Source organism: Coffea arabica, chromosome 11e, assembly GCF_036785885.1.
Source record: "Coffea arabica cultivar ET-39 chromosome 11e, Coffea Arabica ET-39 HiFi, whole genome shotgun sequence".
NCBI classification, from domain to species: domain Eukaryota; kingdom Viridiplantae; phylum Streptophyta; class Magnoliopsida; order Gentianales; family Rubiaceae; genus Coffea; species Coffea arabica.
This window is the reverse complement of record NC_092331.1, coordinates 43,098,126-43,170,214: the sequence shown is the minus strand read 5'-3', so window position 1 is coordinate 43,170,214 and position 72,089 is coordinate 43,098,126. Positions and strand designations below refer to the sequence as shown.

The following is a 72,089-nucleotide window of genomic DNA, read 5'->3' as shown; positions in this document are numbered from 1 at the left end:
ATTTATCCTATGATTTTTATTTTTAAGACATTTTTAGCATTTTATTTGATTATTATTGATCTTGTTCCATTTCCTTTTTTTTTGTTGTTAAGAAAACCATTTTCTTATTTGTTGTTAATTAAGATTTTTTTTTTTTTAAAAAAAAAAGGAGGAGGAAGCAGCTCACACGCGCTTGTGAGCTGCAAACGAAACAAACATTTCATATTAGACGCATGAAATACACCAAGTATAGAAGCAAATGCATCGCAACTCCATCCTTTTTCACCATTTTTTCCCTTGTTTTTGCTTACCATTGGATCATTCTTATACTAACCACTTGGCTTTCATCTAAGAGCTAAGAAGAATCTAGATGGAAAAACTAATCCAAAGGTCCGAGAGGTGAGCAGCAGAAGGGAGTTTCTATCGGAGCCATTGAGCCAAAGGTTTAGAGAGAGCTTAAAAGGAAAAGGCAGTAAAGGAGAATGGGAGACGGCTGAAGGTGAGATAGTGTGGCGGCTGAGAGGAAGATAGAGAGTGAGGGAGAGCCGAGGTAGAGAGAAAAATAGAGAAGGCTAAGAAAGAAACTGGAGTGACGTCTGGATGAGAGACTGAGAAAAGTGAGGAGACCGTGAGAGTGAGCAAGAGAGCAAGGTAGAAGAAGAGAAAATTCTGGTCGAGTGCTATTCTTAAAGAGACGAAGGAGCCATTGGAGCTGCTACCTATTGCGAGAAGTAGAAATCATCTTCATTTCATTCCACTGTTATTGCCTACGGAAAAGTAAAGAAAGCACTATATGTTGTCTTTCCCTTTAAGCCTTGGTTCAAATCTTGAAGCTCTCAAGCATAGGGTCTATGACTTTACTTATAGCCATTTCCCCGTTAGTTATCTTTGATGTTTGAGTATACGTGCTTCATGGGCTGATTGGATTGAAGAGTTGAAGCCATTGTTATTTCTGATTTTGGGTAGGGAATCATCGGATCTTTTCGTGTCAAAACCTAGGATTTGGGGGGGGGGGGCTGATTTCCTTCATTTGTACTATTTTCTATGATGAAGTATAGCTTGGTATGTGTTGGTTGTGAAAGTTCAATGAAATCTCAAAGTTTTCAGAGGCTGCCAAAGTTTTTTAGTTGAGGAAAGAAGAAAGTTCCCAGCTTTATATGTTTTCCTGCGGTTTGACACTTCATGACTTGAGTCCTTGTGTTGTGGTCGAGTAGGACTATCAATAAGTATTTAAAAGCTAGTTGTTGGGTTTGATAAAAAAAATTAAATAATTCACTTTTTTATTTTATTTTATATATACTATTAGTGTATACACTATCACCTTTAGATAAATGACATATGTGCAAATTTTGAATTTTAAACTCAAAATTTGCTAAAGTGTCATCCATCCAACCGTGATAGCGTATACACTAACAGTGTACTTAAAATTTACTCAATGATAAATAGCATATATTGTCATTTGTAAAATGTTTTTGTATATAGGATATTATAAATTTAAATAAATAATTTCACGAACTGATAAACATCAATGCATGACTACCCTAAAAAGGCAAATTTTTTCCTCAATCCTGCTATAGAAATAAAGAGTTTTACTTACTGTCTTATTACAAAGAGTTTAAGCAAGGACATGCTTTAAATTATATATAAAAAAAAATCAGTTTCATTGTTAAGCTTTCTTTAGTAATTTTATAGAGTTTACAATTATTTTTAATTTCTCTTAAAATTTAGTATACACCATATAAGTTATTTTTCCAAATTATAAAGAATTCTACACAAATCTATAATAGTTTTATGACAGTTTCAATTGTCAAAGAGTTCCGCCACATTCATTACCACTTTAAAATTCAAAAAATAAATAAAAGTCTATCAATTTTTTAAATATATTACGCTGACGACACTACAAATCCCTATCTTTACAAATTACAAAGAGTTCTATGAAATAAAATCAAATTTAAATCACTGAAAAATTCAACAAATAAAAAGTAATTACTAAATTGCATGTAATTGCAAAGATTTTAAATAATTTTCTATGATATTGTTAAATACTCTGTGCTAAAATTTAAATCATTTTTAACAATTCGCACTTGCACGGGACATAATGCTAGTTTTGTACTATTCACCAATTGAGATTTTCTAGAGGCTTTTCAATAAACAAACAAAGAAGGGTAATTTTTTAATAGGTTATGCGTTAGTTAGAGTTCTTTCAAGTTCTACCAAATCTTAACTAAATTAAAATTCAAAAATAATAATAATAAATGTTAAACATTTATCTTAAAGTTTAAATTACTTTCAATTATTTTTAGAGAGAGTTGTAGCTTTGGTCCCAAATATTTAGTGCTTAAACATCTCTAATCCCTAAAGTTTGGACGAAAACAAATGTAGTACCAAATGTTTTTAATTTTTAAGCACATTTAGTCCCATCGACTAATTTTTGCCAATTGCTACCAAACTTAGATCACGTACTATCACATGCCAGCAAGTGATTTTTTGAAAAAGATAAAAAAAAATTCACAAAATATTGTAAGCCAGAATTGATAATAAAAAAGGATTAATTACCTAATATGCTAATCACGTGAATAATTAGGTTTTAATCCAGAATTTTTTTATTATCAACTGAATTTTTGTATTCTATGTTAAAGACTAATTACTCAAAATATTAGGATGCGAGTAACTAGTTCTTATTTATTAAAGACTATGATTAACAATATTTTTTCAAAATTTTTAATTTTTTTCAAAAGTTTAGTTGTTGGCACGTGACAACAAGTGACAGGATTTCGATAGCAATTGACAAAAATCAGTAAATCAGACTAAATGTGCTTAAGTATTGAAACATTTACTTTCGTCCAAACTTCAAATACTTGAACCGCTCATACCTTAAAACACTTAAAACCAAAACTATAATTGTCTCTTATTTTTAGCTATTTGTAGTTTTTGTGTATAGCACGGCACATAAAGTTAGTCAGGTACTAAATTGCTAAGTTATGTTAATTAATACAATCTAAAAGACCACTGTAAAGTTATAGTGCTGTTCAACTAGAATGACGAACCTAAGCTACTACAGAATAATATTAGCCTAACATTATATCTCTTCAAAGCTAAGATTAGGTGAACCGGAGGTGAAAAAGCTCAAGGATAATCTTCACCACTAGAAGATCTTCGATTTGATTAAACTAAAAGGGTGGAGATTATCTGAGACAAGGAGATAGAGATTAGCCTTAACTAATCTTATCATTATCATCATCATCATCACTAAACCCCTAGATATAACAGCAGGTGAAGCCACAGGCAAAGAGTGAAGTTCATTATTAAAGAATCCATTCATAAACTCTCCTCTCTGATTGTCGTCTGTGGTTGCTGGTTAGGCATTCTAGACGTTGGGCTGCCTGATAGAGGAATTAACAGTGGGCCCTCTGACTGTGTTGTATGATTCTGGGCCCTCTAATTGGGGAATTCTCTCTGGCCTATCTGATTGTGGTGCTGTAGTGTGTTGTTAGGCATGAGAGGGACTGCGAGGAGTTAACTCTAGGCCCTCTAATTGTCCTGTGTAGTTTCAGGTTTTCCGGTCCAGAATCCTTTCCTTGGGTGGGTTTTACTTGCTCTTTACCATTTGTCATTTTGTTGTGGGAAAAATACTGATCAACTTGCGAAGGCCTAATTCGAACTCCAATCATAGCTTCGAGCAGTTGCAAAGGCAAAATTCGAACCTTGGCAGCTCCTGGCCAACTGGGCAAACCCTGCTTAAATAAAGATTAGTAATGCTAATTATAACCTTTAATGCTTTTGAAGTTTTATAAATCATGCACATTGCAAAATTATCAACTAGCATTAAACACATTATTCTAGATTCTGAATTTTAGTAATTTTACATTACTACTTTTTTAGCAAATCTTGGTGTTCTCTCTTAAAAGGTATTGGTCATGTTAATAATAATGAATAATAATGAGAAAAAAAATTACTATCTTAAGCAAGATGTTGTTTACATACTCATAAAAGGAAGAGGATGGTTTGGGGGTGGGGGGAAGGGTGATTTGAACCCACGTCTAATTCCTAACTTCTCAACACAACCCTAAACCACTAATATGTAATTATTAAAAGCAAAGAGGGATTTCTTAGCAAGTTACCTTAGAACCACAAGAAAAATGGTAGCTTAGTACTTTTCCCTCCAAAATCACTCCACCAACACCTCTAATCCTCCTTAGTAAGCAACTTTTATGGAGTAGTTTGCAAATTGGTTCGTTGAAACTCAAGATTGAAGCTTGAAATTGAAGTGGAAGATGAACTCTCTCTCTTGTTTTTCTCTTCCTTAGGTTCGGCCAAACAAACACAAAATGAAGAAAAATGTTGGTCAAAATTGGTTTTTAGAAAAGGTAAGAAAGGTTGGTTAAGGTCCAACTTTCAATAGTGTCGGGACAAGTGGCGCATTAAGGATTAATCTCATCCTCTTGTCTGCCAATGGTTAATCTATCTAGCTAACCTTTAATTATCTCCTAGCACCTTGTAAAATAATATTTAGGAGTGAGCAATTACGGTAATTACCGATTTACCGACCGAAATCGATTTCAATTTGGTAATTCGAATTCGGTAATTTGGTAATTCGATCGGTAAATCGGGGATATCATATTAGGTAAAATCGAATTAGGGTCGAAAATGGTTTTATAGTTTTTCATTTCAAATTTATCGAATTCGAATTAATTTTAGTAAAACAGTAATAATTTACCGTTTTCAATTTCGAAATTCCCGAATTAAGTTACATAGGAAATGATACATTATGTCCGGATATTGGTCCAATTTCAGATTTCCAGACGCGGTGCCCTAAACTAGCTACTTTTCTCCAGTCCTCTTCGTCCCCTCTTCCTCTCGTTCCTCTGCACTACCACGGCGCCGTCCCCTCTTCCTCTTCCTCTCGTTTCTCCTCTCCTCATTCTCCTCAGTCCTCTCCTCAGTCAGTGTCAGTCCTCTCCTCTCCTCAACTACAGAAAGCTCAAAGCTCACCCTAGACTTTTTCTCCGTTTCCTGTTCTGACCGAGGCTTCACCATTACTGATCGAGTATCCACCATTGCTGACCGAGCATCCACCATCACCAGGACCACGGTTCGCTAGTGCTGATTCTGGTGAAGGTAAGTTAAGTGCTTCACTTTGTAGATTAATAAGTTGCCCTAATTTTGGCTTTTGAGCTGGAAAATTTCGTTAATCATGGTCCTAAAGTATCACGAATGTACTTCACTCTGTTGTTTGGTAATCAGCACGCTTCAGGTTAAAATTGTTTACAATCTTTCACCTGAAGAGTTGCTTAGTATGAGAGGAAACTTATAATCACTATTTCGTGAGAAATGCTACAGGAATCAAACAATGACTAATTGATGACTAAAGCATTCTGATTTACTTTCCATCTTCATTTCAATGACTAATTGATGGAGGTAAGAATCAAACAAAAGGAATAGCAATCAGAATTACTCTTTTGACATTATGAGTCCCGTTTCTTGAGTTCTTGAAGATTTGCAATTAAGTCTCTTAAACTTGTACTTTCGTCTCCAATTTACATAAGCAGGCATGTTGTATTCTTCTCAGGCTGCATGTTAGTCAAGACGTAGAATTCTCCATGGTTTGGTAAGCCAAGCATTTGAATGCGAGGGCTTAAATTTGGGATGATTGTGAACAATGAACCTGTATATATAGTTAGGGAAGTGTATTAATAGGTCCAAATGATGTCTTTCCTTCTAGTTTGAAAGCAGAAAAATGATAATTGTTAATCAGGAACTAATAGGCCTCCTCAACTAAATTGACCAATTATTATTATACTTGTAGCATTTCTCACGAAATAGTGATTATAAGTTTCCTCTCCATTTTCAGTTTTGAGAGGAAATGTTGTCCTGAGTTGGTTCTTCAATTTCATCTAGTATTTTATTTCAATTTTATTGCTAACTAATTGTTGCACTAAATTGTATAATTTATTTGCTCAGATTTTCAAAAAACTTAAGGTATGTCTACTGCTGATGATGGTGAGAGTAATCCAAGTCGCAATGAGCTGGAACAAGAAGGATCATCTGGACCTCTTCTTCCTAGTCCTACAACACAAAGTTGTGAAGAATCTGGTCTTGTCAAGAAAAGAGGAGAGTACAAGAAGAGGTCCAAAACTTGGGATCATTTTCATGTAAAGCATGTGAATGGAGTTCGTCATGCAATTTGCAAATACTGTGAGAAGGACATAGCTGCAGATCCCAAAAGTCATGGTATGACTCCCCTTAATACTCATGTAGCAAAATGTCCTCTAAATCCTAAAAATAAGCACACTGGCCAGGCTACTTTGTGTTTGGGTGAAACTGAAACATTAGAGGGAGAGGTTAAAGGAGCACTCATAAGTTGGAAATTTGATGCGGAAGCCATTAGAAAAGCATAGCTTATATGGTAATTGTTGATGAGTTGCCATTTAAACATGTAGAAGGTAGAGGTTTTCAATACATGATGCGGACTGCTTGTCCATCATTTAGAATTCCTTTGAGGTGGACTATTTCTAGAGATTGCTATCAGCTGTATTTAGATGAAAAAATTAAGTTGAAACATCTCTTGAAGAATAACAATGGCAGAATTTGTCTAACCACAGATTCTTGGACATCTATTCAAAGGATAAACTATATGTGCCTCACTGCCCATTTCATAGATAATGATTGGAAATTGAACAAAAAGATCCTAAATTTTTGTCCTATTGCTAGTCACAAGGGAACTGAAGTTGGTAAGGCCATAGAAAAGTGTCTACTAGAATGGGGAGTTGATGATATCCTAACTGTTACGGTTGACAATACAAGTTCTAATGATGTAGCTGTCAGCTATTTACGAGGAAAACTTCAAAATTGGGGGAAAGCTGTGTTAGGAGGGAAATGGACTCATGTGAGGTGTGTAGCTCACATAGTGAATTTAATTGTTAATGACGGCATCAAAAAACTTGGGGATTCAGTTGATTGTATCAGGGCAGCAGTTAGGTATGTTAGATGGTCACCTTCTAGATTGAAAAAATTCAAGGAGTGTGTTGAAATTGAAAAAATTGAATGCAAAAGATTGCTCTGTTTAGATGTCTCTACTAGGTGGAATTCTACATATCTAATGCTAGACACAGCTCAAAGGATTGAGCGGGCTTTTGAGAGGTTCGAGGAGCAGGATCCTTACATGCTTCAAGAGTTAGAAAATCTGCCAACAAAATCTGATTGGACAAAAGCTAGATTCTTGGTAATTTTTTTGGAAAACTTTTATCAGCTAACTGTGAAGGTTTCCGGTTCCAAATATGTGACTTCAAATAATTTTTTCACTGATATTAGTTACATTCATGGCATTTTAATTGAAATGACAGCAAGTGATAATGAAGAATTGAGTTCAATGGCAAGATCAATGAAGGAGAAATATGATAAGTATTGGGGAAAGACTGAAAAGATGAATATGCTGATTTTTATTTCCTTCATGCTTGATCCTCGAACTAAACTTGAATTCCTTGAATTTGTGGTTTGCCAAATGTATGGTGAGTCCGATGGTACAACAATAGCTGGCCTTGCAAAAGATGCAATGTTTGAGCTGTTTAATGAATACAAGATGCTTAACACACCTGCCTCAAATTCTGTGTCTCATGCTTCTTCACTTTCAAGTGAATCTCAAAGCAGTAAAACTACATTTTATAGACATGGGGATGACTCTAAAACAATCACTGACCGATACAAGTTGGAGTTTAAGAAGAGAAAAATGGAACTTGGGGGCAGGGATGCAAAATCTAAATTAGAGAAATATTTGAATGAGGATTGTGAGGAAGATGATGAGAGATTTGATATCTTGTTATGGTGGAAGGCCAATAGCCTTAGATTCCCAATCCTTTCGAAAGTTGCTCGTGATGTGTTAGCAGTCCCAATTTCTACTGTGGCCTTCGAATCTGCTTTTAGTACCGGAGGTCGTGTTCTTGATACATTTAGGAGTTCTTTGACTCCTAGAATTGTGCAAAGTTTAATATGTGCTCAAGATTGGTTTCGGTCCTCCAAGACAGAATTAAACGTAGAAGAAAATCTGGAAGAACTTGAAGCCTTCGAATCTGGTAAGCTATCAAAATTTTTATTGCATAATTTGAAGTATTTCTTTATTTCTAATAATTGCCTTTATGATACTTCATGAATTTTGTTTGTTATTGCAAAGTTGCTAAAGACCGGAACTGAATCAACTATAATTGACCTTTGAGAGGTCACAAATGCTGAAGTTTGCATTTTTCAGAGTTGAACCACCTATAATTGTTTGTTCTTGTGGATTGTGGATTGTTTCTAGATAATTGACCTTTATGATTTCTGGATTGATTTCTGTAATTTCTGATTGTGGATTTGTGATTTGTGATTTCTGGATTTGTGGATTTGTCATTTCTGGATATGTATGAAGTTTGGGATAGTTAGTAATTCTGAAGTTTGGGATGACCTCTCTTGTCACTTAGCAGATTCTACATCTGTTTTGAACTGGTAGCTACTGGGGAAAGTTTTATATGTTGTGATTTGGTAGTGCAATCATCTGGCTGAGTGGCTGTTGTGCCTATGGACGTGATTACTACTTACTTCTATTTTTTCCATTATTTTGGTGCAGCTTTATGAATGATAATTGTAAACAGCACTTATTTTATTGTTAGAAATGATTTGGCTCGATATCCATTTTTCAAAAAATGAACCTCTGTCCATCGTTATGGTTTGCTTTTCAGGCTACACTTTGCCCGGCTCCTATACTTCAGAAATTGTTAATTTGTGTTTCAGGCCCCTAAGTGAATGTATAGTTATTATACAAAGCAAGACAAAAGGAAAACAGGCTGCTTCAGCTTCACGAATTCGGACAAATTCGGTCAATTTGTGTTTACCGAATTCAATTTGGATTGAATTCGAATTCGATATTTGGTAATTCGAATACGAATTAGGTCGAAATATTCCAGCACCATTTACCGAAAATTACCGATTTCAAGCTACCGAATTACCGAATTCGAATTCGATACTCACCCCTAATAATATCCCTTTATGCAAAACTTCACCTAGTAATCAAAAAGTTATCCACTTACTGCACTAGCGGGTCCCACATCCATAATACACTACGAACGACACATGAACTAACTTATACTAGAAAAATGATTTAAAAACTTGACTCCCTTATAAAAATATCTAAGAAATTAAGGCAATAATTTAAAGTAAAGAAAATGCACTCAAAGAAATGAATAAAATCCAACCTAATTTTCTGGGTCCTCACAAAAGGTAAAGTATAAAAATTGCTGTGAAGAAGCCAATTGATCGACTTAGATCATAAGGTTGATCCTAGAATGTGTAATTGGTGAAGAATTCGACCATAAGATTGGTTCGGAAGAATTGTCAGATTAATTGTGGGTAAAAGAACAAAAATTAGAAAAGAATCCTGTTAGTTGAGTTGTAATTACTAAAATCTCGAGGTGAATTGTCAATGAATTGACATCAAATTGTACAACGAAAATAGTTTATCCAGAAGCAAGGATTATCTTAGTAAGCCAAAAAAAATTGAGTGACAAGATGAGTTTATCCAGGTGCATGAAATATCGCACTTTGCAGCAACAAAAGTTTTTAAAGATGAGAAGTCAAATTGATGTTGGCATAATTTGCAAGGAAAATTATTGTTTGTAATTATATTGAACCTGATTGAAGAGAAACCTTGATTTAAGGAGGCAATGTTGGCATATTAAATCATGCCAATAGAAAATTTCATATAATCATTTACTAGTGTTTTAGTCAAATTAAAGTTTTAGTAATACTATTGGAGTCAAGTTATGGTAGTTTTATTATTTAGAAATTAATATTTTATTAGAAAATTTCTTGTCATGGTAAGATTTGTTTACCAAGTCATCTAATTTATAAATGAGTAAATTTTATATACACTAACAGTGCATACACTATCACCATTAAATCCATAGCACATGTACAAAAATTAAATTCAAATTTTGCATAGCTGTCGTTTATCCAACGCTGATAGCGTATACACTGTCAGTGTAGGAAAGATTAGTCCTTTATAAATAAGAACTCTTATTATTCTCACTAGTTGAAAAGAAAGAAATTTGATAGGGTTGTTCTTATGGTGTGTGATTAATATATTATTATTGATTTTTTCTTTTTTTCCCGTACATACTTGTATGTGTGTAAATTGTCTCCCCATATGCGTTGGTTTTATGAAATTTGAGGAACATTGATATCAGTAGCACTTGAATGGGGAAAAAGACTTCAAGCAGGGTGGTTATGAAGAAAATTAATTTAGCCAAATATATACTTGTATGTGTGTAAATTGTCTCCTCATATGCATTGATTTTATGAAATTTATTTTCTATAAGCTTTTTGGTAGAAATTTTTGAGTTCTACATAATTAGCCTATTCCTTATCCAAATAATGATAAACACCTTATGAGTTACTTAAAAAAGCTAACATAAGTTGGTTCAATTGGTGAAAATGGATCTATGATCACAAAAATATGTTCTGATGTATAGTGATAAGTGAATCCGAACTCATCCAAACTCTTTATTAGCAAGAAAACCTTAAAAGCAGATTTTTCAACACGTGGGTGAAAGATTTGAGGAACGTTGATATTAGTAGGCACTTGAATGAGGAAAAGGACTTCAAGCAGGGTGGTTCTGAAGAAAATTAATTTAGCCAAATATATACAAATCACGTATTTATAAAAATTAATATCAATCATTGTTGCTTGTGTTCAAAATGTAAGCTACTGCATAGTTCGTGTCAGAATGCTAAACACTAAAAATTTGTAGCAACCCTACAATATCTTCAAGCATCACCTTCACATTTCAATGGCCCAACCATCATATGCTGCAATTAAACTTGTAGTTTGGCCTCTATGCTTTAACATCTCCCAATACAATATCTTCCCAGATTCGAAGAAAGTGACAGAAGAACCCTACCCATTGAATTTGTTGCATACCGCTCCACGTGGAAACCTCTATACAGAAATTTTCAAACGGAGCTTTTCTCTTGTCGGAGTAGTTATTGAACTCGGCCAGGGAGCAACTCGATGGAGAAGGTGAATCATTGAGTACTGGTTCAACTAGTGGACGGGTGATTAAATTGGTGGATCATTAAAATATAGGGTTAATTTCACATACCTCGCCTGAGGTTTTTGATAATTCCAGAAAGCTCCCTTCATGTTCTAAAAATTACGTCTACCTCCCCTATTTTCACTATTTAAGTAACATTCTAGACCCAAAAGGCTATGCCTTTTCTCAAAATTCCTATAATGCCCTTGAGTTATAATTTACAACAAAAATGTAAAGAAAAAAAATGGTTCAAAGTTTCAATTTTATTTATCTTTACTTGCTATCACTACTACCTACTTATCAACATTTAAATCACCATTAAATAAACACTTATCTTTGTTATCTTTTACCTAAAAATTTTTTATGCTGACTATTGTATTAACTGTAAACGTTACATCAGATACCCAAAAAATTACATACAATTTCATATCAATATCAATTTTTACTTAATACACAACAATATTCATCAATATCCCTAAACTTTAATTCCATGGCTACCACTTTTTTAATACAAAATAATCTAAATCATTACTACTGATATCAATATCTAATATACTCCATTAACACAAAGTTCAAAATCAATCAAATTCTCTCTATAGGAATAACATCAATAATTGTAAATAAAAAATAGAAACACAATGTAGTTATAAATATATGCCAAGAACACTTTTTTTCATGCTAACCATAACAATATAACCTATATTTAGTTTCTATTCCACTTCCTATCCTTAATTTTTATATTTTATCACTATCACTATCTTCATTTCCATCTAATTTGACATTGAAATTAGCACTCAATTTGTCATTTGACAATTTCAATTTGCTAATGCCTATCAAAATTTGGAAACAAAAATAGGCACAAGGAAACTATTTAATAATAATGAAAAATTGAGAATTGGAAATAGATACCAAGATATGTAAGTATTGGTGGTTTCATGTGTAGGGTGATTTTATTAGTAGTGACAGTATACATTTGGTTGATAATAATAAATAAATGAGTTTAAAAGAAAAATAGATGTAGGAGAAAGAGAATAGATTTGAATTATTGGTTGATAATAGATGAGAGAGCTTTAATATTTGATAGAGTTTTTCAATGAGTTGATAATTAATGAAAGGCATTGTTGTCTTTTTATCACACAAAGGGAGGTTTCTGTAATTATGTAAATCTTGAGGAAGCCGAGTAAAATTATCAAAAACTTCAGAGGAGGTTTCTAAAATTATCCCTAAAATATATATTAACTTTTTATGCACGAGTAGTAGAATGAATTTTTTTATACTAGTAGGTTTGGATGTACGTCATATATACATGATTTGAATTCATATTATGTAACATGATTTCAACTTGATTGTGTAAAATAATCTTTACACTGATAATGTGTAAAAAAAAGTCATCCTTAAAATATATTTAAATACAATATCTAATAATTTTTAATACAAGGTATATAGTTTAGACATTAATATAGTATGCTGTAAAATTTTTTTATTTAATTTAATGAGTTATAGAATAATTAATTATTATTAGAGTTAGCAAAAAGTAAATTTAATTGGTAATTAACCAACCTTCGAACTCAGTTGGAGTTTGACACTTGACACTTGACTACTCGATATCTATACTATATATAAAGGGAGAGGTGAAGGATTTGGGGTAAACATTTTTTGTCACTATGTATACTTCCAATTTTACCCTCATTAAAATCACTTCTATATTACTTTACTACATAAACACAAATTGCTAAAATAACTACTCATAACTATTTTTAACTATAATTAATCTAAACACATCTTGACTGCTTCTAACTCTCTAAGTATTGTAACTTACTAAAATCATCATTTGATGGGAGAAAAGATTAAAATATCACAATTTGCTTTAGTAATGAAAATTTTATATAAAATTAATTCACAAAAGTGTCAAAATTGGACGCATATTATGTGTGCCTTTAGCACTACTAATTATTAAAAGGCTATCTATAATAACAACTATGCTTGTGGCCCAACGGTTATTGCACTCCATTTGGTGCAAATCCCCTGTTTGAACCATGCTAGCAGCACTCTATTATGTATATTTCATAATATAAGCTCCAATGATCCAGCCGGTTCCTCACAAAACTGTTCGGGTTTAGTCCAATTAAGTGGCCGGTTCCCTGAGTTAATCGGTTGAAATATCAATTTGAACCCGGTTGAACCTGGGTGAAGGTTTGGAGGGGGATTGGGTAGCAAGAATTATATGATTAACTCGTGATTTCTTTCTTTTCTTTTTTCTTTTTTACTTTAGAGTACATAAGGGTTTGATTTGATTTTGACACTTTTTGGTGTTGGTCAATATCAATTCAATCCAGATGTCCGGATGATATTTATTGTGATTAATTATGTAACGTTAATTTTGACTATTTTGCAACACTAAATGAGTTTGGCAAAAACACGTGTTTTGGATTCGAACACTCTACGCTCTTCTTCACCTAACGTTATCTTATCTGTTTTTATTGCAAATTAAACACCATCAACCTGAAACATCGGCTGGGACAATTTGTCATAAAGTCCTATAGAAAACAACTTAAACCGGTATACTTCATAGACAATAATGTGCATCACCAGGACAGAATTAGGGAGGGCCAGTTTTCTTTCTTGAAAATTTAAGAATTTTTCAAGGGATTTTTTTTTTTGTAAATTTAAATTTTTGCACTTGTAAAAATTCTAAAATACTATATGGTACATACATAACTTTAGGGATTTTTTTTTTTTGTCGAAACGGTAGAATTGCATAACTTTAGGGATTAATCTTATATACGCTGTTAGTGTATACGCTATCACCATTAAATATATGACAAATGTGCAAAATTTAAATTTAAAATTCAAAATTTACTCATGTATTATCTATCAGGCCATAATAGTATATATACTGACAATGTATATAAAATTTACTCTAACTTTAGATATGTTAAAACTCGTCTCTCTAACAAAATTTTTTGATTTCATCTATGGTCGTGTTCGGTATCAGAGATACAAGTTGTGCATCAAGAAATAATTAGCAGTAAAAATCTCAATTCTTATAATGACAGGGCAGATCTTTTGTAATCTCTCCAAATGCAAGCCAAAACAAGTACTGTCCTTCATGCTCCGACTCTTGATGGCTCCATAGAAGCTAAATTTTATCTGCTACAATTAAAACAAGTTGTGTCGTGGCATTGATTGGATACGTTGCAGAATTTCTGACAAAAGATTTTACACAACTTTCACTTCGTTTGTAAATGCCTGTTTTTATCTTTATATTGCACATTAAATCTTCTGAAAAAGAATATTGCATACTAATTTATAGGAACTGATAAATCATCTGAAAAATTATATTGCACACTAATTTATAGGAAATGTTACACCAAAAAACTAGGTATAGTCACTGCTTTATTATGGTAGAGATACACTACATATCAAGGATAAAAACACTTTAAGGGTAAACAAGTTTTGTCACTATATTTCATTCCTAAATTACCGTTAGTAACTTGTCAACTATTAACTTCTTCCTCTATCCCTCTCCTAATAATTTCCAACAAAGAATTTTCTTTAAATGAAATTTTGATTACCTATGTGTTTCAATGATTGTTGCTTAAACATGACATGTCTTTTTTTTTTTTTTTACATTTATTTCTGAATAAAATTTAACTCTTGTCAATAATTACCTTCATAATCACAGGTAAGTACCAAAATTTATCTATCTATGTATTTTTATCTGACAAAATTTTACACATCTATTGTCAAAATATAAAATCAAGTCTCATGAAAATGATTTCAACAAAGATATTAAAAAAAAAATCTACAAGTATACTTTTGCATTAGTTGCACACATCAAATGTTCCTTAATCATTAAATAATTCTCACTAACAATCATTTCCCCCATACCATTGTGAAACTTGGTTGATCTTATTCCACATATCTTTTAGACCTAACCTACAGTTCTATGATGGCTTTTTTGTTTTTCTGTCTACCATTTACCCTTCACTACAAAATCCAAATTTATGTTTATGTCTAGAATAAAAATTGAAGAATAGGATTAATCAGCACCCACATACCTTTATCTACTGTGCAACATTTTATATTCTTATATTCTTGGTTTCATGTTTTTTCATCAATTAATTTATAGTTTTCTCTCATTGTTGTACAGTACATTTCGAATCATGCAATTTCTGCTCATACTTTATTACGCTAATTAGTACAAGAGTTTTGAACTTTTTCAAGAGATAATATTTAATGGGTAGATTCCAATATTTTTTTTGTTTCAGTCTTTCATATATTTTCATGTCAAGCAAATTTTAGGCCAAAAACATCCTTTAACAAATCATTGCTCCATACCTCAAAGAATGATTTCATTTCTTCTACAGTTTATTGCATGAACCAAATCTACCACATGAACTATAAGAAGAACTTGGTGCTCCAGAACACGACAAAAAAAATTTAAAAAAAAGGCCTGGCACGTTATGCATAAATTATGTCAATTTCTCTTTTAGATTGTCTTATCAAAAGATTCCTTTTTAAAACTTGGGATAATTTCAAAAACCTCCCCTGAGGTTTCTAACAATTTCACTAAGCTCATTAAGGTTTAAAAAATTACACATACTTCCCTTGTTATTTAAAATGACAATTTTACCCTTAAATATTTTAATGAAATTCCCTTATTTGGTATGCTTATACTTAGAATGAGTTTTAAAATTATTTTTCCATTTTTTCCTTCTTATTCCTTTTTAAAAATTTTTTGCCAATAAAACTATAGAATTACCACTATTGCCTCTAGTTTCTATTGTAACCAAATATCGAACTAGTGATTTTTTTACGAGTTAATTTTATATGTAATCCAATGTTTTTATTAATCTTTATTTTCTACTTTAACAATAAATAAAAAAGAAATGACCCAAAAGCACTACTAAATTATGATAATCCCCTACTCGAAAAATTCAAAGGCTATAAATGAATTATATCAACATTTTCTTTTCTATCTTGTAAATCTAAATTCATAATAAAATACCATCAAAAATATCCTATCATAGTGATAAAATTATTATTATAGTTGTTTATCAAATAATAAGTATGGACATGAAAATTTTGGTACATTTTTCTTATAATTATACTAGATAATCTTATAATTGTATAGGGAAATAAATTAAAACTCGTTACACAAGGGCATTTTTAGGTATTCATTTAAAAATTTGACCAAACCAATATTATTTTAAGATTTTGTTACTAAAACTATCAAATCAAGGGAGGTAAGTGTAATTTTTCAAACCTTAGGGGAGTTCAGTGAAATTGTCAGAAATCTTAGGGGAGGTTTCTGAAATTATCCCTTAAAACTTTGCTCCTCACTAATACCAAATATTGCTAGATTCTCTATTGATTTTTTTTGATCAATCATCACCATCTACTCTATTGATTAGTTTATACGATTCTTATCTTAGATTTTTTTTTTCAATGTTCTCATTTGCTTTTATATTTAAAGAGAAAATCGTTTCAAACGTTTCTCACATTTAGTCAAATGAATTTTTTCATTCTTTACTTTAAAAATGTTAATTTTATGTTCCTTATAAATTGATCTTCGTAAAATTTGGTCCCAACTTAGTATTTCGACCACTTTTTAACCTAAAATCACTACGTAACCCACATGCAATAATTTTTATGCAGAAAAAATTCAGATTCCACTTTTTTAGGGAGAAAATGAATATAGTTTGGGTAGATCTTTCTTTTTTGGGTACAAAAATGAATATATATTGGATTATTTATTTAACTATAAATGGGATCTGACATTTTTGTCGCTAAAAAACTGACCATGTGTTAATCATGCGATGGATTCAGGGTAAAAAAAATGTTAAAAAACTGAAGTTGGAATCAAATTTTACAAACTTCAATTTGTAAGAGACGTAAATTTAATATTTTAAAACTAAAGCACGAAAAAATTCATTTGACGAAATTTAAGGAACATTTTGAACATTTTTTCATATTTAAATTATAGATATATTAATGGCCACAAAAAGTTAAAATCCACAATCTACCAAGAGTAACTTTTACAGGTTCTAATTATTCTCTTTAATTGCTTTTCATAATCAAATTTTGTAATACCTAACAAACAAAAACAAGTCCATAGTACTTCTCAATGTTACGATCATCCATGATTACTATCTCTTAGTGTCAAGAGAATATTTAGGAATTGAGGACAGAATAGTCGGAGATAAAATATAGCATTAAACCTAAAACTTGATTTTAAGTTTTTTCCTGACAAAACAGACAACTATATACGAAAGTTTAGAATTTTATTTGACTGTTGATATTTTGAGGATAAAAGAAAAACATGACCTTTTGGAGTATTTCAACCCACTTTATTACCCTAGATTAACTTAGCACTATGTCCTATTGCATTTGGCTATTAAAATATTGATTATGTTGAGTAATAGTTTCAACATGAAATTCCATGTTTTGCTGGAATCTGCTGCATTTCAGCTTTTGAGTAAACAATCCTAAAAAATGTGCATAAATAAATTTAAATTCTCCAAAATGGGACACCATTTTTTCCTTGACTTTAAATTTACGCTTGAAGTTTAAAATTGGATTAAACCACATTATAGCAGTAGATGAAAAGAACTGTATTATAGCAACGCTCAAGCTATGACTTTTTTTCTCTTTATCTTGTTTTTCACCTTTTTTTTTTGTAAAAGTTAATACTCAAGCATAGGGGAAACAATTCTAAATTTTGTAGAATTGTATGTAAATGTCATTCTAATTATACAAATAAATTCTATCTATAAGTATTTCCAAATATTTTAACATTCAAAATCACAGTTGTTAGATGATAGCCACATACATATTATTTGGTTTAGAAAAATATTACTAAACAGTTTTGAGGGTAAATCAGTATATAAAACAAAGGTGGTTGGAGAACGTATTTCGACTTCCGAAAAGATGTTTCTGATAAATAATTCCGTCCAAATGGAGATACTATGTTATAAGAAAGGATATTTATGTTTATACTAGGTGGTGAGACCCCGCGTTTGACGCGGGGTGCCCCTATTGTATAGTAAGAGGAGTGATTTTAGTAGAGGTAGGTAATATTTGTAAACATGTTAAGGTAATTTACATAAAGTAGCATATTAACATGTAATTTACGTAAAGTAGTATATTCTGGTGATTAGAAACAGGAATATAGAGCTGCAAATGTCAATAGTGATAACTTATCACCAGAATAACAAAACCAATCCGTTGTCTGAAGCAAAAGTAATACATGCTTAGTTGCCTTTTTTGGATTGATGATTGTTGGAGTCTTGTCATTTTTTCTTTTAACTGCAGAGTTTAGTCGACCTTTGCATGCTTTGTTGTTTTTGCCAGTTCTTCGTCAAGGCTTCTCTTCACTGAAGATGAGGGCCCTTTGTCGATGGTTTGATCGACTGGCACAACAGATGAAGCTGATGTTGGTGTGGAAGTCGACGAAGCTTGTTCGATTGAAGATGAGATGTCTGTGGTGGTGGTTTTGAGGAAAGATGGTGGAGTTATAGGAAATTCTGATGGTTGTGTTTCAGCAATATGACCAGTTAGTGGTTTCTCTGCTGCTTCTTCTGGGATGAAAGCTGTCAGAAAGAATAGTGGGAGAGGATGTCTTTGAGAGGGAAGATACGATCTGATTTCACAGAAGGAGTTCAGATTTTGTAGTTTTTGATTGATTGTGCTAAAAGGCAGTGATTCTCCCTGCAATGTTAATGGGATAGTCTACGTTAGTGGTTTTGATAGCTAACGCTGATTGATGTTATATTTGTTTGTATAATTATATAAATGTTAGTGTACCTGGAGATGTTTTTCGTAGATTTGAGTAGCAGTGGAATCAAGTAGAGTTTCAGCATGCATGTCATCGATTGTTGCCTCAATGAAACCAGTGTCATCGTAAATTTGCACTTGAAACTTAGCTCTATACCATAAATGGTTATCAGTATTTACGATAAAGTATATAAAAGTTGTAATGAGAAATTTTTAAAAATTGAAAATCAACTTACTTTGGTTTTGGTTTTGTATCCTTAAGTCCACAAAAATTGCAGTCAAATTCCATATCCATTGGAGCACTAGTGACTTTGTTGCAGGAAGTGCATGTTGCAGAGAAAAATCGTTGATTGTATTTGATGATTCTAATCTTCCCTTTGATCCAAAAGTTTTTTATCTAGTCCAAACAAAATTGTATAGGTGTTAGCATAATTGAGTTAGTGGTATTATAACAGTAATAAGCTGTGAAATTGATAATGTAAAGGATTAGTGGATATATGTGTATGTGTTACCAGATTTGATGATGCAAGGATTTGTGCAATCAGCCGGATTTCAGTGCTAGTCGGCACTGTTGTTTTTTGTTTATTTTTTTCATACAGCCTCTCATTGATGACTCTGTGCATGTAAGAAATGTTTTCTTGGGTCCTGTGATAGGAAAAGTAAATATCAGTGGTAATATGGATACTTTCGAAAAGAATTTCCAATAAAAACTAATAGTATATATATGTGAAATCATACCATGTTTTGAGTGTAGCAGTCTGATGTAATGGCGGATCCAGAACAATTGTGCTATTTGGTCTAGTGCTAATGTCGATTCCTAATTTGTTGTGCGGAGAAAGCAAATTCAATTGTATTCATTTAAAGTAAATGTCAATAGCATCAGTTTGATGTTATTTGTATTTTTACCATGGTACGTGGTGATTCTTGGTCGTATAATCAGAATTGCTGGGTGCATGTGGATTGTGTTTATGAGCTCAACACCTTCATAGTAAACATAAGGTTCCGACATTGTGAATATCATCGGTCTACATCTGCAATATTGAATATGTGGACAACAGAGTTGAATGCAAATGATGACTGACATGTTCATATATAAAATGCTATGTAAGGGAATTTATATTTCTATTCTCAAAGTTAAAATGATGAGAGGCTTACTCAGGATTGACAACTATGACTTTTCGGATTCTTCGTGGTCCTCTTGCAGTACTGACTACTTCTTCTAGGAATGCATGGATTGCTATACATAAGATATCTGCATGAGTATGAGAAATTTGTTGTTAGAAGATGTATAGTAGGTTAGTGTATAGTATTTATCATTGATGACTTGTTTATACTGAATCTATCTGCATCACTGTTTTTGTATTTGTCAAGATTCCAGAAAGAAGTGATAGGATAGTGGTCGATTAGCTGAAGCGAATCTGTTTTGCTGACTTTTTTGACGAAGGTAGCTTTGCTCAACATTAACTGGAGTGGAATGGAGCTAGCTTGGTTTCTTGCATCAGTAATTGGCGCAATAGCAGCATTAGCAATGTAGTAGGTCTCATAAAGCTGCAATTTGTCATGGATATAATTGACATCTCTATTAAAAGCAATTGCTTGAATTGATTCATGTTGTCAAAAGGAAAGAGAAAGAGGAAAGTTAATGAATATAAATACAAATACTTAACTGGGAAAATAGGTAATTTAATAAGTAAAGGAACATATTTACAAAACAGTGATGCATTAAGATGGAAGTGTGAGCAGTTTCATGGTAAAATGATATTTTTTGAGAAATAAGTTTTTTCGGATGACAATTAATGATATAGGAAATACTATGTTTCTAACCTGTTCATCTGAAAACATGAGTCTGATGAACCAAGAGGTTTGATCTTTTCCTGGGTAGATTGGTGATTTTTCAGTGACAATCACCTTGATCATCCAATCCTTTGTTTCATGAGTCAAAGTGCTAACAGGAATATATCTGTTGGTCATAACTACATAATATCGAACATATAAATTGGTGAAAGTGGTTAATAATACTGATGGTTGAAAATTTTATGACGTGAATAAGCTAAATAGAATGGACAAAGAAGAGTGTACTGGAAATAATTAAAATGCAAGCACACATATATTAATTCTAAAATACACAATAAGCAAAGTCATAAGCATAATTACTGAAGTGATTGTTGCAGCTGTAAGAATTTCTTGATAGACAATGTTTCGAGTGGTATTCTGTGGTATGCATTCAAGAGTAACAGGTCTTAGAAGTATTTTTAGTTTTTCTGCAGTTCTTGCTCTGGACATTGCAACATACAACTGACCATGTGAAAAGACTGGCTCTTTTAAATATATTCCTACAAAATCAAGTGTCTGTCCTTGTGATTTGTTAATGGTCATTGCAAAACAGAGAGATACAGGAAATTGAGTTCGTTTGAATGGTATTGGATAAGACTCATCATTTGAGCTATGAAGTGGAATGCGAGGGATGAAAACTTGTTTTCCAATGTGATTTCCTGAAGCTATTTGTGCATGAATAAGATTACGAGCAAAATTCAAACAAGTTAAACGTGTTCCATTACACAAACCTTCAGCAGGATTCAAATTTCTCAAAAGAATAATAGGACAGTAAGGTTTCAAAATTAATTCATGGGGTGGTAATCCAGGTGGTTGGATAGTGTTTAGAAAATCTCCATGATGAGCTTGTTTTGAAGGGTCAATTGTTTGATCGAAACTTATGTATCTTGTTTCTTGACCAGGAAATCTTTCAATCAAAAGGTTGTTTATATGATGGACAAATTCATTTGTTGTAGTAAGAATGGCTCTATTGATAACAGCAGAAGTATTGTGAATGAAATCAGTAAGTGAAGGATAGATAGCACTTATCAATTCATCGAGAGAAGCAGCATCGTCAAGAAAAGGTATCAGAATAGATGATGGCAATTGAATTCTGCTATCTCCAACTGTTGGTTGTGTGCCATTCCCAATTCTAAGCAGCAAATCAAAAAATTGAGGGTTCAATCATGCTCACATATTTTCATTTAGCTGTATTTTTTCTAGATAAGGCCAAATATAAGAGTTGATCAGTGATGCAGATATATAATCTTCTTTCTGACCTTTTTGAACAACTAGGAGAGTTTATCAAAAATCACCACCAAAGACAATAGTTTTGCCACCGAATATAACATCAGAATCTAGAATATCACGAAGCATCGTATCAAACGATTCAATTGCATGTTTTCTAGCCATTGCTGTTTCATCCCATATAATTAACTTTGCAAGTTTTAGAAGCTTACCGATGCTACTTTGCTTTGAAATGTTACAGGTTTGGCTATTGTCTTGGTGAAATGGAATCTTGAAGCGAGAGTGCGCCGTCTGTCCTCCAGGTAACAATGATGCTGCAGCACTAGAAGTCGCTGTTGCTAGTGCAATATGACCCCTTGATCTTACAGTTGCAAGTAATGCTTTATATAAGAATGATTTGCCAGTTCCACCAGGACCATCAATAAAAAAAACACCAGGGATATTTCTATTCAGCTTTTCGGTTATTCTGTCAAATGCAGACTTTTGCGCTTTGTTCAACATTGAAACTGAAGCCAAATCTTCATCGGAAACAGGTATTTGGTACTCAGTTTCAATATCTTTAGTGCAGCTATCTGAGCACAAGAGACGGTAAAGAATGTCTGTCAAGTTGTAGTCAGCTATATTTTTTCCATAATTTGCATATATTGATCAATGAGTCTGAGCGCTTGAATTTGTACTTGTTCCTTTGATAATGCCAAATTCTTTTGAATGTCTTTTGATAGATGATTTCTATATTTCAACCAAAGAGCTCTTGGATTTGTTGGTGGAGAATGCACAAGCAACACAACAAAAAGCTGTCTTAATGAACTTGGCATGTTGTACACAAGTGCCTCAGATAAGCATTCATCAAAACCATTGTTTACTTGAAGCAGTCCACGAACTTTTGCTGCCTCTTTGTATGTAGATGATATATAACCATCAACACATTTTAAGTCATCAAAGGAAGTTGGTTTTATTACGTGCATGAGTAACATTCTGAGGTAGTATCTTTCTCCTTCAATGGGGTGGGCTGTGTTAACACGGCCAATGACTTCTCCACGTTTTCTGTCCATCCATATTCGATCACCTTCATCCCAAGTGAAATATTTGGGAAATTCTTTGTAGAGACAATTCAGATCCTGTGCTCTCTTATTTGTTCGATTCATAGAGAAGAATTCTGTTAACATTGTCCTTGAATTTCTTTCATTAGCAGGAACATCGTCCAATGTTTGATTCTCAGCAAATGATATCGACTGATGATTTTGTAAATGCAAGTGCATTGTCATTACTGATGGATGAATATTGGTTAAATCGAATGCAAATATTCTCCACATGGATTCAGGAGCACAAATCCATCTAGCAGATTGGAAATTGCGAATCTCATCAATGATATTTTCAGTTTGTTGAGAAGTGATCTGATACATAACTTTATCGTGTCCTTTGTAAATATACTTGTAAATGTACTTCACTGCTTCAATACCAAAGCATATCTCTACATTAATGTGGCAATCAAATTTTGCAAGGAGTATGGATTGTATGGAACAATCCATCGATTATCAAGTGTGTGATTTCTGATAACAACACTTTTTCCGTCATTACGCCTTTTGTAAATAGGATAAGAGTTTCTTCCATGTTTAGTGTATGCAGAAAAATCTTTTGGATAGTTATTTCTACACTTGCGATTTTGACGCATACATGGACAATTGGGATTTAGAACACCACATGGTCCATGAACCATATGTTTTAGCACCAATGAATGTAAATAAGGTGACTCTTTCGGATCTGGTAGCTCTGCAGAAACAATCCTATCATATGCTTCAAGAGAAAACATCTTCGATCTTTGTTTGAGGATAATTAGAAAATGAGCATGTGATAATCCTCGTTTCTGGAATTTAATCACATAAGTATAAGCTGCAACTTCACCAAACAGATTCTTCTTGAACAAATCATCCTTTAATTGCTCAATTTTTACTCGGAATACTCGAGAAACCAAATCTGGTCTATTTTGGATTTCATCTTCATCTGCTAAATGTTTTTTAATCTCTGGCCAAGATGGATTGCACGTCATTGTAAGGAAGATATCAGGTTTTCCATACCGTTGAACAAGTGACATAGCATCCATGTATCTTCGACGCATATCTCTCGAACCTCCTATAAAACTTGCTGGAAGAATAATTCGCTTTCCAATGTTTGATGCAGAAGTTTCACCACCAATCACAGTATCTATCAGTCCTTTATAAACTTCAGTTCTCAAGTGTTGCTGCCTATGTTTGTGAAATTCAATCGTGATGTCTCTAGTTTAATATATGTTTCCACTAAATATTGCTGCAGCAATCTCCCTATGTGTAACATATGTGATCTATCACGGTCCCTTATTTGGAATTTGTATGCATAGTATTCACGGCTTTATTTTTTTTGTTGCTGTGGAAAGCAGATGAAAATACGAAATACAAATTAGATGTGAAAAAATAAAATATAAGTAAATCTGTATGAGTAGCTTGGAATTGTAATTAGAGAATAAATAGACAGAAATTATATAGGCATATCTGAAATATAAGAGAATATGTATCTGAATTTTCCAGTCTTGATTAGCTATAAGGAACAATAATATAAAGCTGCAATTCAATGCAATATAGCAGAATAGAAATAAATCTAAGTCAGTGTTTTGGTACTATAATGATGGATTTGTTATTTATACCTTTTTTCTTCAGCAGATATCACTTCATCTATGTGTGAGCAATTCTGGAGTGACACAATATTTTCCTTCTGACATGTTCCTGATGCTTGGTTCAGAATATCTGATTTTGGTATTCAGAGTATGCCTTTGTGCCATCCGGTCTCACCTCTTGCAAATATAAGAGGATATTGTAGGGTATCACAGCATCCATAGTACTGTTTTAGTATACGTTTATTTCCTGCTCTTGTGAAGATCTGGATATCTCTAATGCCATCATCAGTGTTATAATCATTTTCATTCCATATTGCTGCTACTTGAGATACTGCAAGAAGATTGTAGACTCTTTGATCCATACTTGAATCTGATTTAAGGGAAATCTTATAGTGTTCAGCATCATGAAGGTCGACCAAACTTCTTATAAAAGTGGAGTAAGGATTATCATGTAGAATATCCTTAAGTTGTTCCACAATGGATTCTTTGAACTTGCTAGAAATTGCCATGCGATTTGCTATCTTATGCTGTGTATCATAGAAATATAACTGCAGATTTGTTGCTCTCTCACCCTCAGAAGGAACCAATGGATTGATGAAGTGATAAACTTGGCCTTGCACTCTGAATGTGTATATACCATTATTCCTTCTGCTTAACTCTTTGTCGTAATGAACCCCCAAGGATGTAAAGGCAAACATATTGTTGTAACTACGGATGCACAATCGAAACTCTCTAGCTTCAGGAGTATTTGCCTTATAAAGGTGAATTAATTTATCTGGCATTTCAGTTTCGACTAAACGAATTTCACCTGCGGAGCAACAGAATCGCGGTGGTTCCATATAAAAGCGCTTAGCACGACAAAACATGCAATCTGGAACTTCTGGCAAAACACTTGGCTCAGATGGTATTTGTTCTAATAATGGTATCTTCCTTCGTCTGTGATGAACACCTATACCATATGAAATACAAGTCCTTTTAACAAATTGAAAGAATAGACAGGCTGTAAAACATCCAAAACAGGAGCACACAGAGATTTTCATGCAGGAACTTAAAGTATATAGGTACTATTTGAATGTTGTGGATTCCTGGTGGACGAGGAGCCTTCATGTAGAAGAGTTGGTAGCAGAGGTGAAGAATGGCTCAGGCTATTTGTTTCAAAAGTAGTGGAAGAAACGGTGTTATCAGAAACCACATGGTCAATTGTTGTAATAGCAGTTCATATAGCAAAAACAAATAATGATACGTTGTTGCTTATCATGAAATTTAATAGCCAGTATAGGATATAAATTCAGGAGGGTGGAAAATACTTTGATCAATAGCATCATTTGTGGAGCTCCATTGGACGATTGGCTTATCAGAAATATCAACGACAGGAATTTCATAGCACATACACTTAGCTTTCAATAAAGCTGAAAGTGATACATGATTGTCAACAGGCACATCAACAACGGTATGGTCTGTTGGTGAAACAGGCATAACATCTGTGTTGCAGCTGTCCTTGTTTTGACGTTCACCACTATCTTGTATGTGGTTCTGTTTCTCTGCTACTTTCTTAGCATATCTTTCTCGCCGGCGCCCATTAGCTTGTATACGACATTCATCCTCAGATGTATACTTGCGTTTTCGACCCATATTACAAGATGGCTCTTCATAGGAAAAACCGTACATGGCATAATAGACGTGATAGGAAGTTTCTTGTAGCATAGGACAAATAATAACTCTAAAGAAGAGAATTTATAGGAGGAGGAAAAAAGTAGAAATATCATAGCTAAAAGAAATTGTAAACAATGATCGCATTTAAACGAAACACAAACAAAGCCACAGAATCAGAGTAAGTTATGCAACAAAACACCAGTTAGAGTAAACTATGGACATAGTCGATGGAGATGCAAAATTTGAGTATAAAACAAATGTTCGTACCTCCAAAACGCTGCAACAAAAGTCCAGAGTGTAAATTAGAGAGAAGGCAGCTGATACAAAAACACATAAAATAAAGGAATGTCAATATTTTTGACACAAATAGAAAGCGACAAGAAATAGCACACAGGAAAAAAAATTTAAAAATGGCAAAGGAAAAAACCCGCGACAACTGAGAAAGCTAGTTAAAAGAGAGAAAGGGGAAAAATGCACACAACATGCACGGAAAAACTCATCACAACGAAAAAGCATGAGGACAAAAAAAAGCAAGACAAAGGACAGATAAATCAAGATGGTAACTGACCAGTGACAGAAAGGATATGGTAACTCACCAGTAACACAAAGGAAGACAAAATGGAAGAGGCAAACGAAGCAAAAGCACAGAAGACTTGTAGAATTTTTGCAAAACAGAGAAGAAATAGAAGATAGGGAAAAAAAAAAGAACGACAATAATGGAGAAACTTATAATGGAGAAACTTCAAATCAACGAGGAGCACAGATGAAATAAGATGGCTTAAATGTCTAAGGTATTAAGAATGAAAGGTTAGCTGAAGATAGCTGGCTATCCATGCAAAGCACACGCGGCATGCATGCAAAATATATATAACATTAATGACGCTAATGCAACAAGAGTGGAGTTGCTGAGGAACCGAGTGGAAGACAAACAGAAGAGGCAGAGAGATAGCTGGAAAAAGAAAGCGAAACCGATAAACAACTGAGCAGAATATAGATAATGGAGAAACCTGACATTAACATCTAATGCAGATGAAACAAGATGGCTCAAATCTCAAACCGAACAACACTAAAAGATAAGTTTAATATAGCTGATTATCCACGGAAAATACACGCGGCATGCATGCACTGTATGCTGACAATGACATGTATACGAAGAGGTGGCCGACTTCATATATAGATGAAAATGCGCAAAGCCAGAGTAAGAATGATGGCAAGCAAATATGGATAGAAATGGATTTTGGTTGAAGATAACGGTGATCTTGCGGGGAATAGAATGATAAGAAACATGTGATATCTCATGCCTCCCAAAGCATTAAAAAGACGATGATGTCCAAAATGCATATATAAATAACAGCATAACCAGGACAAAGGACAAAATAGTCCAAAAGAAAGTCAACGAGGGAAAATGAATCGGACAAAAATAGAACCCATACAAGGCTGCAGCTGAAAAAAGATAAGAAAGGGAACAAATGTGAAATAAATTACAAAATAACCAGCACAAATCACTGTTCATCGCCCTTCCACGGTTTATGTAGTGTAGGATATGGCTTGCTACAATCCAGAGTCATCTAGTTGATAAATCCGCGTGCCCTAAAAGGATATGTCAAGATAATATCCCAATAATTCATTTAGGTCCATTACCCTACTTCATCAAATAATGGCCCCATCCATAATTGCCTCAATCATTCTTGTTTCCTATAAAAGAACCATGCATCTAACAACGAAGAAAACCATTGCAAAGATGACAAACTTAGAAAGACTTTTCGCCTTTTGCATTCTTCTTTTAATCACTTGTTCTAAGCATCATCTAATTATATCTAGTTGCTTAGCAAGTTCAGATATTCCTGCAGACAAAATAATAGAGCAAAAGCTTGACCAAGTGTTGAAGCTGCCAGGCCAAAACTTCAACCTCAGCTTTGCACATTACTCTGGTTATATCACGGTCAATGCTTCAGCCGGTAAAGCTTTTTTCTACTGGTTCGTAGAGTCTGCTGAGGACCCTTCTTCGAAGCCTCTTGCTCTTTGGCTCAATGGAGGTTCCTTCTCTCTCTCTCTCTCATTTCATCCCTTACGTTGCTTTCAAAGTACATGCTTTCAAACCTATTTTTTGGTAGCCAAATCACAATTAATAACCCTGTATAGATTAGTTGGGTCTAAAAATTCTTATAGACACAAGAGTAAGAGTCCTTTTAAAATAATTTCATATGTCACAGGGTGCAATAAACACAATTCCACAAAATCACTATCCAACGGTAATTTGTCTACATCCAACGGTAATTTGTATAGATTAGATGGGTCTAAAATAATTTCATATGAGAGGCATCTTGCAGCAATTCAATAAAATTTTTATTTTTATTGGATAAAGAACTTGTGGTTCATTTTTGCCTATTTCACTTCAAATTAGTTTTCTTCTGCTGCTTTTGTTTCAAAGATATATGTTAGGTTCTACACAATTTTTTATTTAAAATTTTCAGGTCGACTAAATTATGAGATATACTTCTTTCTTGGCCTTTAATTTTTTGAATAAAAACCATCATATACGTGAAAGAGGAGGGAGGAAAAAAAACAAAAAGCTACTATAGCTCCCCTTTCCTCTTGTAAGATATAAATCTCCCTTTAAAAGAAAAAAATCCTAGTTTACTATTCTCTTTGTTTTCCAAATCTTCCTTAATAAGAAAGCTTATTATCTTCTACATTCTTCATGACATCAGAAGGATAAACCAAATTTTTGTACAAAAACATTTTCAAGTATTTTAACACACAGTAAAACGGTCTCCAAACAGCAATTAACAGCAAAAAAAAGTTTTTCATAAATTATGGAATTTCCGTTAAATGTGCATGTTTTTATTTTGACGTTTTCAAGTGTTTCAATAGGACCTGCATGCTCATCCATTGCTTTTGGGGAGGCAGAGGAAATTGGACCCTTTCGTCCTACCGCAGATGGAAAATCAGTTTACTTGAATCCTTATGCTTGGAATCAAGGTGCATTTCTTTCAATAATTTCATATTTTTGATTAATTATACAGAAAAGAATTGCCAAACAAAAAGATTATCTCAACTTCAATTATGCACATGAGCAATTGTATAATTCTTGTAGAAATTTTACTGAAATTCAATTTTGATAGAAAGTCTTTTTTTTAATCATATGAAAAATTATACTAAATTATTACATTATTATTATTATTATTATTACTATTATTATTTTGCAGTTGCTAATATAATATTCGTGGAGTCTCCCGCTGGAACTGGTTTTTCATATTCAAATACTTCCTCCGATCTTTATAACACTGGAGATAGAAGTACTGGTATGTTTTCCAACTCGTCCATATACAGAAGATACTAGTAGCATTTTCCTGTCTTTTTATTTTGTTCCTTTTATTTTATTTTAATTTTACTGGTTATTTTCAACACTCAATCCAGGTAAGGACAACTTAGCATTTATTTTGGGATGGTTGGAACGTTTCCCTCAATACAAAGGAAGAGACTTCTATCTCTTAGGGGAGAGCTATGGAGGTAATGCATTCATCCTAACGATTAGAAGTGGATAGTAGAATTTATGAATTCTTCTCAACTTGTGTCTTTTATCGTTTTTAATTTAGAAAAACTCAATCATCAACAAGTGTGTTTGGTATTTAGTTGCTGCAAAAGTTTAAATTTTCTTTGCTAACATTTCTATATCCACGAGTGGATAATAAAGTTTGAAATTTATGATTGGCTCGCCCCACTATATTTTGTGTGTCTATTATATGCTCTAAGGGCATGAAATAGAAAAAGTCAATTTCAAATACCCTTTCGAAAAATATTTTTTCCTCAATTGACCCCATGGGATGTTAATTTGATTAATTCCCACCATGGTAATGGATTTTTTTCTGCAATCACTTAGAATCAGCATACCAACCCCATTTTCTCTTTAAATACGAAAGTTGCACATGCTACCTCTTCTTGTTCTTCTTTTTTTTTTTTTAAATCTTTCCTACATTGACAGTGTATTTGATGAATACAACTATAATAGTTATATGTGTGTAAATTTGTGAAACTGATTAGGGATATTTTGGGTGCATCTCACGTGAATAATTTAAAGAGAAATTAGGCCTGTATAATGATTGTACCAATTCATGGGAAAAGGTATGTTTGGAGGCTATGTTGGAAATAAACCTTAGGAAAAAAATACAACTTTTGTCTAGAAGGGAAAGTTTTCAGTTGAGGAAGTAAATTAGGTTCATCAAGTCCTTAATTACTGCAAGACTACGTCCTTAGATTAATGGATGACTTTGGTTTTGCAGGACATTTTGTACCACAGCTTAGCACACTTATCATACGGCATAACAAAGCAGCTGCTACAAAGATCAATTTCAAGGGCATCCTGGTACCAATTCTTCTCTTGATTAATTATTCAGATTTTGATAGTATGATAGTTTAGACATGAATTGTGATCAGAATTGTTTAACGAATATCCACAAAATTGAATAAGAGATGACAAAGCATAACAATTCAATATATTAATCAAGGACGATAGTATAAATATTTTGTTAAATTGTATTAGATCTGTCATTTCTAATGCATGTTTATTCTATCATTATTGCAGATCTCTATGATGTAAATCAAATTTTGTTGGACGATTTTCTATAATTTTGTTAATAAAATTCATTTTTTATCAAAAAAATAGGGATGACGATAGGAATTAGTTCCTTGTATTTGTCTGCCATTTGTAAACTTGTATGTTAATGACCATTTTGATATTTATGAAAAATCCTAAAACTTTGAAAGTGTGACAATAAAAAAAATTGATTAAGCGAGTAATAAGTTACTTGTATTTATCTACCATTTATATGTTTGAATTTTTTTCAGCCAAAAATTAAATATATTAACCAGCCAACATTCATGTTAACTGCAGATTGGAAATGTGTTGATTGATGATTACCATGACCAGTTGGGAATTTTCGATTTCTTGTGGACAGTGGGTTTGATTTCTGATACAGCACTGAAGTTGCTTAAAGAAAATTGTGCCCACGAACCCTACTTGAATGCCTCATCCGAATGTGGAAATGCACATAATTTTGCTGCAAATGAGATTGGAAGTATTGATTACTACAGTCTTTATACTCCAAAATGCACTTCTTCTTCATCAACCACATCAAACTTGTTATCAAAAAGATGGCCTGTGAGTGAACACTATCCTCCCTAGCTAATTCTTATTGCTCTAAATGTACCTTGTCATTTTATCCACTAATAACTAGGTTGGAATAGTAAATTGATGTCGTAAAGAAATTAATTTGATTTTCCTGACCCTTGTTAGCACATAAAAATTACATTCAACTTACCATTTTAGTTCACTTTTATTGCTCCTCTTTTACTTAGGCATTTTTCCGATTTAACTTCAATTTTTTTTTCAAAAAGTTTGTCTAAATCCCATCCTAATGAATATCCAATTATACATCCGTTAGATTAACCAAAATTAAATTACTATATCTAGTTCTCTCTCTCTCTCCTTGAAATATATGGGACTTTCAATTCCCACCCCATCTGCTTCAAAAAAAAAAAGGGAACAGAAATTTATGGTAGTAGCTTGAAATTTCGCTGTCACCGAGTCCTCCAGCTTCATAAAAACCTATATTTCTCTTTGCTTTCTTCGTTAATTACAATAAAGTAACCTTAATTAAATAGTTCCTAGGCAGATAAACCAATCTTGTTTAGTTATCGTCATTTGCCATTCTATTTGGGGAAAATCATACTCTATTACATCAATTTTTTATCTTTAATTTCTTGAGAATTCCTTCCAATTAAAAATATAAGAAGAAACCTTGTTATGTGTGTCGCATTTTAAAAAATGTTCTCCGGTTCAAAAATTTTTAGTTTCTTGAGTTGCGTATAAATTTATTTTGTTACATGAATTCTAGCTTGTTTTACTTTTTCCGTAGAGATACCTTGTTCTGTTTTCTTTTGTTGTTGCATTTATACTTGGAGAAACTTATGATTCTGAAAATCTTTTAATTATGGATATCATTTGATGTATAGACACTCTTGAGGAGCCAAAGCTACGATCCATGTACAGAGGCACATTCAATTATTTACTTCAATCTCCCTGAGGTTCAACAAGCTCTTCATGTCAGAGGATCACCAGTAAAATGGGAAACTTGCGGGTACTTTAACTTCATCTTGCCTTTTTTTTTTTTTTAACTTCATCTTGCCCAGTGGGATAAAATATATGTTTAGTTTTACCAATGAAAGTTCTGATGTATTTAGGAAGAAAGGAAAATTGATTAATGTTTCCTATACTATCAGTGTAAAAAAAAAAAAAAGAGTTTTGCTTGTAAAGTTGATGCACGCCCCATTGCAAAAAAAAAAAAAAAAAGACATTTAAATTCGAATGAATATTATCTATCATACATTTAATTTTGCTAGTGTAAAAATATATTTATACTGATACTGTGAAAAAAACTAATCCAAATGAGAAATGAATAGAAGTAGGGGAGAGATAATGAGTTCCAAAATATATAGTCGTGGGTTGTTGAGTTGGGGAAAATAATGAATTTTCCGTTTTCATCAAACACTATTTTCATAAAGTTGATGTAGATGCTTTTTTCCCCCCTATTTGGCATTGTTTACAATAGATTTTATTGAAAAATATTTCAACTAATTAACTTGAGAAATTTCGAATTCTTGGTTTTCTTTTCAGCCTGACCGTGCATTATGCTTGGAAGGATTCCGCCAGATCTCTCTTAAACACCATAAAAGAACTCACAACTTCTGGAATTCGCATTTGGATTTACAGGTTCACCTTCGTATATGCTTATATAATGCTATCTGTTTTCTAATTAAATTCTAATTATACTTTCTTCTCCCATTTTAAATTTCCTTTCCTATCAACTGCACGCTTAGGGGAGTATAACAAGGTTTAAAGTTTAAAGACTTTCAAATCTTTATCAAATGATATGGTAGCAAAATGACTGTTTTGCAGATTCAAGTAGTTGTTTGTTAATGTTGGTGGTACTTTGTTTATTTCCTATTTATTTCAAAAAATTACCACGGAAAAAATGTTTTTCTTCTTGACAATGGAAAATTCTAAGCAAAGGCTAATTAATTCAATAAAATCAATTGAATTAAGAGATGATACATGAAATTATCTGCCTAATTTTTCCTAATTTTTATGATGAATTTTTTATGGTTGCAGTGGAAATACTGATGCTGTGATCGCTATTACATCCACTCGATATAGCCTGCGAGCTCTTAATCTTCCAACTGTAGGTTCATACCTACCTTGGTATGAAGATGGCGAGGTATACTATATCTATTTCCAATGCTGTATAAATCTTTGCTTTCTTTAAATATACAAATGTCTTTAATATTTGGTGCCCACTTTCCGAAAAGAAGATAACAATGGCACTTTGCAGCCTCATCTTTTTTTTAAAAGTTAAGCAGCTATCCTTGATCTTGACCCCAAAAAAAAAATAAAAATTGCAGTCCTTGACATAAGTTTCAAGCATTCCAAACTATATTCTAGCCCAGTTGAATGTCATTTTAGTACGTTACAGAAGAATATTGGATAGAAAATTATGTTGCAATCCTTTTCTTTGGGAACTAACATAGAAACCCTAAATCGCTTTTTCCGTCTAAAAACATAAATGTCACAATTATATCTAGTCACATTTCTAAAAAATACTTAAAAATAAAAAACTAGAAAAGAACTTCAGCTTGGCAAATAATGTTATACACATGGAATTTGAAATTTGCATTTTAAAAATGTATTAAGAACTCGTTATAAATCCTAATATTTCAACAAAAATATAAATTTTGCTTCTGTGACAGGTGAAATTCAAGTTGCAAATTGATGTTATACAATTAAAAGCTTGCAAAGTTACCAATTATTGGTTAAAAGTTAAAAGATAACAGTTGAAATTAAGCTGTGAAGTCTCAAGTTAAAAGTTGCATAAACTGTGAGGTTTGGTTTTCAAACAGTTGGGAGGATGGACTCAGCAGTATGAAGGGCTAACCTTTGTTGCAGTTAACGCTGCAGGTCATGAAGTGCCTCTACACAAGCCTAAACAAGCCCTCACAATATTCAAGGCCTTCTTAGCAGGCACACCACTAGCCACGTCTAAACAATTCAGTGACCATTAATGTCTAATATAGCACAGAGGGTTCATCTTTCACTATGAATAAAGTAATGCAGCGCAGATGATGCTTGTGGTGTTGTAATTGTGTTGGAAACAATAATTATTCCACCTCTATTGGATGCTAATGAATAATTTCTGTGTGTAAATAGTCACTAAAGTATTTTAAATTCCTTGCAATAGTGCCACGAAACTTTTCTTTAGCCGAAATGGTCACTCAAGTGTTGAATACGTACATTTTTTATCACGCCATCAAAATCTCATGAAAAATCTGTGAGGGGTGATTAAAATTAAAAGAAGAAATCTTGAGGGTCAAAATAGAGACATCAGAGAATTAGGGACTTTAACAATAAATAATATTAAAACAAAGGACCATCTCACCTCGTAGACACTGTAAGACTCCGTTTTACAGATGCCTGTCGCAATAAGTCACAATTGTTGTGAAACCAATGAAATAGACTACTAAAAGTAGAGAATAAAGAGAGTATAATAGTGCAGCTATTCTTGTTGGGAGACTCACCCACCACAGCTAGGTGTGCGACCCGGGTCGACCAACGGATTAGTCAGGGCAAAGCCCTGGATACCGTGACAGGCAATCAAAAAAAAAAGAGAGAGTATAATAGAGACAAGGAAATAGTGAGAATGTTTATGTTATTTATTTATCGGATGTTCCAAAGATTCAAAGGTTACAAATGAGGTTTACATGCCTTCTATTTATAAACAATACAAGATCAAACGTATATGAACTCTATTATACATGAATTTAGTATTTCAAGTATATGAGTTGAATAGTTTTATGATGAACTAACGAACTAGGAGAAAATACATCAATGTATCAATGAACCTTGTAGGGAGATTGGATGAATATTCCAATGTATATTTTGAAGAGCTAAATGAACATTCACACTTATCACTTCATTAATTTCATAACACTTACTCTTAGATGTTCATTACACAAAGAATATGTCTCATTAAAATCTTACTAGAAAAAAAATTCAATAGGAAAAAAATTCTAATGAAGGAAAAAGAGTACACTATTCTTATGTATTAATTTCTCCCCCTAATTCAAACATTATTTTAGATATTTAAACCGATGCATTCCAATAATTTCCACAAATTTCTCAAATGTTGAAGTTCGTAACACCTTTATAAATAAATCTACTAGATTATCACTTGCTCATATTTGTTGCACATCAATTTCATCATTTTTTTTTGCAAATCATGAGTTAAGAAAATTTTGGTGAAATATATTTCATCCTATCTACTTTAATATATCCTTCCTTTAATTGAGCTATACAAGCTGTATTTTCTTCATATAATATAATTGGAGGATTTTCGTTTTTCAAAGGATAACCCTCAATTCTTTCGGATATAGTGGGTCATTGATCTTGGTTAAATACATTCTCGACTATCATCATGAATTACTATTATTTCAGTATGTTTCGAAGAAGTAACAACCATTGATTGCTTTATAGATTGTCATGGAATAACTGTATCACCACATGTAAATAGATAGCCCATTTGAGACCTTACTTTATGTGTGCGAATTAAATACCCAACATCAGCAAAACCAAGTAATTTAGATGGGGAATTATATGAATAAAATAAGTCAAGATCAATTACTCCATAGAAATAGCGAAAAATATGTTTGATACCATTCCAATGTCGTCTTGTAGGAAAAGAACTAAAAATTTTGTTAATAAATTCACTGCAAATGACATATCCAATCTTGTACAATTAGCAAGATATATTAGTGCATTAATTGTACTGAGATATGGTACTTTAGGACCAAGTATCTCTTCATTTATCTCTCATGGTCTGAAAGAATTTTTATTGGGATCAATTGACATGAGGACCATTGGGGTAATTAATAGATGTGTTTTATGTATATAAAACCATTTCAATACCTTTTGAGTATAAGTACTATGATAATAAAAATCATCTTCCAGATGCTCAATTTATAAATTAAGACAAAATTTTCCAAAATCCATGATCTCAAATTCTATCTTCAACTATTCAACAACTTTTTGGAACTCTTCAAGAGTTCTAATCAAATTAAAATCATCAATATATACTGTAATAATTATAAAGTTTGACCCATTTTTTCTTTATAAAAATGTATGGGCATATTGGGTCATTAGTATAACTTTCTTTAATCAAGCATTCATTGAGATGGTTATACCGTATACATCTAGATTACTTGAACTCATACATAAACTTTTGCAATTTAACAGAATAAATATCTTTAGGATTTGATTTATATACTTTAGGCATGTTGAATTCTTCAGGAATTTTCATGTAATATCATTATCAAGATTCTCATATAAATACATAGTGATTACGTCCATTAGACGCATATGTAGTCACTCACAAGATATCTAAATGTAATCACATCCACTACAGGTGAATAGTTTTCATCATAATCAAATCCAAATTTTTGTGAGAATCCTGGGGCTACAAACATTGCTTTATAGCTTATAATTTCATTTTACTTATTTCTTATATTGGACATAAAATTATGTTGCAATTATATCTAAATCTTCTATTTCTTAAATCGCTTTTTCAATCTAAAAACATAAATGTCACAATTATATCTAGGCCATTTCTGAAACATTCCTTTTATAAGTACTTAGAAAAAAAGGCTACAAAAGAACTTCAAATTGGCAAATAATGTTATACACATAGAATTTGAAATTTGCATTTAAAAATGCATTAAGAACTCGTTATAAATCCTAATATTTCAACAAAAATATAAACTTTGCTCTAGTGACAAGTGAGATTCAAGTTGCAAATCGATGTTATGCGATTAAAAGGTTGCAAAGTTGCCAATTAGTGGTTAAAATTAAAAGAAAAAAAAGTTGAAATTAAGCTGTGAAGTCTCAAGTTAAAAGTTGCATAAATTGTGAGGTTTAATTTTGATAATCTTGCCATTTTTCAAACAGGTGGGAGGATGGACTCAGCAATATGAAGGGCTAACCTTTGTTGCAGTTAACGCTGCTGGTCATGAAGTGCCTCTACATAAGCCTCAACAAGCCCTTACAATATTCAAGGCATTCTTAGCAGGAACACCACTAGCCACATCAAAGCAATTCAGTGACTATTAATATCTAATATAGCAAAGAGGAGCATTTTTCACTAAAAATAAAGTAGATGCTGCTTGTGGTGTTGTAATTGTGTTGGATAACAATAATTATGCCGCCTCTATTTGACATGCTAATGAATAAATTTTTTTTATTTATGTATGAGCAAATGATCTAAATAGTCACTGAAGTATTTAAAATTTATTGCAATGGTGTTACTAAATTTTTTCTTTAGTCAAAATGGTCACTCAAGTGTTGAATTCGCAGATTTTTTCTATCGGACTATCAAAATCTCATGAAATCTTTGAGGGATGATCAAAATCAAAAGAAGAATATCCAGAGGGTCAAAATAGAGATATCAAAGATTTAGGGACTTTAATAGTAAATAATATTTAAACAAAGGACCAATCTTACATCACAGATGCTGTAAGACTGAATCTTACAGGCACCTGTTGCAACAAGACACAATCCTATTAAAACAAAAAAAGATGGCTTTTTTCTCTTCTAATTGTACAAAACTATCAAAGGAAGCTTTCAGTGATTGACAATCTCTTAACAAATAAATCCATTAAGGTTTAAGATCCATCTTTGAAAGTAAGGTCAATATCCAAAAGCATATGTGTTAATTAGCCTAAACCATACTCAACTACATGAAATACTAGTCTATGCGTGTTAATTAGGACGAAGGATAATCATGTATATGATATATTAACTTTTATGAAAAGGATAACTCAGTGGATGTCATTCCTATGTTGTATTTTTATTGATTTTAGAAAAATTTCTAAGAAAGATGAGATTTGGTAATTTCTTAGAAACAAACATATACTTTTGTTTCCTTGACATCCTTTTCCTCTTCCTTTAAGTTTTCTCTCCTAATATGAATCTTCTAACATGAAAGACCTGGTCCTTATTCCTCCTAGAATCCATTTCGCTTTCAGAGAGGGAAAAAAAAGGCGAATGTCGTGCTCTTGGCTTGATACCTGGATTATTTTCTTTTGCATGAATGACAAAAATCCTGTCTTTTTGAGGTCTATTTCCTTCATACAGTAAGCAATGGGTGGCATCTGCAATATCTGAGCTCTAAGCTTTAATCAGATAACCTTTTTTGGGAACATGGAGCACAATATCTTGGATAAATTTCTACAAAGAAAGAGGCTGTTGGCTCATCTGCTATATTACACTATCGTATTAATTCTTGATCAGGAGACGGAAAAAGAACCTTCAGCATAATGAGGACTCTTTTTTTTGCAGGTAAAACTCAAAGGACAAAAATGTAGTGCCATATGATAAGCATTTCTTTGAAATCACAAATACATATCAATGAATTTGAAGTATTTACTTCTGCAGTCGCTTATGGAGATACCCAGCCTCAACCACTTCCGCATTGCAGAAAAGCAAGCATTCAAAATTCCTGCACGGCAATCTATGCCTGCTTCAATCATCCATTTTTTCTGAAAACATTGACAAGCATTAACTCAATCCTTAAGATCTAAGGATTGGTGCTCTGTGAAAAACTTTTCGACAAAGTTGCCATGGTGTTCGCCAGAATAAAATTATGCATTTTTTTTTTATGAACTCTTTCCTTGTTTCCCTTCTACTGTAATAAATCTAACTTGTATGTGTTTTTCTCCTTTTCATAACAGCTAAGATATCACAATGCAACCCTGAAATCTTAAGGAAGTATAAAGAATTCACCGTGTTCAGGAGGTTGAATTAGCCGAGATACTTTAGCAAGACCCCATCATTTCCTAAGACGAAACCCTGTTTGTCATTAATAAACCTGCAAATAAAATGATGTGTTGCCATTAACAAACCAGCAGATAAACAGATGCACAGTTGGAGAGAGAGAGAGATTGTAAGTTGCATAAAGAGGTCCATGCTTCAGATTAGGAAAGTTTTCAATTTGGATCGTGATCCAGATTACAAAGGCAAATAGGGGAACAATGGACTTATAGAGGTACTGAGCTTACTTTACTGAATACAGATTGGCGGCAATGTTGTCAGCTGTTTTGTCTCGAACCCATGTCTTCCCACTGTTGGTGGTCTTCAACAGAATCCCACTACCACCAGCAGCCCAGGCTTCATCCTAAAAGATCGATGAAATGATTTAGATTATAAAAATTGTATACACAGAGGACTCAAAAATATGGGTACATGCTGTCCACATAAATGGTCATATTTTCATCTTCTTATACAACATCAGACCAAATAAGAAGCAAAAAACTCGTACTAAATATTTCAATCAATAGTGGATTTTAATAAAATCAGGGCAGAAACAGTTGCCTTTAGCAAGATATAAAGTTAGTGTGCTTGTATGTGTTGCCAATAACAGGATATACACAAAAAATCTTAAGAGTGCTTGATATCCCTTTCATCAGGGAATAGCAGATAAAAGTGTTCCACACCCGTAGCAGTTACTGACGTTACTTGTATGGTTCTTTACATGCAAACTGCCAACCTCAATCAACTTCTCCATTAGCCTACAAGTTGATGATAACAAATCGGATGAAATAGCTAGTGGAATTGAGCATCAGTATGAGCAAGTTGCTCGCAAAGAAGCAATACAAAATGAAAGAATTCTATGACAAGTTGCCATTCCAGGTTACCAAACTGAATTTGCTTCCGTTTTGCTATCTTCAAAATTATCATTTAGATCGGACAATAATATTACAGCCCATCTTTCCTTTCGCTGAGCATTTCATTTGAGGCCTATGTTCTGAAGTCTGTAAATGTTGGCCACAAAACTTACCCTAAAAATAGTTCCACATCAACCACTCACCAATCAGGGTAAAAAGGAAAGCATGGTTACCTAACAAGAAGTTCTTTAAACATGAAATCCATAAAGGGATTGACAGTCAAAAGAGAAATGAGAAGTCCGGTAAATTTGTATTTCCCAACAAGACAGAAGGATCTACAGTGACAAGAAAAGCTAGCAACAGGATCAATAAGGAGTTTGGGATAAGAAGGGGCTGTTACCTACCGCAAACTGAAGCTAAATGGTTGATGTAATTAGGATGTGCTTCTCCATGTAATAAACAAAAACAGGGCATTGGTAGATCATGCTTTGTAGAACTTTCATGATGTAAGCACTAGAGCTCTTCTTCATTCCAAATTACCTCATTGTGAAACTGCTGAGAGTCGCTGACCACAATCAGTTGAGGTAATTTGGAATGAAGAGTCGCTCCCTCCAACACAACAGGGAGCAAATTAAAGGGTGATCCACTATTACCCTCTTTTTTTAATTGTATGGCAAAACACATTCCAATTACCATCACATTGTAAATTTCACCTTCTGCAAGAGGATATAAAACAGGTTAAAGAGGTGGAAGAGACCCAACTTATCCATGCAAGTCTTGTTCAATCTGTCTCATTTACTATTGTTCTTGCTTCACTCATTTACTATTATCCTTGCTTCATGCAAACTTCCATGAACCCATTGGCAATTCTCAAGGATATAGGAATACGAGGAAAAAGGAAGCAAAGCTGAATACTATAACCAATCAACAGGGAAAACAAATCTAAACTCAAAGAGAAAAACATTTTGAGAATTCTGCTTGAACAAAATAATGACAAGCTTGCTGTTGTAGGATAGCCCTAACCCCCTCTCAAAAGTCAACCACGGCATGAAGTACTGGAACAAAAATATCTCAAAAACAGGGTGATGGTCAAAACAAGCAGCAATAGATAAGAGGATGGAGGACGAGAAGGAGGAGGAGGCGGAGTAGATGATGAAGAAGAAGAAGAAGAAGAAGAAAAGGTTATCATTTCAGAGAGAGAGAGAGGGAGAGAGAAGATGTTTTCATTCCAAGTTTCACATAAATTCAACTTTACAAAATAATATCAAATAATATATATGGATCCAAGATTTCCTCTGGAGCTGGTAACTATCAGTGACCTATAAAGCTCAAGGTTTGTTCTGAATTATCAGTAACAACAGTTAGCCCAGATATAAAATCCTCATCTACAAAGTAATGCTATTTATGATGAAAATCATTTATAATCACAAAAGAAGATAGAATTATTTTTAGTGCTGAATTTTATATTTCATTTTCTTCAGTATCTTATTTCCTGAATCACAATGTTGATTTTCCTTTAATTCTTCCAAGTAGAGCTTATACCTGGAGAATCACCAAGAAAAATAAGGCAACTATGCAGGCTTTGGTAAATCATGAAGCATACATATGAAGGTTCTAATTGCATCCTGGGTCGTAATACAAACAATTAACTGCTATTCGCCATAATATCTTGATGATGGCTCTCTACTGTCTAAAGTAAGTAGCCTCAAATAAACCAGCATTTTATCCATGCAGATTTTTGTATTTCACTTGAGAGCTGCAAAACATGATACAGATTTTTAATTGTTAAGTAGACTGTACAGCCACTTATCTCACCCCTTCTATGCAAAGACCATTTGCATCCTTAGCATATGAAACCCAGAACACAACATCCAATTGAAGCCGCATCAATAAAACTAGAATACTACCTAAAGAGGTAAATGTGCAACTGTGTTGCTACATTCTATCCTGGTTATATTACCTGAGAGCGGTACCCAACATCAAGAATACCAAAACCACGACTCTGCACAGGAATTTCGTCAAACTCCTCAGTTATCTGGAAAGCATTGAGCAACTTATCTGTTCAGCAGGACGATTACTAGGAGAGCCAGAAAAAAAGAACAAGCACAAAAGTGGACCAATGTACTACAGGAGAAGTATGTCTGTTCATTTTAAGAAAGATATGGTTTAGTATCAAGATGAGGATATGCCACTAATTAAACTACTGAATCTTAGTTCATTTGGAAATGGTTGAGTTGAGAGCATTATAATGGTCCAAATCATTGTTCCTCATTGAAATTATTGAATTGGTTGTATTCTGTTTGACCTTAAGAAAAAGAATTCAAGTTAGCATGTGGAAGGGTTTTCCACATTATATTGTAGGAGTTTACAGTACTAATTTGAAGAATCCATTCAACTACTTGTTTAAATGTGCATGTAGATTGTCCTTTCGAAATTGGACTTACTTTAAACAAATAAATCATTTGTATTGTATGACAAACTCAATGACATTGCAAAAACAGATATGCAACCTGGTGAATCAAGAATATTGAATTTTATCCACAAATCCACAGTGCAGGGCAAGCATACAATTCTATTTAGAGTTACTTCAGTGGGGCCTCAGATTTGGGAGAATCATGAGCTCATATCCAGATACCAAAACTCTCAGCATGAAGTGGGGAGAGAGAGAGAGAGAGAAGGGGGGGGGGGAGAGAGGGAACAGACAGTTGAAACGCCACCACCATGCCATAGCATTCGTCTGTTCAAGAAAGTGTTTTGTGACAAAAAGCACTTAAGGAGTTTTGTTTTTGGTTTCTTAGACAGCAATAGGCATGTGTACAAACAAGATTGATTGGTTCAATGCTAAGCACAGTAACAGTGTAGTGTTTGGTGAAGTTTGGATAGGAGATTATTTGAAATATTATTTGGAATAATTACTGTAGCACTTTTTTTGATGTGATGTATGTGAGATAAAAAGATGATTGGGAAGATAAAAAAGTTTGTTGAGAAATGTGTTTGTGATGCAAGCAAATAATTTTTGGCCAAATAATTGCCATCCAATATAATGTTCCTTTCAGCTGCTTTTGGATAAAAGGATGACTCCAGCCCCTCACAAGTATCAAGCAAGGAAGTCCAGAAAATCAACAAGAAAAACACAACTTAAAATGGCAAAGAGAATCTAAAGCAGCAAGAGACTCATCACTACTGCCAACCAACTCCCAAAAGAAATTTCAGTTCGAAGAATCTGACAAACATGCCTGACAGTGAGGCTTACAAAGAACTTGGTTTTTTTTTTTTTCTTTTCCTTCTTTTGGTATGAGTCTGTGTTTGGTCCATGAAGGGTCATATATTTGCAGCATGGAGCTATTTACACTTGAGGGTGCGCATTTGCAAAATTGCATAATAAGCTTGATATAAAATAATATTTTCAGTTTTGCACCTTATTTAATCCACCTCAATTTTATAAAATTTCTTTCCTATACTACATTGCACCCCTTTAAATTTTAAATAGTTCATTCTTTCTCTATATTTCCTTTTAAATTACATAGCATTGTCTTCTTCCAAAAGAAATATTTGTAATAAATAATTTCTACAAAAGTATGGATCTATTTTAGATCAAATGTAAACGTCACTTCTTGGAGGAAAAAAAAGATTCAACCATTTTAATTTAAACAATGTAGTCATCACAATAATTAACGCCTAAGGCAATATAATATTACACTCGTATTGACAATAAGTTTTTAACTCTACTAAAAAGCATTTTCCCGTACATGAGGAGCTAACAAGTTATGACAAGGTACAAATGCATGCATAACAATTAAATTTAGGTGGGTAGGGGGGGGGGGGGGCAGGAGGGAGTGTAAGTGAGAGGTTCCGGGTTCGAGCCCTCCCACTTACTCTATTAAAAAATAAATTAAATTTAGGTGGAGGATAAGACTAAGTTTAACAATGACTTGTCACTTGAAGAGTTCTTTCGTCAAGCATCATCAAATCCTAGAATAGTATATGGTTTTTGAAGCCTTTGTATTCAAGTACAGTTTCATGGAAGACCACAAGCTCATAGGCATTAATATGTGCTGGTATCTTAACTTGGTTCTTTGGTAAATGATTGATCAACATTAAATCTATTAATCTTGCATCCCACGTATAGAAAAGAACATAAATATGAACATGTATCATATCAGATGGGTGCAAAGAAGATAACCTCATGTGTGCTTACCCCTGTACCCTTGCTGAGATAAAGTCCCCCACCACGGACTAGAAGCCATAGTCCACCATCTGCTCTCCAACCCATGCTTTGTATTCTTCTGGCAATATTCCTGTTATGTGGCTGCCAATATGGCTGGAGCATCACATAGATATGAGAAACATCTGAGAAAGTATTCTTAGAGTCACGTCTTAGTTAAAAATTGATTCTTCAATGCAAAAGGAAAAGCGTAAGAAAACATGGATAAGAGCCAGAAAGCAAAAGGATGAACCTGTCATAATTTGAAAATTGATGCCAAGAAAGAAAGAAAAGTTGATATTACCTGCCCTGGTTGCCAAGTCAAGTAGAAGTTACCACGGCTTGAAACAGCAACATAATTTCCTTCCGGGGAGCGATTCACCGTACTAAACGTGCCTGTATAGTAGCTTGCACCACTAATACCACTGGATACTGTTCTGCAATTGCAATAGGATAAGCAAATGTTCTTACTTGTTGGCCTAAACAACCGATGTCACACTATATTCACAATGATCAGATCTAAAATACTAATTCTGGAAAACAACATAAAACGTCCCGCCCTACTTCATAACATTTTTAATCTGCATTTCCTCAGTGAAATTGAGAGCATTCTTCGCCTCCTTCACAGCACCTTAGGTACAGCATAGCATTCTAGTCAAAGAGACAAAAATAATAATAATAATAAAATGCAAACCTTCTGACTGTTCTTCATAAGAAACCTTTAATCAAACAATAAATAGTTCTCTGAACATGAGATGGCTATATAAGGGCCCAAAAGCGCAAGATCTAAAAGCTTACGTATTGTCCCTTAAGAATCAACAATTAAGAAGATAAAAAAGTCCTTTAGAATTAAAATTTGCCCCTACAGATCATAGAAGATTTTGCATTGAAAACCAAAGTTTAGAAATGTGCACATGCATTATCTATTGCATCCCAACAGGAAAACAGTATCTGATTTGACATTACAATAGGCCTTTAGTTAACTCCCAATGGAAATTTATAATCTGCATTACATGCTATCTAAGAAATGCAGTTCAAAAGTATGCTTTTACTTTTCTAGCTAGTATATAAATGAGGTCAGTTAGGTAAATGATTATTTCAAGTCATATGAGTAGAAAATTTTTGACACTTCTCAATGTGTAAATATGGATCGAGACAAGTGAATGTTTTCTGAAGATCTTTAACACTTAGGCTTGAAATAACAAGCATTTTATGTCAGGCTGGAAAATTAGATACTTCTGCAAGGTTATTGGTTTCAGGTGAATATGGAAGTTGTATTTGGCAGTTAATTTAAGTAATGCAGAATGAGGTTATACTGTCCTACAAATTATGAGATTTGTCTAATGCATTAATTGCCTATTCATTGTATCATGCAACTTGGCTTGGAAAAATGGGATTCAATAAATATGCACATGCTTAAACAATAAAATACTACTCAGCAATATGCCAAAAATAGTGTAAAGGAAGAGAAGAATCCCAATATAAACCAAAATAAAAATATAGTTTCACGAGATTTTGAAGAGGGAGGATACAAGGTCCAGGACAGCACTCAAGCCAAAGAGATAATTTTCATATGAAAGTATAATAAGGTAGTCATAGAATATGGTTACACCAGCAAAAATACAAAGAAGTAGCCGACGTGATGATGTAGGTCACTAACAGTACTCAAACATAAGACCCACTCACCTTATCATCAAAGACACCAGAGACAAATTTTAAAAAAAAATCATGCTCACCTATTAAGAGTAGCTGAAACAGTCTCCTGTACAGCAGCACGCCAATTGTACCCTCCATTTGATGTTACATAGATTGCACCTTCGTCAGTTACCATTTCTGCACTCTTTTCTCCTGTTGCTTTTATGTATACCTGCCATATTTAACAGACTGTTGATTGCAATCCCTCAAGACTAGTAGTGTCAGAAAATGCAAACTCTTGTCAATAGTATACCGATGATATTGGACTTTAATGTGCAAATGACGATGAGTTTACTTCTACCATTTAATTGTCAACATAAATCAAGTGGATGAGAACACAAAATAACCAAATTTAATTATGTGCAAGAATAGCATAATACAAAGTTTAACGGTTGAGTCCATACAACTACCATCCTAAAGTTTTCAAAAACTGACATTCATCAGCCAAATGGAAAATGATATCATCCTAAGGCAATTTGCAGGCAGCTATTTGGTCCATAGATTTGTTCCTGTCAGGCATTTCATTGATAGTTCTGCAACGACATTCCTTTCCCAGCCGAATAACGTCACCATAAACAGCCATTTCTATTATGTCCAGCTCATTGTCACCAAAACTGATGTCACAAGAGTATCCTTTTAGCTGATTTTTTTTAAGATCTTGCTTATCTGATTTGAATCTGTTCACTCGAGTTTGAAGGATTTGACAATTCGCTACTACAGATTGACCGCCTTTTGAAAAAGGCAGTATGTGGTCAAATTCAAAACAAAGACAGCCCTGACAACTATGGAAGCGCTTCAAAAGTATGTTGCCAGCAGCATCTTTGCGCCATCTCTCAGGATGCCGTCCTGGGACTGTCTCTGCATTATCCCAGCACAATTGTTTTGCTTTCGAGTCAAAGAACCTTGGCCTTTCCTCTTCTCTGATAGTTCCAGTTCCACTACCTCGAAGATGCTGAGTATACAGGATCAGTCAACTTTATCATAAAGAGAAGGGACAGAATAACAAATCTAGGAAAGGGCATCTGACTTAAGGGTGAAAGCAGACCCTTTTAGTATATTTAAACATGAGAGATTTAAACTACGCTAGCATGCAGTTTCAAATAACTGTTGATAGTTAGCATTTGAGCAATAATACCATTTCATATACCTGGGAAACGAAGCTGGTATACCTTAAGATGTGATGCAACATATATAAGGCGTTCCCTGTAAGGATAAATCTTCTGGCCTTACAAATCCTTTAGATGAGTTGTATAGTGACGTCTAGTTTTTTTTTTGTTAGATTACCAAAATTATATCTGTTCTAAGATTCTAATGGAAAGGTTTATCCTAGTAATTTGTCTTAGTACTTGAAGATACTTCATTCTTTAGTTGGGTTGTTCTGGAAGTATCATTGTTCATTAAAGTTTGCTTAATCTCCAGGTCAGGTTAGTGCACAAGCAATCTTACTACATGTACTAGTTCTAATGTTGTAATGGGTTTGTCAGACACATTAATCCCACATCAGGATAATAGCATTTTATGGGTTAAAAGTGTTATGCTGAGTATCCATGCAGAAGTGGGTACATCCATTTGGCAAGTGAGGCAAAAGCCTGAGGTGCTTGGATCTGGTAATATGACTTACACCAGAGGGCTATTCAAGCAACTCGTGGGATCTCTAATAGAGTGGACTAGTTTGGTGTCGGAAATGAGGAAGTTGCTTCTTCAACCAGGTATGATGTGCAGACCCGTTTCTCCACATTAAAACAGAAGAATTATTGACATAGCCAGGGATGTCCATTTCAACAGGAAAGAGTAAACAAGGAATTGGACTTCAGCTAAAATCAGCATCTATAGTTGGACTAGCAGGCTTATTGTGCTGAGGGATAGGACAAAGTTTATCCTTCGGTCAAAATGCTTAAGACAACAAGAAAATATTTGATCATATGCTTGTGTATGTATCCCACGCATAATGACTACAACCTGTCTTCCGGTAGTGAATCAAATGTATTTCTATGTGAGATTCCAATAACCTCCTAGCTTCTAGCATAATATCTTGCCTTGAGGTCAGCTCTTTTATTACTTAATCTGCAATAATTTTCTCAAGCTCAGTAACAGATTCTCACAATTTATCCCACCAAAGGAACATGTTTACAGTTGGCTTGTGTACATCGTCCTGCTTCAGTAATTAGATGACAGCTGATTATTGTTTCTAGGTACTACATCAACTTGCTTCATCCGAGGAAGATTAAATGTTTACTACTGGCCAAAATTCTATTAAAAATGTAACCAGGTTCACATAGCCCATGTGCACAAAACCAACCTTATCTAAAAAATTTAGACTTAAGTTGACTAAATTAATGTACTTATCAAAGATCCATGGAAGCAACTATATATCCACCTACTATTGATTAATCACCTACTTATCAAAGATCCATGTTAACCTTGTCAGAGTTTCGATAATCTGTATTCCAACTCTCACAAGTATAACTTCACTGGCATGCTTTTAATTCATCGAAGGCAATCTAACAAGTGCAACTTAGAGGAGGATGGTCAAAATGCTAAAATTATTTAACTAAAAGCCACCAAGACCATTTCACATTTCAAATGCTTGTTAGGAGCCAAATGAGCCCTATCAAGTTTTCGTTTAGTATTTCAAACAACATCAACCCAAATCATTATTCTTATTCATGTTCCGTGGGTTCAGTTCAACAATTTATATGGCATATAGTAAAAGGAGTATGTGGTGCAAGAAACTACTATTTGATCTAACAAAATTGCCGGCACGAAATCATATGCAAAAGAGAGGTATTGGGTCATAAACACTAAACAGTGGCATTCCTTTGATTAACTAGATAGTTTTGCCTTCACTAGCCGTTTCAAGTTTGAACAGAAACTTAACAGATTCCCAAAATTTAAGATAGCCGGGGAGATTTGGACTATCAAATATTTCAGGATCCTTCAACTTATCTCCTCTTGCCTGTAAGACATACAACTATGCACACCACTGATAAACCTTTCTAATTCTTGAATATGTGCTTCCTCCTGATGTTCAATATCGGAAGAAATAGCATTATTTCCCCTCATTTAAAGTACTCATTCCACCCATTGATAGTGTCATACTTCTCATAAAAGGTCAAAGTATAGATTTAAATCTTTTTCCATCCTTGTCCCTTGTCTTTGTAGAGGGTAAAGTTTGAAGAATTTGAACAACTATCACTGTCAACATAATATTGTTAAAAAAGTTGGATCCTGAAAACTGATAAATTATCTTGGACTGAGGGAGTAACTTTATTGTCTATGATTTATTAGAGTTCCCTAATAAGTTTGGTCATGTTTGTAATTGGTTCTTAATCATTATGCAGCTCAGCGTCCAGCTAATAGCCTTTGTTCTTTGTATCACTTGATACATAAGAAGGCCTGAAAGAAAAACTATGGATCAACCATCTCTAGTACTTATTCCTCAGATATTTTGAGGACTAAAAAGATTTTCTCTTTGTCTTATGAGAATCCAGTGAATATAAGATAAGATGATAATAATTTAGGACTACTGACTAGCTTATCAACAAATCCTAATTTACACAAAAAACACATATGGCTCTTCAGCCTGTCAATGGTCCAAAATTTTCCAAACTAAATGATAATAAAATTCAATATTCTGATAGAGAAATAGTTGGGCACTTCACCTTGAGCAAATTCTAAAGAAATTTACAAAGTTTGTAGCAACCACTATTAGAAGGAAAAAATCTAACAGAATGCTAATATTTGGAAATCCTTAATCCAATGTAAGAGTTCCATGGCTTTTGAATGCATAAAGGTCAATGATAGATCTTAAGATGATGAGGGACATTTGAGCAGAGGCTTTCATACTTACAATATCGCCAGGTAGTTGAGAACTCAATGGAATTCTTTTCCAGTTTTCTCCAGCATCTGAAGTGTACAACAGGATAGCTGGTTTTCCAACAATCCAACCTTCGTTGCCTTTGAAGCTGATGGAGTTAAATCTGTAGTTGAAATCCTCCTCTTCAGCAGAGGGTATGGAACGTGGTGCCCATGTGTTTCCTCCATCTTTTGTCTCCAAAATAGTTTGTCTAGTCCCCAGTAGGAAACCTATCAAATCCATTCCCCACCAAAATTTATTCACTTGATACAAATACACAGAACAGAAGAAAATAGCAAAACATCATAATTTACATTTCGGGAAACAAAAACGCTTTCTTCTTTCTGTTGCTCTTTTTAACCTATTTAGTTTGGATTCCTTTGGTTTCAGTCACTCACCACCTACAGGACATCAGTTAGTTTAGCTGAGCATAACTGCACAAAAGCAGCAACAGTGTTTGACAGAATATGGAATGGAGATAGGGCTAAGAAAGGGAGGAATTTACACTCCATCAGCAAAATTAGGAGGAAGGAGAAGAGGGATATGGTTCCCCATTAAGGTTTTCTATATATGACTTGGGAAATGCTTGCTATATCAAGATTTGGCATTCTAGGTTGCAAGATTAGGTAAAAAACAGTATTGTGGTTGTCCACTCTTCCAATCCTAATGTCTTCAATTCTTTTAAACTAAAGAGTGGAGTTTTGCACTTCAGTCAAGAGGAACAAGTCCGCAGATAGGTTCTTGTAAAGTCAGTACTTGGACTGAAGTTCTGGTATTCTGAAATCATGTAAACTGGCTCAAATTTATGCTGTGCATGAGAGCAGATGCAAGAGCTTGAAAAGGAAGCCAGATGCTAATTCTCATCTACTCAGTTGCTTTTTTCTGTGGCATTCATGTACTCACAAGAAATTTGCTTTCAAGCTCCGATAGCCCAATCTTATATTAGGATACCAACTGTACTAAGTATTATCTGCTTTAGGCACAAATTTGCTTGCTTTTTCTGATATAGTTACTTCCTGAATGAATCACGTATTATCTACTTTAGCAATGTTTCAGGAACATTACACCATCAATATCCCGACTTTGCACTGTAAATGTAGATATCTTTTCAAGTGTCTACAGCATATTTAAGACAAATAGTATTCCTAAGATTAAGCATAATAAGCCCCTAATCTCAAAAATTACACAAGATTACACATACCTCCACAGACGTTTCACTATATCATCTAAAATTTTAAAGAATGGCATAAATTCAAAAGAAAGTACCATATACCAGCGTCAAGAGTCATGTCATGTACAACATGTTGCACTTAAATGCCAACAAATGTACACAAGTAAACAACAAATCAGGCCACCTAATTAGTCGTGTATACGGAAGACACAAGTCATAACTAAAAGTGACGTGCTAGTATCACATATGACATGATACGTATTGTAACCAATGACTTCTCCAAGTTAAATTATCAATTATAGAGAAGCGAGTGCCATGACAAGATTCGCACAACTAAACAATCGAATGGATCCATTTCTCAGCATATCTGCAGCATGTATCATTAAAATTTAGGTGCCACGTGCCCTATCATGGATCCGAGCTTCAACGATTATTAATGCCAATTGCTCCATACAATGTAGTGCATAGACAATAACTTGCAAAAACACAATAATCTTTGTCACATTGAAAATTATGTCCCACACTCAATCGCATCCACCCAAATTCAATAAAACCTATTGTATGGAGCAATTGTTCTGGCAATGGTAAAGGCCTCCAATCCTACTTAAAAAGACATGGATAGGGAAAAGTACTAATTAATCGTGGAGAGTGTCATGTCCCAATAAATGCATACAACTTAAAAACAAAATTGGTCCCTTAGCACAGTTTTTGTATTTTAATGGAAAGATATAAGTGACAGATTTACCAAAATTCAATAACCAACTGAGGGTTCAAAAAAAAAAAAACAGAGAGAGGACTAAGACTAACCGTGAGAGGGGTCATTAGGGACGAAAGCAATGTCCAAAAGAACCACACCAGGGTCGATTGGCAAGTAAACTCTCTCCCATTCCGAAAGGCCTTCTTCAGCTGCTGCAAATGCCTTATTTCCACCACCAATCAAAAAACCAGATGCTGTTACCGCTGCTGCTGCTGCTGCTGTCTCAGCAATCAACTGCCTGCGACTGGTAGAAGGACCCTTCTGCGAGGAGGATGCTGAAGCTCTGGGGACATTACAGAGCCGGTGATGAAAAGGTAGAGGAGATGGCTGCTGCTGGTAGTGTTGTGGTGAGGAAATGGAGAAGAGAGTATGCAGAGATGGCTTGTGAAGTAGCTGTAGAGTCACCATTTTTTCTCCTTCTTTTCTTGCAATCGGTTTTTCAGTCTGTCTTTTTTCTCTCTTATCCAGAAGGTAGTTTGGTACTTTGGTTAGTTAACGCCTTCGCGGGAGGTTTGAAGCGTGGCCGAAAATGAAATCGCGAATGGACGGATGGGATAAAATCAATATTCTTATGTAAAAACTTAAATATAATGTTAGGTGGCACCCTCTACATCCGGGGATGTAGCTCAGATGGTAGAGCGCTCGCTTAGCATGCGAGAGGTACGGGGATCGATACCCCGCATCTCCAACAATTTTGTTCAGAAATTTGTATTCAACTATTTGTAAGTGTCTATCTTGTCAGGCCACACGTCTTTGCAAATAGAAACAACTTAACCGTGTCTACAATTCTCATGCCTAGAAGTTTCTCACTCTCTATAGAAATTTTGTTACTAATAAATTTTTGATTGCCTCCTGAGATTCTAAAAGAACTGTATGGTTTGACAAAATAGAAATCTATATCTGTATTAATTTGAGAAGGAATTTTTATTGTAAAGGCTTCCTAGACCTCCAACTCACCATTCTTTTCTTTTTTTTTTTTGTAAATTTCTGATTTATTTAAATCCACAAAATCTATTCATTCCAGTCAAAAGCATTTGATTTCAAAAATTTTTAAATACATTTCCTTTCAAATTTTTTAATCTTCAAAGGCTTCCACAATGCAGCACACCAAACATTGCAGATCCTCCACGTTTTCTGTGGATTGGCATTTATCTTTTAATTTTACAATTTGAATTCACCACTATTTCCTTATGCATTTTGCAACAATAAAGAAATTAGCATAATTGAACATGGACTCCGAACATGATCAAATGCGGATTTCATCCTCTTATCTGGATATGTATGCATTTTTAGTTTTGATCAAACTACATATATATATATATATATTCGTTAGTTGCACTTTATTTAAACTTATTATAAATATCATATAAGTATTGCGATATTTTTTCACATAACACAACTATATTTAAAAGGATGTATAAACAATAGTCATTTACGGATATAAATAAATAAATGTGCACTTTAATGGTTATTTTTTGGAAGCCTTTTTTCAAATTTTTTTTATTGCAAATGTTTATCTAAAACAATTTCAAAATGTTTGTTCATCGAAAAACAACAAAGTCAATAAAATTTCACAAAATTTATAATCCAAATTTATTTTTTCTTCAAAACCACAATTCCAATCTCTTGATTGGTAAAAAAATGTTTGAAAAATGAGAAAACGAATCATGAATAGTGAAAAAATGAATCATGGGACCACATGGTTAGGAAAGGACAAACTATCACCAAGGCAAAATTTTAGCTAAAGGATGGGAAAAAGAGTGATAGAATAATCGAAGAAAAGAATGGTAGAATAGGAGATGAATAAAGCTATGAGAATGGGTGCGAAAGGAGCTATTAGCCAGACAAAAAAGGTAAAACTTACGAGAAGGGAAGGGTTACTATAGGGAAGATGGGACCTACGGACGAAGACAGGGTGGTATAAGAGGCAATTATAAGTAATGTCATGGGTGGGAACCGGCGAGAATGGGGAGAAATTAGAGAGAAGAGATCATATATTTGTTTAGTATGCTTTAACTTTGGATATTTCTTAAGGTATTTTTGTGCATTTTTGAGAATATTTCAATCTATTTTGGATTTTTAACATAAGATATTTTGGTAGAAATTTACACTAATATGAAACTCTTTTATTCATTTTAAAATTTTCTTTTCATATAGCTTATTTTTATAAAATGATAATATTATTTTACTTTCAAAATGTGAACCCATGCATAGCATGGGTCAAAATGTTAGTTTATAAAAACTTGATACATAAACTGGATTAATTATGTTTATCACCCATAAGGTTTATTTATGTTTCCAACTTTTGTCTAGCAATTTCTCAATATTTGCAAAAGTGGTCAAATAATTTTGGGGTAATTATATTTAGCTCTCCCAGAGCTTTACCCATATTAGAAAAAGAACCTTTTAGTTTGACAAAATAACTTTTGTTTAGAAATCTCTCATTATGTGCAAAAAATTGATTAACAAAATTTTGAATTAATTATATTTATCTCTCCTAAAGTTTGTCCATATTTTGAAAGAATCTTGTGATATGACAATATAACGTTTAACCCACATGTTAATGACATTAACTTAACCATTAATGAATATTGCAGAATGACAAAAAAAGGCCTAGTAAGCCAATAAAGGAGCATTTTTAAGCAAAAAGAAAACAAAAGGCAGACAAAAGAGAGAGACATAATTCCCAAGATAAGAAAAATGAAGTAATAGATTAAGAAAAATATGTCCTAAACTAAACAAAAAAGTGAGAAAGAAAACATAAAACCACAAGACAAAAAAAAAAAAAAAGCCAATGTGGGTTTGCTATTAATCATCTTTGCCATCTTAGAGGTGGCAATTTCAAACACAATTCACAAAAAAGAACCATGATCAAAACATGATATGGACAAATTTGTGTCACAATTGGGTCAACTGACTATGACAAGTACAGAGAATGGGTTGTATTAAGTCAATCCATTAGTTGACATGAGTGATCTGTGTAACATGACATATTTATAACACGAATAATTAGTTAGGGATTCTTATTTTTTGTGTTCCATTCAGAATTTATAACAAAATTTTCAAAGAAAAATTGTATAGCTTTAAAACACACTACTTTGTTCCATCCTCTATCTATGTAAAATTTTTTAGATTCCCTACTAAATTTACAACTAAAAAATTTAGTTCCCTTTAACAATATAAGAGCTGAATGTTAAAGGTGAAGGCTCTTTAAGAATCAAGAAATGACACTACTTTTTTTAGATAAATTTAATATATTTTAAATAAAACACTAACTAGTTTCCCTTGCATATTTATTTACACCACATTTTTCTATGCCCTCCTAAAGTTATTGTGAAAATAGTTTAGTTTCTCATAAGTAGAATATTGAACGTAAATGTCTTATAATTATTTATACCATATTTATTTGGATTTCCTAGTGTGAATTAAACGTGTTCCCTCATACTTGGAGTAATAGAGCCAAATGTAAAGACAAAACCCTTTGAGAATTCACACCAAATCTTTTAAACAAAAATAAATTTTCTTTAAAAGAAAAAATAATAGTTCCATTTAACATTTATTTACACCAAATTTTGTTGGATTACCACTTAAAGTCACTATAAAAATAATTTATTTCCTTCCAAAATATTATATCAGAGTAAAATCTTGTAGTATTTATTGATACCAAATTCTTAGGAGTCTTTTGTGAACTTTTTCATAAAAATTATTTGATTCTCTCCTAAATAGATTATTGGAACCAAAGGTTAAAGGCAAAGAACCTTGAAAATTTACAACAAAATTTTTAAAAAATTGAACCAAGAAAAGCTTGTACTTAAGTTCTCTCCTATATTTATTGACACCAAATATATGGGATTACAACCTACCGTTAAAATAGTTTTAATCACTCCTAAATAGAGAATTGGATCCAAAATTAGTCTTACATTTAATAATTCAGTTAGACCAAATTTTGTTTTGGATTTGCTACCAATATTTTGAGAAGATAACTAAAATCCCTTCTTCATTTTAGGTAAAGATTAATTCCCTCCTTAATTAGTGAAGAATATTGCATACTGGAGCCAAAGATCAAAGAAGAAACCTCGTCATAATCAAAATAATCTTGAGCAAATTACTTTTGGATTCCCTCCCAATTTACTTGGAAAATTAGTTTAATTTCCTCCTTATTTTTATAAACATTGATTCCCTTCTAAATTAATTGAGAGCATCACTAAATGGAGCCAAAGGTCATAGGGAAAAACCTCTAAAAGTTAAAAGTAAATTTTGAATATGATCATTGAAAGTCCAATATCTACTTCAAACAGTAAACATATAAAAACAAGACTACTTAGAAACTTGACTTAAAACTTTTAACAATTTTAATATTGATGATTATGTTTTACATCCTTCAAGTAACATAACTTATTATCTTGGAAATATATTAGAGGCTTGTACATTCAAAGCTTTCCTTCATTTGTAGTAAAAACAGGTATGCTAACTTACTTTTTGACCAAGTAATCTGGAGTTTTATGTCATACGCCAAAAAGCTTGTAATGTTTGAAGTGCAGCTCTTGATGGTTTATGACTTAAAGAGTTAAATTTGGTTTTACTCTCTCTCAACTTTTGGACTAAGAATTTTGATTCCATACTTGGCCTCTAATGGTTGTCGTCACTTTATTTCTTATCTAGGGGCCAATATTTTAGGTTCTAAGTGTTTATTTGTGATGTTTCTTAGTAATTTCAACTTAGAAATTAAATGGGTCAATCGAATTAAAACACGACAATACATGTTAATGAAAAGGTTATGATACAAAACTGGCATGAAAGATAACAATGTCATGCATTGTTTTAAACTCATTTAACATAAACATGATTACAATAGAACACGAAACAACACGACAGGTTGACAACCCTAGGTACTTGATATGAGGGATAAGTGGCATATGGATGAACAGAAACTTACGTTTATGTAAACCTACATGTTTTCCACTACAATATTATGAAAATTTACCTGATCAAACAGGTAAATAATTTATGTGATCAAAATTTACCTACATGGTTTTACCTACATGGTTTTAGAGCCCAATAGTGATCCACATATTCCATTAAATAATGAAGATAATTATCTTTTTGATGAAAAATATGATGCAAACCCAGTCCCTATTAGATATTTTGATAGTATAATAGAATTTGATGATTCGAATTGGCACTATCCTTCTCCTTAAAATGGAAGAATGTTTAATATGTGATGTTATGATATTTCTTATTAAAGAATATGACTCTCAATTACAGGAATTAAAAGAAAGAATTTTATTATGAAAGCAGATGGATACATGTAACTTTAAATAATTGCCACCTTGCTACTTGTCACGGTAGATATAAAGAATTAAGAGAATTAGAAAATGAAAGATATTTATTAAACAATAAGTATTCACAAATAAACAAAGAATTTATAGGCCACTATAGAAATGATCATTTAGATAAACAATGAATAAGCCAGAAAGGGTAACATATTACCAAGAATGTCAAAAATATATTAGTAGAGCTTTGGCAATATAAACCAAAATAAATAAGGTAAGGAATCTTATAAATAAAAACCCTTTTGAAGAAATTATAATAGAAGCATTAAATATATTGTTAGAGATAGAAAAGCAAAATTTGGAAAAAGTTGTACGAGAAAGAATTTTACATTTAATAAGAACATATACCTGAGTTTGGAACAATACTATTAGAACCTAGAAATTTAAAAATAGAACAATATTTACATGAAGTACAGAAAACAATATATTGTGGATATATAAAGATTTAAAACGAGAAATTCAACTGATCAAAGAAAAATTAGACAAAAATTTGGAAGAAAATTTTGTAGAAAAAAGACATAAGACTACAATTGAGTATTTAATCGAACATATTTCTAAGATAAAATGAGCGACTCTGAAAATACATTTACTTATCTTTCAGAGTCTGAAATAGAACAAATAAGTACTAAATTAAATAAAATGATGATAACTATAAAACCAGATGTAAAACCTGAAATGCATGAAAATCCAACTATAAATGATATGCCCCAATCCAGTCATTCTGCTCTAGTTAATACACATGATAAAGACCCGATTTAGAAAATTCATTTATCTCTTCATTAATGAATATAGCTAAACAAAAAAGCTATTTAGATAGCGAAGGATATAACTTTTAGAAAAAGCAACACCTGAAGCTGTATTTCCTTTTGAAACATTTTTAGATTTAGATTGTGTGAAAAAACACAAAAGAAGCAATAGACAAATGGGAAATTGGATTGAAGTTAGCAACTTCAATAAATAAGTTAACATATGAAGATGCAAAAGAATTTTTAGAAAAATCCCCTTGTAAATAGTGTATCACGATATTGGAAAACACTCCCTGATGAAACAAAAATAGTAATATATGGAAATAATCAAGATACAAATGGTATGATAACTAGAGCACGTGAATTAATTTGCCTTGAATTTGTAGATGAAGGAAGTTATTTTAAAGATATCAATTCAGTTAAAAAATATACAGACGCTTTACATAAGTTAACACTATGTGATATGTGTGATATAGATAAGTATATTTGTATCTTTCAAAATTATTATTATAGAATAGAGGCGAAAAAAAGAGAAATATATTTAGAGCTGTTTTTCTCAAAAATACCAATCCTTTGGGGTAAAAAATTAAGAGAAGAATATAATCTAGGTACTAAAGATACATTGGGAAAGAGAATATTTTATACATTAGAAAAATTAAGTAAATGGTGTGAATAAACAATCTTTATAGAAAAACTTGAAAATTTAAAAATCAATTAGGATTATGTTGTAATAAAATAAGTATGCCTACTCAAATAGGATGCAACACTCCTTATTATTATTATTAAATGAAAAATAGATATAAGAAGTGTAAATACTTTAAAAGAAGATATATGACAATGTTATTTTTGTAAAGACAAAGGATATTTAGCAAATCAATACCTAAAAAATTTAATAAAAAGAGATTTGAATTAGATGATGATATTGAAGAACTAATTAATGATAATGAATTAATAGAAGTTAATAAATTTACAGAAATAGAAGAAATTTCCTCAGATAAAAGTATATTTATCTGTACAGACACAGAATATGAAATAAGCGATGAAGATGAATAAGATAGAAGAAGAGAAAAATAATTCTTTTGAAATGATAGATATTCATTCAAAAAAGTCAAAAGATACTTATAAATAGAAAATATTAGTAAAAATTCAAAAAAGTAATTTTTCAGTAAACTCTTCTAATGGATTCAATGTACTTGCACTAGAAAAGATAAAATTTTATTTAAAAAAACACCATATGTTTTATGAACTAATGCTCAAAGAAAAAGCGCTAGAATATAGCCTTACTACTAATAAAATAATGATTTCATTAATATCTAAAAAAGGATATTTATCATAAATTAGAAAAATAATATTAGAAAAAATAAGAAGCTCTATAGGATGGATTCATATAGATTCTATCCAAATGATTAATAGTTCCATATCCAGAGAAGGACTAAATACTCTTGTAGTTGATAACAAGATAAAAAATAGGAAAGAAACTACCCTTGGTTTTCTTAGAGGAAATTTTAAATATCAAAAGCTAATTTTTAATATATATCTAAAAATTCCTTATAATATACATGATAAAGATTTTGATAAAACACTTTTCTTAATACAAGATTTCAAAAGAAAGGATTTCTTTTTCAATGAAAATAGACTATATTCTATTATATATATGATTTTTTATGCCTTAGTAAATACTCATCATATTGAAAACTTTTCAAATGTTGAATTCATAGATCTCTCTAAATTAATCCTCCAGAAATTACTAACATAGAATTGGATGAGGAATTCAATTTAGATATAAGCCAAAAACCTCTACTAGATAAGCCAAGTATATTTTTACCAAAATTATCAAATACAGAAGTAGCTCTCATCGTTTTTCAAATATGAATACAGACCAAAAAATAACAAGAAGTTATATATTGGAATGGAAAAAAACATGAAAAATTGTAATATTTTCACAAATACATGTACTAATGAAAATTATATAATTCATTGATTGGTTGAACACTTATCTATTTATCAATTACAAGATCTGTAAGGATCGAAGACAACTTAAGAGGGGGGGTGAATTAGGTTTTCTAAAACCAGCTAAGATATAGGTCACTCTTTTCCAAACCTATCCTTTTTTTCTCAAAGACCACTCAATGGATCAGTTTACAAGAAGGCACAAGTGTTCGTGAGATGAAAAGGAGAACAGTTTATATAGTAAAGCTATAAACGAAAATAGAGAAACAATCCAGGCTTCAAACTCCATTGAGTTTGAACAACACTTTATATAATCAAACTACTTCAAGTTGAACAAACTTGCAACCAATTTCTTGTGTACAAGGGAAGGATCACTTCCTTCTTGCCCCAAATCTCACTTGGTCAAGCAAGGAAGTTTTACAAACACTCGGATAACCCTCACAATGCTACACTATTGAAGAAACTGTGTCACACTTGAAAAGCTACAAGAAAATTGCACAAGTTAAGAATACAAATGTTCCTTTGGAGTATTCTAACACTTGAATCACTCACTATCTGATGTAGACTTGATGTGCAAAGTTATTCTGAGGTGGTTGACTTTGTTCTTTTTATAGGAGACCAAAAAATTCTTCAATTAATGCTGTCAACGGATAGAAGGCATCTGAAGAGTCAACTAGCCGTTGGTGCTGTCGGACGTCCGATAGTCAGTTTTTATGCGTCCGAGCGAGGTCAGTGAGTTCGAGAAATTTTCTTGAACCACTTAGGACGTCCGATCCCCTCACACCATGCGTCCGAGGGTAAGATGCAGACATGGAGGTTCCTCTTCAATTCCTTCGGACGGCCAATGCGTCCAATGTGTTGCGTCCGAAGTGCAGCAACGCTTGTCGGACGTCCGATGCTCAGGTGTTGAGCGTCCGATCGTGATCAGTAATCGTAGAGGCCCTGACTTGTCTTCTTCGGACGTCCGAATCTGAGTTCTTCATACTTCCAAAGTTACTCAATGGATGTCGGACGTCCGATACTCTCCTTTTGTCCGTCCGACATCTTCCTCAGCACTTTTTACCTTTTTGATCTTCTTTTTGCTCTAAGTCCTCAGACCTGTTTAGTGCCATTTCTGAAAAGAGTCTCTACAAAAAGTATTAGTAACATCCGTTTGTTTTGTAATCATCAAAAGATATGAATTGAGATAAACAATCTCCCCCTTTTTGATGATGACAAAACACTTGGATAGAGCAAAAAGAAAAGTAGAAATATGAGTTAGGATTACAGCTCCCCCTAACGAAGTGCATGAGTATACGAAAAGAAAAGTAGAAATATGAGCTGGGATTACAGCTCCCCATAACGAAGTGCATGAGTATACGAAAAGAAACACAACTCCCCCTAAAACTGACTTCCCCTAACTAATTTCTTTACATCATCAGTGCTAATCCATTTCTCCCCCTTTTTGTCATCACAAAAGCAGGTATGCCATGTCTGATCAATTTTGATACCAGCAATATCAGACAACATCAGCACGATCCATCAGAAACATTAGCAACAGAAAATTTGACAACAAAGATTTTTTAATCAGATAATATCAGCAAAATCCATTCATGCTCAGCACAATCATCAGAAACATTCATTCATAACAAATATAAACATTAGAAAATATCCAGTTGTACAGATCAGAAGTACAACTCTTAGTACATAGCATACGAAAAGTTTTGCAGTGCAAAAGATGAACTATAGTCCTAAAAATAAAGTGCAGTGACCTAGCAGTGCCTAGATAGTGATTTTAGATGATCCAGGCCTCCTCCTGGCCAGACGAAACTGTTCAGGATCCACTTCTTCCTCAGTTTCTTCATCGTCTTCTTCATATGCCTCCTCAGTAGCTGGAGCCTTGCCTTTATCCTTGGGCTGAGAGCTAGAAGCTGGTGTGGCCTCAATACCAGTAGTTGGCCCTGTGGGCTCAGGTCTTGGCTCTTTCTGATGAGCATTTTCATTATTTTCAGGTATTGGAGGCACAAGAAGGTTCCTTTTTTCAATGAAAGAAGATTGTTGGGCAGGGGTCATGGTCATCATGAGACCATCTTCAATAAGCATGACATGCTGTTTGAGGTCTTCAAGCAGGGAGATGACCTCAGAATTGGAAGAGAGGGACTTGCTGGCAGACTTTCTAGGATGAATGGTGAAAGGAGAAATATAGTCTGACTAATCACGAGGAGTCCTAAGAGTGACAGGGGTTTCATGAAAGTTTTTCCTTCTAAACTCAACCACAGTCTCCTTATAGCACCAATGGCCATCAAAAAATCTTAAGTTCTTTCTTTCAAAATAAGCTTTTGAGAAAACTGTTGAAGCACTGTCTTTGGGTGATTTTCCAGAAAAAGGTATTTCAAAATGGGCAAAGATAGGGGTCAGAAATTTGCCATAAGAGAGCTTCCTACGACTGTCAGTACTAATTTTGAGCAGAAACTTGCACATCACAAATCCAAAGTCAATGCGAATTTTTTCAACAAAACAATAGAAAAGGTAAAGTTCCATTTTGTTTGCATCTGTTCTGTGGCCATCAGTTGGCACCAACAGATTTGAAATGATGGTGAAAATGATCAGATTCTGAGGACTGAGATCATCTAATCTTGCCTCAGCAGGAGTATTGAAGTACGTTTGAAAATAGGTCATGAGTTTAGCATTGTAAAAATGATGGTAGGCAGAAGGAAATTCCTCATACGAAAAGAAATTTACAATTTTTCCTTTGTAACCATCTTCAATTTTTGTTTTCAAAATGGAATTTACAATGTCAGGTGTTAATGTGATGTTCACAGAGTTGACCCTAGAGATGAGTTCTGTGTGTGAGTTACCCTTTCTAAGATTAGCAAAGAATTGATAAAGCATGTCAGGGTAAAAGGTATTAGGAATGGTCAGAAGATGAACCCATTTTTGGAATTCAAACAACTTAATAACAGGTTCAAGATCAAGCTTACGAAATTCATAGGGAAGGATGAGCCTTTGGGTGATGAACCCTTTTTGAGAGATCAACTCAAATCTGTCTCTGGCTTCATCATCAATGAATTTTGAGAGAGGAGTGGGTTCTATTACGGGCTGAGATACTGGATTCTTCCCAGAACGTTTCCTTTTCGAGGTTTGTGTGGCAGATGACCCAACATTTTGAGTCTCAGTCCTTGTCCTTAGAGATTTCCTGGTGAAGGGTTCAGGTATTTGCTGATTCTCAGCAATGTTTCCTTCATTCTGCTGATCATCAGAGGGATCAGCAGATTGCTTTTTCTTGGATTGGGGAGTGCTTTTCCTTTTTGCAGTTCTTTTTCTTTTACCAGATGACCTTGTGACAGTTTCATCATCCTGGGTAGCCCGTTCTGGTTCCTCATTTCCACCAACCGTGTTTCCTTCAGAGTTCTGCTCTTCCATCTGCTCATCAGATGGTTCAGCAGTTGGAGAAACTCTTTTTCTTTGGGCAGTTTGCTTCACTTTACCACCATGGGTCACAATCTTCTTTTTAGGTGCTTTGGTAGACGGTTCCACAATTTCAATGTCTTCATGTCTAAGTCTAAAAGACTGTCCGGCACTTGTAGAATCTCCTCTAATTCTAACCATGATGCAATGTGGATGTGTTTTTGATGCAGAACGTGGTGTATAGAGGAAGATTGCAGTATGAGCAAACGAGAATGCACTGAAATGCCGCAAGGAGAGAGTTATGAGAAGTTAGGGTTTTCGCATATGAATTGGGAACTATGGGGTAGTTGGGGGTTAGGAGTGATTTTTATGGATAGTTAACGGGCAATAGAGGTGTAATGGCGTTGGTTGAGTCAATTTCTTGGAACTTGATTTGAGGAGAGAGGAATTTGAATTTTAAATGTGAGAGGAAACTGAAAAGTTGCGTCCGAGACCGTGGAGGAAAATGAACTGAGTAAGATGGGTAACTGCCTTATAAGGCTCAATTTTTTTAGTGTCGGACGTTCGAACGAAGTGAAGCGTCCGACACAACCGTCAGAACCAGTGCTTTTCTGAAACAGAATGAAGAACACTGTCAGACGTCCGTTCCAATGCATCAGACGTCTGATAAAGATTGACCAGAAACGAAACTTAGAATATTTTTTCTGAAACGCCCAATTTTGTTCTCAAGAACACAAATTGATCGAGTGGAAGAGCTTTTGTGAGGATATCAGCGATTTGATCTTTAGAACAAACAAACTGAACACAGATTACCCCCTTGGAGACAAGATCGCGAATGAAATGATGTTTTATATCTATGTGCTTAGTCCTAGAGTGTTGAATGGGATTTTTTGTCAGATTAATTGCACTAGTGTTGTCACAGTACATAGGTACACATTCATATACTAAACCAAAATCATTCAATGTGTTTTTCATCCATAACAATTAAGCACAACAAGCACCAGCAGCAACATATTCAGTTTCAGTAGTGGACAATGAGATAGCATTTTATTTTTTACTAAACCAAGATACTAAGCAATTTCCAAGAAAGTTGCATATACCAGTAGTACTTTTTCTATCTATTTTACAACCACCGAAGTCAGTATCAGAGAATCCACATAAAGGAAGTTCATGACATTTTGGATACTACAAGCCAAAGTTTAAGGTTCCTTTAAGATATCTAAGAATTCTTTTTACCATATTCAAGTGTGATTCCTTTGGACAGGATTGAAATCGAGCACATAAGTATACAGCAAACATGATATCAGGCCTACTGCAGTTAAATAAAGTAAACTTCCAATCATACCTCTATACTTCTTTTCCTCAACTTTTGTACCTTCTTCATCTTTGTCAAGTTTGGTAGATGTGCACATAGGTGTTTCAACAGGCTTTGAGTTCTCCATTCCGAATCTTTTCAGCAGCTCCTTGGTGTATTTTGTTTGATTTATAAACGTTCCATCTCGGGTTTGAACCACTTGAAGTCCAAGGAAGAAATTTAATTCTCCCATTATGCTCATTTCAAATTTTTTTTGCATGATGTTGGAAAAGTCCTTACACAAGCTCTCATTAGTAGCACCAAATATGATATCATCCACATATATTTGCACAATTAAAAGATCTCGTGAGTTTTGTTTTGTGAAAAGTGTAGTATCTACAATGCCCCTTTTAAAATCATTTTCAATCAAAAACCCACTCAAACGTTCATACAATGCTCTAGGAGCTTGTTTTAATCCGTATAAAACTTTTGAGAGTTTAAAAACATGATCTGGATAAGATTCATTTTCAAAATTAGGAGGTTGGTCAACATAGACTTCTTGATCTATAAAGTCATTTAAGAAGGCACTTTTAACATCCATTTGAAATAATTTAAAATTCTTGAAACATGCAAATGCTAGAAACATTCTAATGGACTCCAGCCTAGTTACAGGTGCAAATGACTCATCAAAGTCTATTCCCTCTTCTTGAGTGTATCCCTTAGCCACCAGCCTGGCCTTATTTCTAACAACCTCCCCTTTATCATTCATTTTGTTTCTAAAAACCCACTTTATGCCAATGATAGAATGGTCTTGTGGTCTAGCAACCAGGGTCCAAACCTTATTTCTTTCAAATTGGTTTAACTCTTCTTCCATAGCTAAGATCCAGTGCTCATCATTCAATGCATCAACAACATTTTTAGGTTCAAAGTGTGATACTAAAACAAGATTATCTACTAGATGTCTAGAGGAACGAGTTCTGACCTTTTCAAATGGATCACCAATTATAAGCTCCCTGGGATGGTTCTGGACAAATTTTCAGGTTCTTGGAAGATCATTAGGAGTAGTGGTGTCTCTGTCATTCACTTCTCCAGCTGGACTGTCTTGAGTGTCAGCATTCTTTAAATCAATTTCTAGTGAAGCAGAGCCATGATCATTAATTGCTAACTTCTTTAATTCTTCTTGTACACCTGTATCATCATCTTCACCACAACTCATGGAAATGTCACCATTAGATTCATCAAAAGTAATGTGTATCGCCTCCTCTATAACCAGTGTTCTACGATTATAGATTCTGAAGCCTCTTTTGTTTTCACAATATCCCAAGAAAATTCTCTCATCAGATTTCTTGTCAAACTTTTCAAAATGTTCTTTGATGTTCAAAATGAAACATTTACAACCAAAAACTTTAAAGTAACCAACAACAGGCTTTTTGTCAAACATGAGCTCATAGGAAGTTTTATTCAAGATTGGTCTTAAGAGAACTCTGTTCATGGTATAACAGGCTGTGTTTATGGTTTCCTCTCAAAAATACTTTGGTAAATTGCATTCACTAAGCATGGTTCTAGCAGCCTCTTGGAGAGTTCTATTTTTTCTTTCTACAACTCCATTTTGTTGGGGGACTCTAGCAATAGAGAATTCATGAGTAATGCCATTGTTATCACAAAAATCTGGAAAGCCACAAAAACGAAATTCAGTGCCATTATCACTTCTAATTTTGATAATTTTCAAGCCAATCAAATTCTGAACTTTAGCAAACAGTGATACGAAATTCTTGAAAGCATCATCTTTATGTGCAAGAAACATCACCCATGTATATTTGGAATAATCATCAACAACAACAAAATAAAATCTTTTACCACCAAGGCTTGTAGTTTGTGTAGGACCAAACAGATCAAGGTGTAAAAGTTCTAGTGGCTTTGAAGTGGAAACACATTTCTTAGGTTTAAAAGATATCTTGACTTGTTTTTCAAATTGGCAAGCATCACATATCCGGTCCTTTTCAAATCTGATTTTTGGGAGACCTCTAACAAGATCCTTTTTAGAAATTTCTTTTAGCAAATCCATATTGAAGTGACACAGCCTTCTATGCCATAACCATGGGTCCTCATTTGCTACTTTGAGACATTTGAGATAGGAGGAATCAATTTTTTCAAGAACAACTACATAGATATCATTAACTCTTTTTCCTTTGAAAACAATGTTGAACTTTGAGTCAAATATGAGACATTCAAGCTTCTTGAACAATACAAACAGATTTCTATCACACAATTGGCTAACACTTAATAAATTGTAGCTCAGATTGTCAACAAGAAGGACATTGTGGATAAAGATTTGACCATTCTTACCAACATCACCAATACCAACAGTTTTGGCTTTGTTATCGTCACCAAACGTTACCTTTCCACTTGCTTTTGGCTTGAGTTTAATGAATTGTGATACATCACCAGTCATATGTCTTGAACATCCACTATCAATGAACCATTTTGATTCTTTAGCAATGTTTCCAGGTTCACCTACACACAAACCCACAAGATAATACTTGGTACCCTTTACATGTTGGGTCCTTGAGAGTCAGCATTATGTCTAACCATCCACATGCATCTCATGCCATTTCTCATGTTTTTCTTAACATAACAATTGCTATTCATGTGACCAAATTGACAGCAGAAACTGCACATAGTTGATAAATCACTCGAGTGAACAGATTTTATAAATCTGACTTGCCTTTCCTATAGACAGTAAACTCATTTGCTCGATAATTTAACCTATTCTGATGAATATCAAAGTGAGATCTTGTGCTATTTCTTTGAAAAAGGCTTTGTTTCTGATGTTGGAGTAACTGACCAAGATCATTCATTCTTTTTTTTCAAGCAGTTTTGTTCCTTTTTGAGAATGTCACAGAGGTTTGTCCTTTTGTCAAGTTCAGTATGTAAATCAAATTCAATCTTTTTCAGGTTATCATTTTCATTTTTCAAATGTTTGTTTTGTCGAAAAAGGTTTGCATTGTCTTGAATCAAAAAATTAATTTTCTGGTTTAGTTCTTTGTTTCTGATATAAGATTCTTTCAAATTGTTGTGCATCTTTTCCAAAAATGAATTAACATCATCATCAGATTCATTGTCACTATCAGTTTGGGAACTACAAGTAGTTACCTCATCATCACCAATGGCCATGAAAGCCACTTGAGCAGATTCCTCTTCTTGCTCAACTTCACCTTCTGAGTTGCAATCATTCCAGGTGATCTGGAAATTGTTGAACTTTGGTTTTCGTTCAACCTTATTCTCCTTATTTTTCTTTATTGGACACTCAATTGCATAGTGTCCTGGTTGGCCACATTCGAAACACTTATCAGTCTGCTTCTTGTTGAACTCCAGTTTCCCTTTGTTTCTGAAGTCATTAGACTGATTTGGGAAGGAATTGCTGGATCCACCTTTCCTGAATCTTCTCTTGTTGAGTATTCTTTTGAAGCCTCGTGTGATGAGTGCAATATTACTGTCATCACCTTCCAAATCATTTTCATCCTATGAGGCTGTTTTATCTTCGTCTTGTGAAACTTTCAGAGCAATACTTTTTCTTACCTTGGTGTCTTCTTCATCCTGCATCTTAGGTTTAAGTTTCAGTTCGTAAGAAGTTAGAGAGTTAATCAGAGATTCAATGGGTAAAGTATTCAGATCCTTGGCTTCCTCAATGGCAGTCACTTTGCTCTCCCAGTCCTTTGATAGAGCATTCAGGATTTTTCTGTTCTTCTCACCTAGAGAGTACTCCTTCTCAAGCACCTCTAAATCCTTGATCAGATCATTAAATTTACAATACATTTTGTCAATATTTTCATGAGGCTCCATCTTAAAAGATTCATACTTAGTGACCAGAATGAATTTCTTTTGCTCTCTCACATTCTCGCTTCCCTCATGGATCTCTCTAAGTTTATCCCAAATTTCTTTTGCAGATCTGCAGCCTTTGACTCTAATGGACTCATTTGAGTCTAATGCACTGTATAGAACATTCATAGCCTTGGCATTTAGAGTGAGATGAGTTCTATCTTCAACAGTCAACTCACTTCTTATTTTTTGTCTCGGCCTATGAGTAGTATCATCAACAATAGTACCGTTATATGGTCCTTCACTAACAATAAACCACAACTCAATATCAATCGGCCTGATAAGAATATGTCTGTCATTTAATAAGCCGACTAGACAGTCTCTTTTTAGCCCTAACACAGTCACAAACTTATGTATCATGGCCATAGAAAGCCTCCCTATCAAGAACTTCTCCACTAGTGCATTCTTGAAAGGTTTCGCAATCAGTTGCAGTTCTTGTCTGGAGATCATAAACACTGGTTCCCCCTTGAAAGTTCATAACTTGCCATACCGCGATCCGGGTGGAGCTGAAGTTGAACGAGCTAGAATCGAAACAAAGGACTTAGTCCCATGAAAGTCCAGAGGCCGTGGGTTCCTCCCAAAATTTTGAGGAACGGCCATGGCCAATAAGAAACCCTAGGAGGACGCCGTATATGTCCTTTAAGACAATTAAATTCCAAAATAAACTTTACATCAAGAATTATAAATATAAATATCTTATTAGCCAATTCAAACTTAAATTTTGACTTAAATTTGGTAGTGAAATGGTATACTATTTTGTCCTAGAAATATATGTGGCCTCCAAACCTTCACTTTTTATTTCATCTTTTCAAACATCACAAATACTTGTTAGGGAGGAAAAAACCTAAGAGAGCTGATTAGAGAGACCCAATATGTAAGTTAGTGACACAACATTGACCCAAAAATTTAAGTTATTAGATCTTAGGTCTTTACTTATAGATGAACCACTCTTTCTCCATCTTTTGAACCAATGTGGAATGCAATCCCCTACCCATGAACCTAACAATCTTCCCCTTTATGAATTGCCTTTCATATTGAATTCTTTATAGGCTTTTCTTTGAGCCCATTGTAATATTCAATACAAGTCCATCTTAACACCTAATGTTATTTCTTCTCTCAATTATGGATTCACTCTTCTTCAACATCCAAATCGGAGGCTCCTTGGTCTAACGCTAACCAGACATCCTACCAAACCTCTAGTGCACCTAGTTGAGCACCAACCAAACTCCTCAACACTTCAGTCCACCATCAAGAAGAGAATTTCATAGGCCCAACTCCGAGAACAATCCACTTGCCAATGAGTAAGGCAAATTTCTTAGTTTAATATCAAAAAAATGTTTATCTGCCGAGTGTGGATTTTTTGACTTGGCTTTCATATCCATGTTGCCACACAGGTCAAGTGCAGTAAATAGACATATTTGTTTTGTTATTTTTTTTAATTTTTTAGTGATACAATGTTGCCGCACTAGGTGCATGGCAACTAAGACCAAAAATGCAAATAAATTTTAATGGGGCAAATTTGAAAAAAAAAACTCTGTCACTACACATGCTTCATGCAGCAACAGAATGTAGATAAAAAAGATGCTCTGTTGTCACACATGCTTGGTACGGCAACCGAGATTATAAAAAAGAAACGTATCTCCTGTGCAGCAACAGATGTCCATTAAAAAATTTCTTTTCTAGTTTAGTTAAAATGCAAATGTTTTTTTTAAATGTTACATGTAGAGAAATACTACACAAAACTGTATTGCCAATTAACCTATGTCATAACTGAAGAAAAGATACTAAACAAAAAAAAAATTCGTGTACGTTTCCAACATCTTAAAAAAAAAATATTGTACTAACTGATTAATCAGTCACAAAAGATGTAACTCAATTCAATTATTCCGTGTTTGTTTGGATTGTTGCCATGTGAACCATTAGAAAGCACATGATTGAGCCACGTGTAAAGTAGGTGAGAGGTAACTTGTATTTGAATTTTAAAAATCAATTGAAAAGTCACGTGTTTCAGAAGTTTTTATGTTATAGAGGCCTAGATGTTAAGTGGTACCCACAAGGGAATGCATTTCCACAAGTATAAGTGTGTGTGTCGTTGAGTTAAGGTTGTATAAGAAAATATGGCAGATTTGAGACATGTGAAAGGATTCTTTAGGGTCATAAAGGACTATAGCATGGAGCAAGTTGTATTAATGAGGATATATGCAGGCAAGAAGATGGGGGCGTGTCGCTTCATTACAGATCTTGAGGGTCTATTTGGAATAATGGATAATGTGAAAGAGATCTTGATAGAGGCCAAAGTGAACCGCGATGAATGTAGCTCAGTTGGTAGCCATTGAGTCTGCTGTTAACATGTGAATGTGTCTTTGGTGGAAGAAGTGAGTCCCATAAGTATTATATAAGATGGACCCATTATCTATGATAATAATGTAATGTACTTGTAGATGGATAGGGACTCGATGTAATAATACCCCATATATTCCAATATCGAAATTTGAAGATCAATACATTTCATCTCGAAATCGAATATGTTCAAACTCAAAAGATAATATGTGTTCAGCTGTTATCCTAGAAAATGACTCTAATATTGGGACGGAGAGAGTATAAATTACTTTTGTTATGGCTTCCAAATTATATCTGTGTATCCATTTTTTTATGGCAATATATTTGTTAATAAAGTTAAAAGTCTATGCTATTATCACTTATTTTTTGTTATGAAAAGATTAATTTAAATAAAAAATTTTAATGTTAAATCTTAACATATTGCATATTTTTCATGTTTGTTAAATATCAAAAAGAGAAGTTCAATGTTTAATATTTTATATTACCTAATAATTCTAACTAATTTTTCCAATACTTTCCAACTAAAGAAACACAGTAATTTACATTGTCTTACATTATTGTCTAATTTATTAAACACATTTGGAAAACATATGTTCTTGTCTTATTTCACTTTATTTCTCCAGTGACACATTTTCTTGCTAAAAGTTCCCATCAATCAGATGAAATTTGAGTAACTAGCTAGATAATCCTTGTAGAGTAACACCACAAGTCACAATTTTGAGCAATAATATAATCCAACAAAAAGTGGATATGAATTTATTTTCAATAATATCCAATTTAGAGACAATTTATATAAATCAATGCGTTTGAATCGAGTCTTAGTTTACACTAAAGAAGGATTTGCTACTAAATAACATAGAATTGAGATTTGGTGGGCTACAGAGCCCTCATAGGCTAAATATATGGTCGATAAATTTTGGAATGAAATGAGTATGTTTTCTATACCCGTTGCTTTTTTCATTTCATGCCTTCCCAGTGTCACGTTCATTCCTAATTGATAGCAAATGTCTTCCTATTTCTCTTTACTAATTGGTTTAGTCAACCCCCTTATCTTCTGATACAAAGGGTAAATTTTACTTTTATGACTATGATAGATGTCTTGGAACGCAATTTGTCCTCTTGAATGGAATCAAGTCTGGAACAAATGAGTTCTCATATTCAAATGCAAAGTAAAAAAATAATAATAATTAATTTGAACCTACTTGACATCAAAGGAATGGAATATTATTTGGATCATCATATAACACAATATAATTTTTTTAATGTTTATGACTTTTTGAGATTAGCAACATAACTGTAGGTATATTATAGAAAGAAAGAGGTCGTATGTATTATAAAAATATTAGATTTGTAGCTTAGTAACTTACACAATGATTCTCTCAATAAACGATCAATGTGTGATGACTGGAAAATTCGCTCATATTTTCTTAAATTTCCTTTTATTTTGACTCAATTACTTTATGATAGTTTTACTACTCATTTATTCCCTCAATAGTTGTAATGAATAAGAGATTTAAGGGTTTTACCCTTAG

At 33.4% G+C, this 72,089-nt stretch overlaps 4 protein-coding genes and 1 non-coding gene across 13 annotated transcripts; 2 read left to right on the top strand and 3 right to left on the bottom strand.

The window, feature by feature from the left end:
- Nucleotides 1-21,935: 21,935 nt before the first annotated feature.
- LOC113718280 (uncharacterized) lies at nt 21,936-23,979 on the bottom strand. Its single transcript, XM_027243195.2, has 3 exons — nt 23,553-23,979; nt 22,687-23,325; nt 21,936-22,450 (listed from the first exon to the last, which is right to left on the bottom strand). The coding sequence occupies exons 1-3, from the start codon at nt 23,977-23,979 to the stop codon at nt 21,936-21,938; spliced, it is 1,581 nt and encodes a 526-aa protein (XP_027098996.2).
- Nucleotides 23,980-24,379: 400 nt separating this feature from the next.
- On the bottom strand, nt 24,380-27,275 carry LOC140021471 (uncharacterized). 4 transcript variants are annotated; one of them, XM_072072373.1, is made up of 4 exons: nt 27,191-27,213; nt 26,446-26,495; nt 25,833-26,171; nt 24,380-25,474 (listed from the first exon to the last, which is right to left on the bottom strand). In XM_072072373.1, the coding sequence occupies exons 1-4, from the start codon at nt 27,196-27,198 to the stop codon at nt 24,669-24,671; spliced, it is 1,203 nt and encodes a 400-aa protein (XP_071928474.1). In that variant the 5' UTR covers nt 27,199-27,213; the 3' UTR covers nt 24,380-24,668. The 4 variants fall into 4 exon arrangements, with proteins under 4 accessions (XP_071928474.1, XP_071928475.1, XP_071928473.1 ...); XM_072072374.1 differs by lacking the exon at nt 27,191-27,213 and adding an exon at nt 26,775-27,173; XM_072072372.1 differs by having other exon boundaries at nt 25,833-26,495; nt 27,186-27,275.
- A 508-nt stretch (nt 27,276-27,783) lies between these two features.
- LOC113717560 (serine carboxypeptidase II-2) lies at nt 27,784-37,531 on the top strand. 4 transcript variants are annotated; one of them, XM_072072369.1, is made up of 10 exons: nt 27,784-28,214; nt 29,053-29,160; nt 29,388-29,483; nt 29,599-29,691; nt 30,462-30,544; nt 31,073-31,339; nt 32,194-32,318; nt 32,855-32,950; nt 33,350-33,455; nt 37,232-37,531. In XM_072072369.1, the coding sequence occupies exons 1-10, from the start codon at nt 27,836-27,838 to the stop codon at nt 37,391-37,393; spliced, it is 1,515 nt and encodes a 504-aa protein (XP_071928470.1). In that variant the 5' UTR covers nt 27,784-27,835; the 3' UTR covers nt 37,394-37,531. The 4 variants fall into 4 exon arrangements, with proteins under 4 accessions (XP_071928470.1, XP_027098110.2, XP_027098109.2 ...); XM_027242309.2 differs by lacking the exon at nt 37,232-37,531 and adding an exon at nt 34,193-34,438 and having other exon boundaries at nt 27,790-28,214; XM_027242308.2 differs by lacking the exon at nt 37,232-37,531 and adding an exon at nt 34,181-34,438 and having other exon boundaries at nt 27,790-28,214.
- A 1,533-nt stretch (nt 37,532-39,064) lies between these two features.
- Nucleotides 39,065-52,137, bottom strand: LOC113719485 (photosystem II stability/assembly factor HCF136, chloroplastic). Of its 3 annotated transcripts, XM_027244689.2 has the most exons (8): nt 51,679-52,125; nt 49,695-49,930; nt 45,886-46,016; nt 44,454-44,586; nt 44,144-44,266; nt 41,906-41,980; nt 39,340-39,455; nt 39,065-39,149 (listed from the first exon to the last, which is right to left on the bottom strand). In XM_027244689.2, exons 1-8 carry the CDS (start codon nt 52,034-52,036, stop codon nt 39,083-39,085), a joined length of 1,239 nt encoding a protein of 412 aa, XP_027100490.1. In that variant the 5' UTR covers nt 52,037-52,125; the 3' UTR covers nt 39,065-39,082. The 3 variants fall into 3 exon arrangements, with proteins under 3 accessions (XP_027100490.1, XP_071928642.1, XP_027100491.1); XM_072072541.1 differs by lacking the exon at nt 41,906-41,980 and having other exon boundaries at nt 51,679-52,126; XM_027244690.2 differs by lacking the exons at nt 39,065-39,149; nt 39,340-39,455; nt 41,906-41,980; ... (1 more) ...; nt 44,454-44,586; nt 45,886-46,016 and adding an exon at nt 46,175-46,796 and having other exon boundaries at nt 51,679-52,137.
- Nucleotides 52,138-52,243: 106 nt separating this feature from the next.
- TRNAA-AGC (transfer RNA alanine (anticodon AGC)) lies at nt 52,244-52,316 on the top strand. The gene has a single exon. It is a non-coding gene; the product is annotated as a tRNA-Ala (tRNA).
- The last annotated feature ends 19,773 nt before the right edge of the window (nt 52,317-72,089 follow it).

Bases quoted from the DNA above. Each gene is read 5' to 3' on its own strand.
- LOC113718280 (XM_027243195.2), bottom strand. From the start codon at position 23,979: ATGGATGCTATGTCACTTGTTCAACGGTATGGAAAACCTGATATCTTC. The intron at 23,326-23,552 runs GTATGCGTCAAA...GTATTGAAGCAG, and splicing joins TCTAAATCCCAATTGTCCAT to TGAAGTACATTTACAAGTAT. The intron at 22,451-22,686 runs GTTCATTAAGAC...TCTTGTGCTCAG, and splicing joins ACTTGTGTACAACATGCCAA to ATAGCTGCACTAAAGATATT.
- LOC140021471 (XM_072072372.1), bottom strand. From the start codon at position 26,229: ATGCTACAAGAAACTTCCTATCACGTCTATTATGCCATGTACGGTTTT. The intron at 25,475-25,832 runs GTATTTTCCACC...CATATGGTATAG, and splicing joins AAATGATGCTATTGATCAAA to GTGTTCATCACAGACGAAGG.
- LOC113717560 (XM_072072369.1), top strand. From the start codon at position 27,836: ATGGCCCCATCCATAATTGCCTCAATCATTCTTGTTTCCTATAAAAGA. The intron at 28,215-29,052 runs GTTCCTTCTCTC...GTGTTTCAATAG, and splicing joins TGCTCTTTGGCTCAATGGAG to GACCTGCATGCTCATCCATT. The intron at 29,484-29,598 runs GTATGTTTTCCA...CACTCAATCCAG, and splicing joins CACTGGAGATAGAAGTACTG to GTAAGGACAACTTAGCATTT.
- LOC113719485 (XM_027244689.2), bottom strand. From the start codon at position 52,036: ATGGTGACTCTACAGCTACTTCACAAGCCATCTCTGCATACTCTCTTC. The intron at 49,931-51,678 runs GTTAGTCTTAGT...TGGATTTGATAG, and splicing joins CCCTAATGACCCCTCTCACG to GTTTCCTACTGGGGACTAGA. The intron at 46,017-49,694 runs GTAAGTATGAAA...TAAATATGGCAG, and splicing joins CTCAACTACCTGGCGATATT to GTATACATAAAAGCAACAGG.